This window comes from Chionomys nivalis, chromosome 18 (genome assembly GCF_950005125.1).
Source record: "Chionomys nivalis chromosome 18, mChiNiv1.1, whole genome shotgun sequence".
Taxonomy (NCBI): Eukaryota; Metazoa; Chordata; class Mammalia; order Rodentia; family Cricetidae; genus Chionomys; species Chionomys nivalis.
Window position 1 is genome coordinate 15,171,875 of NC_080103.1, and position 60,948 is coordinate 15,232,822.

Sequence of the window (60,948 nt, forward strand, 5' to 3'; positions counted from 1 at the left end):
TGTTCCTCTATGATTCTGCTTCAGTTCTGCCTCTAGGTTCCTGCCCTGACTTCCCTTTAAGGCAGACTGTAAGCTGTAGTATGCAGTACCACTACCCTCTGCCATGTTGCTTTTGGTCAAATAGATGGCAAACTAGAACAGTCTCCTACTGAGCACAAGGCTCATTTTTTTTCCTGATAGGCTGGCTGCTCAGCGAGCTCCTGAGATATCTGCCTGTCTCTGTCCCCCAATTCTTGGATTATGGGCGCTCCTGGCAATGCCTTATTTGTACATGGGTGCTGGAGGTTTGAACTCGGGTCCTCTTGTTTTCATAGATAGTGCACTTATCCACTGAACCATCTCCTCACTCTGCAAGACAATCTATTTTAACAACACTCTAGCCACAGAGGGTTTTTTTTTTGAGGGAAAAATCACAAAAGTAAAATTGGTCACACCTTTCACTCCTGTCTGTGACTATGAGACTGTCATTCTCTAAACCTGGGGATTTGAGAATGAGATTTGAGAAAAGCTGTGTCTGATAAACGTCATTGTCCAGACACTGAGGCAAGGGGCTTCTGTGTAGGCTTTTGGGAAGTCCTACTGTGTGCACAGCTCAGCATCTACACCTTCTGATGACACAGGGTTGATGACAAACATCCACCCACCCTGCAACCAGGGAAGCTGAGTCTCCAAGGCGTGAAGGATATTCCAAAGACGTGATCTATGGGATAAACAGGGAACTCGAGGTGTTTGAGCTTAAGTCTGCCAATTATTTTTATTATGAAAGCAAACAAAACATGAGGTGACATTTACAGTTAGCTTAAGCAAAGACAAGTACAGTGAGGGACTATACCGGGTTTTATATGTCTTATTATCTTTGGTCATGTGAAAAGAACCAAGAATATTTTCCTGGGCCTTCATATTTTCCACAGAGGTAATGTAGACGTGTCGAGGCATTTTTCAATGTCCTTGTTTTTAAGTATTTGTACTTATCATAGGTTATGTAACTTTTTAAAAAGAAGGCTGCCTTGTGGGAGGAACATCTTGTACTCTGTCCCATCCAAAGTTGACAGTAAGGTCACAGCTTTCTTACAAAGGATCCCACAATAAAAGAAACACCCACCAGAACACAGTTAGAGTATGGGCCAAGGACCAGACATTCAATACTGGTCACTTGGCTCAATTGCGTCACAGCAATTGATCTCCATTTCAGAGCTGCAGAGACCGAGGCACGATTATTGCCTCACAGCACATGCTGGGAGCCCAGGTTCCTGACTCATGCTCTCTACTGAGTTATAAAGATAGTCCTCCTTCTAACCAACTCGCTTCATCTCCTGCCACTAAAGCAGAACCCAGCTCAATGCTGGCAAAAACTCCCTTCCTCAGTGACTGGTGACTGCCATGGTAGAAGACTCCCTGGCTGGCTGACAGGGAGCTAGACTGAAGAGCAGAATCAGACTGTTCCAGTAGTTGCTCTACAGATTGTGTCTTAGTCAGGGTTTCTATTGCTGTGAAGAGACATCATGGCCACCGGAATTCTTATAAAGAAAAACATTTAATTGGAGTGGCTCACTTAGAGTTCAGAGATTCAGTCCCTTATCACCATGGTGAGACATGGCAATAGTAATGGAGATGTAACTGAGAGCCATATGTCTTGCAGGCAACAGGAAGTGATCTGAGACACTGGTAGTATTCTGAGCATAGGCAACCTCAAATCCCGCCCCACAATGATGCACTTCCTCCAGCAAGGCCACACCCACTCCAGCACAGCCACAGCTCCAAATAGTGTTACTCCCTGTGAGATTATGGGGCCAATACAAACTACCGCAGACGGTAAGCGTAGTAAAAACAAAACAAAAACAAAAAGACACATAGCATACACTCACACAGCTGGGACTTTGCATCTGTGTAGCGTTCAGACAACTAAAATAAACCTTGTAACTTCTCCGAGGCCATGCAATTAAAGAGTCACAGAAAAGGACATTTTCAAAGTCCTGTAACACTAATGATCTTAGATAAAAAGCTGTGCTGCCCTAAGAAGACTGTTTTACTCAATCACCAGGGATCTTCGGATCCGAGCATCCAAAGCTTCATTTGTGTTTACCCTGATATATTTAAAAAAAAAAAATGAAAAAATCCGGGCGGTGGTGGCGCACGCCTTTAATCCCAGCACTCGGGAGGCAGAGGCAGGTGGATCTCTGTGAGTTCGAGACCAGCCTGGTCTACAAGAGCTAGTTCCAGGACAGGCTCCAAAACCACAGAGAAACCCTGTCTCGAAAAACAAAAACAAAAACAAAAACAAAAAAAAAAAAAAGGAAAAATACTGGAGTTAGTCTGATAGTCTGACCTGTCCGTCTCTCCATTTCCTTGCTGTGTGACCTAAGCAAGCCATTCGATGTCTTTGTCCCTATTCCTCATCAGTAAATTGGGTGTCAGTAGTTTCCTGGCCTTTAGGGTTGATGTGAGAGCTACCTGAACTGATAAAGGACAAACTTCTACATCTTGTAGAATTGTCACTCAGTGGGTCCCTGCTCTTAACTGAATTGGTCCTTCCCTATGTTTGTTGAAGAAAAACAGTGACTTGGATGGAGGGAGGGTCAGGACCATTCCAAGAAGAACCTAGACTTTGTCTAGAATGTTCTGGGTTTTACTGGATCATAGATATCTTCTTTTTAGTCTTTTATCTGTGAGAACTCTCTGCCCCTAGAGATGTTGAACTGGGTATACTTGAAACCATACACCTTGCCACGGTCACCCCAATATCCCAAGTGTGGCCCACAGCAGCAGCATCCTGGAGCTGTTGCAAGAGCATGCTCTCAGTCCCCTCCAGGTCTTCTGAACTGGAGTGGGCCCAGTGATGCGCACTCAATAGTCTCTCTGGGTGCCTCACAGAGCCATGTGAAGCAGATCCGCTCAAACCTGGGATGGCCCAGCCAAAGGGCAGAGGCTTAATCCAGATGGACATAAACTTCACTGAGATCAATTTTGCCACATTCAGCTTTAACAAGTGTTTCGAATAGCAATGGGTGGGTCTTGATAAAAATGAAGCCAAAGGCTTGGCTTTCCATGGTAAGAAGCAGGTGTTCTGTTTGCCTTCATATTTACCCTTTGAGATCCTGAGCCTAGCATCCTTCAGGATTTACCATGGCGCCGTTTCCAGCACGTTTCCGTAGTCCAGCACGACAGTAGCAGGAGAAAAGTTTCCTTTCTTTCTATGTAGATTTGAAATGAAACATTTTGTGGAACAATAGGAAAGAAGACTTGAGGAACAGTGTCAGTAAGATCTAGGGCATCAAATGGCATCTTTTCTCTAGCCATCCTGGTTCTTTGATGGGCTTTCTTCTCTCTCCTGCTCCCAGAATGGTCCCTCTTCATGTCTCATCCCTCGTCTCTCTTCGGTCCTCTGACCAAACCCTGCCTTCCCATCGCCTTGGTCTCAGCTAACTGTCTGACGTCATCCTTCACTGAGGAAATGGATATGAGCAGACAGGTACTCCTTTTCCTCTTCGTTTCAGGTGCCACATTCATGGACGCCCTTTCTCTGCCCTCAGACCTGACATCTGGGTGCAGATTTGTCCAGCGCTATCCAAGGTCATTTCCACAGGCTCCCTGTCTGTCCCATCTCCCAGCTCATGCACACTTCCTTTAGCTGTCACCATCCATCGTCCCTGTACTTCTATTCCCCAATTGGCATACAGACTGGGCATCAGGATTTTCCATCCATCTCTCAGCCTCCTAACGGCTCTGGCTGCCCACCTCATCTCTCTCTTTCCCTCCTTAGCAAACTTACTGCAAGGCTTGTCTACAGGGATTGAACTGATTGGTGTCTTGGGGGTTCTGAACACAGAGCAGAGCTAGCCTGCCTGTCCATTCCTGAGCACACTAGTTCTTGCTATGTGGCCTTGGGTAGGCTTCTTATCCTCTTTGTGCCTGGGCTCTCGCTCTGGGTGCCATCTCCAAGCCAACACTACAGGATCGTGTGAGAATTACACAAACTGAGCTTGATAAAGCACTTCCCAAACCCTCACTGCCAGCTACCTCTTCACTTGTCATGCCCCCAGTTGGATTATTCATCCCCACTGGACTGAGATATTACATCTGTCAGTGTTCCCGTCACCTCACGTTGTTGTGCTTAGGCCTTGCTCCTCTCTTCTTATCTTACTTGCCTTTACAACAGCTCTCAATACAGATGCCCGATGACCTCCTGGAAACACTCTTTTGGTTTCCATGACAGCACAGCCCCTTTCTTTCTGGTCCTCTTTTTCTTCACCTTGACATGGGCCCCAGCTCTTGGAGCTGCCCTCTGCTTCTCTGCACCTGAGATAACAGTCAACATTCTGTAGCCAGGAAACTTGCCTCGGGCTCAAGGACCCAGTAGTCATTCCTGCCTTGTGTTTGACGATGGCTCCTTTCCTTTGCCAAAAGGCTCCTGGCTTCAGGAGCAGAATGGAACTGCACGGTGACTGTCACTCTTTGTAGTGGCTGGCACACCCTACATAAAGTACTGTAAAGTGTGTGTGTGTGTGTGTGTGTTGTGTGTGTGTGTGTGTGTGTGTGTGGTGAGGGGGGGAGTCAAATAAACAGCAAGCAGGGATAGGCATGGTGGCTCGTGTCTGCAATCACAGTAGTTGAGAGGCCAAAGCAGGGATCTACCATGAGTTTAATGCCAGCCTAAACCCTGTCTCAAAATAATAATAATTTTTTAAAATCAAGCACTATGTAGTGTAGAAAGGAACATGCTGTAGACCCCAAAACAACCTCAGTCAAAGCCCCCTGGGACATTTCCAGACAGGTCCTCATGGAAAACCCTGTGGAGGAAGAGTTGGCTGAGGAATCGCTCCAAGCTGGAAGCTGGTCTTTGGTTTTAGCTTCTACCTGTCCAGAGAGCCTGTTTTCCCATTCCTTCCTTCTTTTCTGAAGACAGGACATATCTTGGTGACTGTCTTTTCAGTTAAAGAGAAGCCACTGTCAAAAGGAAAGTCTTGCTGTCCTTCTATTGGCTTTAGACCAGGTGACTTCATCTAATATCTTTAATGTAAACTTGTAGAAAGTTAGAAAAAGGCATCCAAGCGCCACCCCCCCCCCCAACTACCACAGACACCATCACCTTGGGGCCAGGTCTGTGGGGCTCCCCTGCAGAGGAGCTCTGTCTGGTACTGACTAAGTTAGCCCCCTCACAAGGACAGTGTACAAGGAGCAGGGGAGATGGGCTTGCCAATCGCTGCTGTCCCAGAGCTTGTGACCTAGGTAGCATCTGAGAATGAGACAGGGTGTAGAGAGGGAATCAGGACTCTATAATTCCCCACTGGGGCCTGAGGGGAAAGGGTCATCTTCCGTTAACTGGGCCTCTCTGAACAGCCTCATGGAGCTGCTGTATTGAGGCTGTTCCGCAGGCCGGGCTTTGCCCGATAGCATGGGCAGAGGAACTTCTGTACAGGGTGACCAGTTCATCCTCCACCAGCATCCTACAAAGGTTGCAGCAGTGTCCTAAGTAAGAACAAGAAGAACACTTTCTGTGGCAACAGCTTTATGGATGCCAGCCAGGTGCCAAATGAACCGCAGAGCTATTCTGAGTCCTAGTTGTGACGGTGCATCCTGTGACTAAGCTTTCTGCTGTCACTTCTCCCTGTGAGTGTACAGTATTTTGAAGCATTAAGATTCAGTGTTTAAGGCCTTGCTGAGACAGCTAATCATCATATGTAAAGAGCGTGGCTATATCAAAGAAAAGACTCAGAGGCTTTAGAAAAGAGCTCTTGGCAGTTGAGGAAGGTAACTCAGACAGAAAAGTTTCACTGTGTCAGAACAAGGACCTGATCTGATGCCCAGCACCCACACAAGAAGCTAAGCGAGGCTCTGCATACCTGTAACCCTAGCACAGAGGAGGTGGAGATGGGAGGACCCCTACAGCTAGTCTTCCCCAAGCTGTGAGCTCCAGGTTCGGAAAGGCTCTGCCTCCAAGAGCCAGGTGAGCGACAGTGGAGGAAGACACCCAGCACTGACTTCAGCCTTGCAAGAACATGTGAACACACTCCTACACAAGCATGTGCACACACACGAACATGGGTACACATACCTTAAATGTACACACATGGGTCATTGTGTGCTGGGAATGCCTGTAGGTTTTGGAACCCATGTGAGTGGACTTCTTCTGGGTGAGGAGAGGAGGGTGCTGCTCAAAGAGTGGCACTTTTCCTTTGGGTCTCTTACTAGTGATTTTTCTCATCTTTGGGAGCTGATATTTGAGGGAGAAAGGATTAATTTTGGCTCACGGTTCAGGGCAACAGAGTTCACTGTAGCAAGGGCTGCACTTCTCTGTGGGTCTAAGGATAGGTGTTTAGACTGCAGTTGGGGCCTGAAAAAGCATGGGACAAAACCGGACTCGCTGAACATAGTGGGCAATGAGGACTACTGAGAACTGAAGAACAATGGCAATGGGTTTTTTATCCTATTGCACGTAATGGCTTTATGGGAGCCTAGGTAGTTTGGATGCTCACCTTAATAGACCTGGATGGAGGTGGGTGGTCCTTGGACCTCCCACAGGGCAGGGAAACCTGATTGCTCTTTGGGCTGAGGAGGGAGGAAGACTTGATTGGGGGAGGGGGGGAAATGGGAGGTGGTGGCGGGGAAGAGGCAGAAATCTTTAATAATTTAATTAATTAATTAATTAATAAAAAGAAAAAAAAGAAATTATAATGAATGATTTAGAGAGATGGAAATGACCGGCTCGTCTCTAGATTCAATCACTTCCTTAGCTATGAGTGGTTGTTTAGGTTAGACAGCATGGTCAGGAAGGCACGATGCTAGATGGCCCCGTGACTGCAGGAGCACATGCTGGGGCTCGCTCACATCTCAGGACACCAGTGAGGAGAGAGAAGAACACTGGTACTCATCCAACTTTCTCCTTCGTAATTCAGTCTAAGACCCCAAATCATAAGAAGATGCCATTCACATTGAAAGCTGATCTTACCCGCTTCAGTTAATCCTCTCTAGAAACTCATTAATACTTCCAAAGGGGTACTTTATTAATGCCATTGGTGTTCTTAACCCAATAAAGTTGGCAAATTTAATATCACAGGTCTTCAGCTCTGCCCAGATTAGTGAGGTCTTAGCTGGGAGGTCTTAGCATGGTCATGCCTGGCCTACTTCTCTTTGATGTTTCTCTCCCATCTGGAAAGATGGTAACAGAGGCATTGGGATTGTCTCAGAGGATAGTCCCGTATGGGCACAAACACGAAATGAACAGTGTACCCTCTGCATTTTGACCAGTTGTGGATCTCTGAAGAGGTCTCCACCTGCTAAAAAAAAAAAAAAAAAAAAGAAAAGAAAAAAGAAAGGAAAAAAAAGTTTCTTTGATGAGTGTCAGCTACATGTATCTGTGCGTATAAGGATAAGTATCTAGAATACAGCTAGACATTATATCTAATGGCTTTGGGAAATGGAAGTAATAGGTTCTTCCCTAGAATCTATGGCTTTTTTAGCTACTGGTGGTTGGCTGGATTTACAGTAATTCTGCATGAATTCCTTCCTATTGAGGGGGCCTTAGGTCCATTCAGAGAGCTGCTGACTAGCCCCAAGTTAACAATGTCGAGATTGCACCGTTGGAGATATCTTGCTGGGCGGGTCATGGCTGCAGTTCACAGATTTTACCCCGGGTAGGACTACTGATTGCTTTTCCCCCTTGGCAGCCTGCCTTGCACCTTCTGAGGCTAGGAGAGCTAGTCCTCGGGGAGGGGCTTCTGGGTCAGCTCCAGCATGGTTCCTCAAGTCCTGTATCCAAAGTATATGGTGTCTTTAGCATTAGAATCCCACATTCTTTCTGGAAGGCATCAAGGGCAATGGAAACTGACTATACTTTTTTGGAGTCCCTTGGACTCTCATGACCAGGAATCAAAGGGAGGTTTCCCAGGCCTAGCACAGGGTTCTTGTTAGTCTGTGTCTGTTGGAGTACTCTCACCCCATGTGTGTGTATGTGTGTGTGTGTGTTTAAGTAAGCTTATAAAAATAATACATTTCTCTATGGCTTTAAAAACTGTCCTTAGTGTTACTTATCTTTCCTCCCTCCCTCTCCCTTTGTATTAACCTCCTCTCTTCTCCCCATTTAAAGGGCCCCTGATTTTTCTCATTTCCTGCTTCATAGCACCCCCATTTTACCATCCCATGTAGTGTCTGGTTTTGTTTCACTGTGAAATACAATTGTAACATTTAAGGAAATGTTGAAAATAATAATAATAAAAAAACCAAAGTCATCCATGGATTAATCACTGGGACTATTTTCCTTTTGGTTTCTTTGCTTTTAAAGCCAACTATAAATAATTTAAATAGTTGTTAATAATGAGGAACCCTTTTATACTCGGCTTTTCCTATTGGGTGCTTTTGTTATTAAAACTAAATTTGAAAGCAGTTGTACAATTAAAGAATTTCTGTTTAAGGTTGCAGCAGTCGTAATCCTATATGGTAATATGTCTATATGGTGATATGTCTATATGGTGATATGTCTATATGGTGATATGTCTGTATGGTGATATGTCTGTATGGTGATATGCCTGTATGGTGATATGTCCATATGGTGATATGTCCATATGGTGATATGTCTATATGGTGATATGTCTATATGGTGATATGTCTATATGGTGATATGTCTATATGGTAATATGCCTGTATGGTAATATGTCTTTGCTCCCTCCCCGGTTAGAAAATGCCATATCTGGCCAGTCGTATTAGTTACTTTTGCCATCACTCTGACAAAATCCTTGATGGAAGCAGCTTGAAGAAGACATGTATTTTGGACTCAGTTTCCCTCACAGCATGGAAGGCATGGTGGCTGCCACAGTTTGGTCCATGGTGGTAGGAACTTAGAGTGTAGCTTAGTCACACTTTGAAGGAAAAGAAGAGAACTTTAATGGCCTTCCCCAGTGAGCCACCAGTCAGACCTCATAGCCTCCCTAAACAGAAAAACAACTGTGGACCACAGGTTCAAACACACAGCCCTGCGGAGGACACTTAGATCCAAACTATAATGACACCGTTCTTCCTGGAAACTTGGTCTCAAGGCCTGGTGGGATCCCCCTCCTGCTTTTTAGAAACCTTTCAAATCTACTCAGCCCAGTGTCTAGTTGAATGTGAGCATCATGTGGGCCCAAGTAACACACATGACTTGGGTACTCAGTAGTGTTTGTACATAGAAGCTAAGACAGTACTTTCCAAGTGACTTCTAACTTTCTCTCAGGAGGTTTCTGTAGTCAAGCCATGGAAACACTGAATGACATTAGGATTGGCCACGTAAAATTGCCAAGGGCTAGGGGCTTTTGTTTGAATTTCTGTGGTTGTTTTGTTTGTTTGCAACAAGGCCTTGCTGCAAAACTCAACCCACCCTTGAACTTGCAATTCTTCCTGCACCAGCCTCTCAGGTGCTAGAATTACAGGGGCGTGCCTCCAGACCTCGCTGCTCAATTGTTTTTAACCAGGTCAGCCATAAACTCAGCGGACTGCACCCAGCACAGATGCCTCCGTGGCATTCATTACGAATATCAGTGCTAAAGGCTTGACAGCTCTATAGAGCTAGAGAGACCACTGTGATGAGACTAATGGTGTGAAAATGCAATCCTTTAAAATTATACTAATTAGTATCCGTCAGGACACCTTCGAGTTACCAAGGCCTAGGAAATAGGCCTTGGTACACATGCAGGTCTTGTAGGTGTAGAAGGAAAGTTGAGATATATTACCCCATATATGAGTTTTATTGGCTGAGTTAGAACATCCTGGCCTGGAGTGGGAACGCTGGTCTTCAGGTCTCAGGAAGAGCTTCATTGGCGGACATAGCCATCACAGGTAACATGGGGGGGTGGGGGGGGGCTTAAGAGAAAATGCTTTTGATGGCCTCACTTTCCCTCAGATTAAAAGACTGAGAACTTTGAGCCACTCCCTGGAAGGGATAGTCAGACCTTTCATTTCTAGGGAACCAAAAGGGTTGCTTTCAGGGGGAACAAGTTCCATACCATGTGACCCCATATACATCCCGGAAGTTAGGAAGGGACCGGTAAAAAAAAATCTAGCTGTGGCTGGGCATGGTGATACAAACCTTAAATCCCAGCACTTGGAAACATCTCCATGAGTTCCAGGCCATCCTGGTTTCTATAGTGAGCTCCAGGAAAGCCAGGACTACATAGAGAGACCCTGTCTCAGAAACGACAAAAACCTAGCTCTAACGCCAGGCCAGCTTGGAGCTGAGCAAGATGGCAGTAGGAAGGCTTTGCTTGCAGCAGTTCCGTGAGAGCTGCAAGGTCACGGCCCATTGCTTAGCAACTCTCTGGAAACATCTGTAGAGCTGTGTGGCTTGATTTCTTGGAGAGAGAAAGGGGCCGCCAGAGAGTCTTCAACCTAACAATCATCAGAAAAATAAAAAGCTTATTACAGTGGAGATCCCAGAGCAGAATCAAGGGCCTGGACTGACATCCTATGAGATGGGCACTGGCTAAGCAGGTGTCCGGGAGACCACAGAAGTTGATACTTCCTTCCCAGGAATCCCCACACGTTTTCTATCTTCTCAAACTTCCCTTCCTAGCAAGTGTTTGTGGCTTAGCCCTGTTTGTTGTTTAGGATGAACTTGGGGCTTTCGTCCCTCATTAAAGCAGAAGGGGAATCCTCAGGAGGCATTGGTGGCTCACCTCAAATGATTTACTGTGTAAACAGGGGGTGTTATTGTGACTGCTCTCTTGTTATTATAATTGCTAATTAGTTCCGCTTTACAGGAAGTGGTTATCACTCTAGTTTATAGGTGTTCATCTGATTTGCCTGAACCCTCAAGTCGGATTACTCAGTCTAGATGTGGGGAAGGCACTCAGGACTGACAACGGCTGCTTGTGTGGACCCTGAAGACACACACAGCCAGCACAGGGGTTTGGGTTTGGACAGCTCCTGGAGCCAAATGTCTGGCACATAGAATGGAAGTGTTGGGCAGGGATAGCTTCAGAGTACAGTGATAGCGGTTGGCCAGGATTGAGCCAGGACTAGAGATGCTCCCTCTCTTCCCTCTCTTCCCTCTCTCCCTCCCTTCCACCGTCATTTTGCTACCTTACTGCCTGGAATTCTTTCCTGAGAGCCTTTACCATTGCTGTCTGGTTCTCACGCTGCCTACTGCTCATCGGTTTGACCCACACTCTATAGTACCTGAGCGTTTTGAGTGTTTGTCAGCCACATTTAGGAATAACAGTAGCACTCTGGGGAAGCAGATGGAAGGTGGGTATTACCCTATGCAAACACAGAATTAATTTAATAGTAGTAGTTGACTATAGCTTGGTGGGGTTAAATGACATGAAATAAGGTCCTGTCGATTTGGGTCCTTACAGAAGGTGTCACTACCCAGAGAGGGTGTGCCTATGACAGACATTCTCTGACTTTCAGGGACGGGACACTGCTATAAACAAAACCTTTCTGGGATCAGTGCATTAGCTCAAGTGGATAAAGGCACATGCTGCCAAGCCTGATGACCTAAATTCAACAGCCAGGACCCCACATGGTTGTCTTCTGACCTCCACCTGTGTGTGTGTGTGTGTGTGTGTGTGTGCGCGCGCGCGCGCGCGCGCGTACACACGTGCACACAAACAAAAAAAAGTACCATTTTAAAATTTAACAAAGAAACAAGCCTTTTGGAGTTCTCACGAAGTAGAAATGAAGCCTTTAACTTGGGCTCCCTCAGGAAAACAAACACTGGTGAGTCTTGACCAGGCCATGTCCCATGTCATAGTGCAGATCCTCACATCCCATTTGTCCTCTAAACATAGAGGTCAAACCATCTTAGCACTGTGCAGGAAGTGCTCTGAGCGCATAGTGGGGAGGGGAGGATGTAGATATGTCTTGTCATGCAAGAGAGCTACATGTAGCCATCAGTACTATTACATGGTCATGAACTGGGGGAGGGGAGGGCGTGGGCACTGCTATAGGATGCGTGAAGTGCTCTGAGCACAATGGGGGAGGAGACACGAACACTACTATTTCTCTTGGGCCATCCCTTCCCAAGAGTACTGTGTGCAATCCCGTGCGGGTCAGTGTCTCCAGGCCTCCTGTTTTCATCTGTCAGAAAGACAGCGAGCGGCCCTCGCTGTGTGTGGCCCTCGCTGTGTGCAGGCTTCCCCTGTGAGAGCTCTGCAGAGAGCAAACCACTGACCCTGGCATCTGTTCTGACAGCTTCATGGGAACATGAGATTGAGACCGATGCCTACATCCTGTGTAAGAGAGATGTCAAACTCCAAGTAACTTGAGGCAGAGGCGTGTAGGATGGTGAATGAGGGATGTGGGGGTAGCCCTGGGAAGTGCAAAAGATGACCATGTAATAGTACTGACGGCTACACGTAGCTCTCTTGCATGACAAGACATATCTACAAGTTGTCCTTTGGAGAAAACAGAACTTAGAAAAGGCACCAAGACCCCTATACCTTGGACTTTAAACTAAACAGAAGTTTGGACAATGGCAGTTTCTCAAATGCCCACTGTTTACCACAGATTCGGTTTTCAGTCATATCAGAGAATCAGCATGACGTGTTTGAATCTTGTTGTCAATCATTCAAGTGACCTCTGGGTGTGGCCTTTTGACGTCCCGCCACCCCTCAATCGCAACCTTTGATGTTAAGCTCCTCCGTGGTGCTGGTGTTCTGCTCAGAGCACCACACACATTACTGATTTAACAAATGTTTGTTGGGCAGCTTCTAGGAGTTTTACATATACTAGTTATTTAACAAACGTTCATTGAACGTTTATTATTGTATTCGGCACCACAGATCCTAGGGAAGTGATCATGTCTAAAAAATAAGGCCTCAATATTTAGAAACAGAGTAGGGAAAAGAGACAAACAAATACCCAATTACTATTCTGTGCTAATTGCCACCACAGGCTGCTCTCAGAATGCCTCAGAGCCTTGTTGGTTATGATGGTGGCGGAGTGTGGTCAGTGCCGGTTAGAGGCGCTAACTTGTAATTTGAGTGTGGGCTGCTGAGAAAGGAGAAGAGGGGAGAACATCTAGGAAAAGGGAAAGCCTGTGAGGTGGAGGGAAGAAGAGGAAATCAGTGTGTGTGTGTGTGTGTGTGTGTGTGTTCCAGAAGCACCAGAGAGGTCACCCCAAGCCTGGTGTGATCAGTCAGAGAGGTCACCCCAACCATAATGTGATCAGGCAGAGAGGTCACCACAAGCCTGGTGTGATCAGTCAGAAAGGTCACCACAAGCCAGGTGTGATCTATCTTCTCAACTAGGTAAAGTTTTCATTTTTCATCTGAATGAGTTAAGACTTAAAGTGACAGGAGAAAGCAAAAGAGGACACTGGGAAGGGTGATTAGACAACATGAAATCAAGTTATTTTTAGACTAATTTGCTAATGAGCAAAGGGAAGGTGCTATCTCTGTTCAGCCCACAGTTTCTTTCCTGACCACTTTCTCCCAGGCACCAGCAATTTCACATTATCCATGCTCAGTGCTTAACACAGCAGACACAAGGGAATACAGCAGAATCTGGGCCTACCAGCCTCTAAAAGCTGTCTTCTTTTCTTATTCAGAAAAACAGTGTGGTTTTATTGTCAGTGAGTGTTCAGGGTGTTTGTGAAGAACCCAAGAGCTTGTGCGTTGTCAGATGACTCTCAGGATGGCAGAAGCTACTTCCCAACAGCCCCTTGGAGTCCAAACCCCAGAGGCCTCTTTCTGCAGCCTTTCTGTATGGTGCTTGAGGGGGAAACTCTACAGTCGGTGGAGAGTAATGAGGATGCTTTACTTGTCGAAGCTGGCAAGACCTGGCCGCTTTTGAAGATCCAAAAGAATATTCCTCTGAGAACTCTCCTAAAACTGGCGATGCTTTCTTGTATTTACCAGTGAATGGATGAGAGAAACATTCCACTTTCACAGATGTAGCAAACACATTATTACCCGATACCAATAAATGTCACTTATTCTTTTTCCCTGTGCCGTCACACCTAACTAAGCAAGCCTCCCCTGGGCGGCACCCCCAGGCTCCACTCACCTTAAGAAACCCTTTGTCTGAAGAAAAGCTCTCGTTTATCAAGGCAGAGAGCATGAGACCTACATTTAAAATGTGTGGCCTATCATCTAGCTTCATGGTTGTCTACCCTCGAGGCAGAAGCACTTGTGACGAACAGAATTGCAGGCTGGTGGCTTTCATGACTCCCCAAAGGCGTCACGCTATGAAGTGTTCAGCTTATCAGGAATCCCAGAGTGCCTGGTGCTGCACACCTGGTCAGCGACAAGGCTGATGTCTAATCGCTGCCTGGGGACGCTGGCAAGACCACACGTGTGTTGCTGGGGAGAACACGTGTGCTCACTTAAAGGCGGGGATAACTTCCGTGTAATTTATAGCACGCATTTGCTTGGGTGCGGGCTCTTGCTGTGAACATTCTTTTGAGTGCAAACCGCTGACCTGGCAATCTGTTCTAGCGGCCCTGGGGAAGACTGAGCTTGAGAGGTGACGCCTCCAATCCGGTCTGAGATGTCGAACCTGGAGTAACTTATAGGGGAGGCCTATAGGATGGGGAGAGCAATGTTTTTGAAAAAATGAAACACATTTTACATCTGATGCTCCCACATTGTACAGCATTAGAGATTTTCCTGCTTGCTTCTGAGCCTTCTTCCTGTCCTCCTCTCTGAAGGATAGCTCTGTTGAGGTGTAACTGATGAGGACAGAGCCTGTATTTAAGATGCATGAGTATTTGATATTCACTGTGAAGTGACATTAACAAGTATGTCTTCCCACTCCAGTTAACTTTTTGTATGTGTGTAGGACTATATAGATGACATGTGAATATGTGTATCTATGTGTGTGTAGCTGTATGCTGTGTGTGTGTGTGTGTGTGTGTGTGTGTGTGTGTGTGTGTGTGTGATGAAAACACGGTCTCTCATCAGGTTTGTATGTCTGAGGTCATTACCTGTACCTGAGTATTAGGTCCCTGGAACTCATCCACTTCGTATGTAAAAGCTGATACCCTATGATCAAGTCCCCATTCCTCTACCACCAACCACTGGCAGTCCCCACCACCTCTCTGCCTCTAAGATTGCACACATAGATGAGTTCATATTACTTGTCTTCCTGTGTCTATATTATTTCACCTAGGATAATGCCCTCCAGGTGTCTTGTTGTTGCACATGGTAGACTTTCCTTCTTCTTAAGGCTGGAGAATACTCCACGCTGTATTTGTGCCCCAAGATCTTCATGCATCTAACTACTGATGGCACTCAGATTATTTCTGGGTGGGAGATCTTCCAGACAGCATCACAATGGGTGTGGGTATACAGGCATCTTCTCAAGATACTGTTGTTTCCTTTGGGCTTATGCTCAGATGTGTGGTTGCTGGATTATCAGGGAGTTGCACTGGTGATTTTGGGGGGACTTTCCATGAAGTTTCCCACAATGGCTGTAGTAGTCAATGCACATCGTCATCAACAATGGACAGGGGTCCCATTTTCTCCATCCCCTCGTTAGTGTTTCCTACCCCTTGTCTGTCTGGTAAAGGCTTTCCTAAGGAGTGGAGGAACTAGCTCACTGAGGTCTAGATTTGTATTTCAGCCAGTTATGATAGCTCTCATCTATAGTTCCAGTATTCAGGAAACTGAGACAAGAGAATCTGAGGTCAAGGTCAGGATATGCTACAAGATAGATCTTGTCTCACGAGGCGGGAGATAGGGTAGTGTACTTCTTTGAGGATTAGTGATTGGGCACCTTCCATACGCCTGTTGGTTTATCATTCGACTTCTTTACCAATCAAAAGTAGGTTATTTGGGGCTTGCTACTAACTTATGTAACTTCCTTTTGTGTTTTGGACATTAACCCTTATATATAGTTAGCAAATACTTTTTCCTTTCTGTGCGGTTTCCCTTTATTGATCACTTCCTTCATGACACAGACATTCTCTTTAGTTTGAGGTAGGCCCATTTGCTTAGTTTTGCTTTAAACATCATATGTTTAGGGGCTGGAGAGATGGCTCAGCGGTTAAGAGCATTGCCTGCTCTTCCAAAGGTCCTGAGTTCAATTCCCAGCAACCACATGGTGGCTCACAACCATCTGTAATGAGGTCTGGTGCCCTCTTCTGGCCTGTGCAGACATACATGTAGACAGAATACTGTATACATAATAAATAAATATTTTTTAAAAATCATCTGTTTAATAACCATCACAAAACATCATATGTTTAATAACCATCACAAAACATCATATGTTTAATAACCATCACAAAACATCATATGTTTAATAACCATAACAAAACATCATATGTTTAATAACCATCACAAAACATCTGGGTTGTTTTTCCTCTGGCTTGTTTTCTAGTCATTGGAGGCATTCAGGTTTTACATGAAGATGTAAACCTCTTTCAAGTTCATTTCACGTGTTAGAGGCGGGTGTTTCTGGATCGCCTGGGACCAGACCTCACTCTGAGAGTTACAGCCTTTTGTTCTCCTGCTTAGGTCAAAACTCCTATAGATGCATTTGTAGTTGGCATTTTCTTTAGACCATCAACCACCTCCCAAACAAAGACATGGGGTCACATTATTAATTATGAATGCTCGGCCTTAGCTTAGACTTATCCCATTAGCTCTTTTTAACTTAATTTAACCTGATTCTATTCATCTATGTTTTGCCTTGGGGCATTTTATCTTTCTTTCATTCTGCATGTCCTACTTTCCTGCCTTTGTTTTTCTTCCTGGAGCCCAAATTCCTCCTCCTGCTTACTCTCTCTCTGTCCAGAAGTTCTGCTTCTATCTCCTCCTTCTCTATTGGCTGTTCAGCTTTTTATTAGACCAATCAGGTGCCTTAGGCAGGCAAGGTAAAACAGCAACACCTCTTTACATAATTAAACAAATGCAACATATCTTCACAAGTTAAACAAATGCAACACATTTTTCCACAGTTAAGCAAATGCAACACACCTCTGCATAGTTAAACAAATATTCCTCAATAGGCATCACTGTCCACAGTGGCTACCAAGTTAGTGTTGCTGTTGGAGAATGTGGGGACCTTCCCAGTCCCCCACTTTGCCGATGTCAGTTCCTCAGTCTCCGTTCTCTAGTTAACCACGCTACCAGGCTCTTAACAAGTATTCCTCATTCACCTGGGTATCAGTGGCTAATAAGATAAAACAGCATAGTAAATATCTCAGTTGGGAACAAAACCAACGACAGCTGTCTCTTCTCATTTCTTTATTATCAACCAAAGAATAAAAGTTCCTATGAGGTGGAAAAAGACTTGCAGGGCCTGGGGACCATGGGCTTCCTAACATCTGATGCCATCCTTAGCCAAGTCTGGGGTGGCAGTAGAGAAGAGATACCCACAGCCTCCTCTTCCTGCCGACTCACCATGCTCCAGCTCACAGTGACAAGCCCAAGGGAGAAAGTCACACCGAGGAGTCCAGATAGACTGTGAGGGATAGGACACAAAAAGGTGGGGGGACCAGAAAGAGTCTCAGAGAGTTGGGGGGAGAGGGACTTCATGGAGGAAAAACGTTATAGAGGTTGAGAAAGGGAATCTTTAAAGGAAGATTTGCTGTGCACCGCCCATGAAATGCCTCTTAGTAACTTCCTAGCGGTTCACTAGATTCACATAAAGTTTTTTGCTGTGATGACATTTATCCTTTTTGCTCTGATTTTAAGATGGGGTCTTGTTAAGTAAGTGCCTGGTCTGAAACTTTTTCTGCCTCCCAAACTGGCCTTGAACTTGTAACGCTACCTTAGCTTTCAGTGCTGGGGTCAAAGGCATGGTTGCTACTCTTAGTGCCTCATGCTCACTTGACTGACGCAGTGTCAACAACTGAGCCACAAGACATCTGGAGTGTGTGTGGCTGCAATAAGATAAGTTATGTGGGTCTAGCAAACATCTGTGGGGTGGGAAGTGCTAGAGAGCACACAAGGCCTACACATATGCTAGGCCAGTGCCTGCCTCTGAGCTGTAGTTTAGCACAAACGCCGACTATAAATGATAAATATGGCGCTCTCTCTCTCGCTCTCTCTCTCTCTCTCTCTCTCTCTCTCTCTCTCGGAGACATTACATGAAATGAAAGGATGGAGTGTCCCTGAGTTTAGCTATCTCATGGACACCATCTGACCCAGTAGTGGGATGTCAGCTCAATGCCACATCTTCAGATAACTGGGTGAGTCAGACCACTTAGGAAAACGTGTCTTCTTCAGGGCTCTGCTGTCACCTCAGCCCCTGGTTCTTCAAATGTCCACCTCGGCATGAGTCACTTCCTCAGCTGCCTTTCCCAGGTGCCCTACTGGGCTGTGCAGTTCTCAGATGCCCAGTCTGGCAGGAAAGTCCATGTGGCTCGCTTCATAAGCCAGCATTGACTTCACAGGTGGAGATCTCCTTTCCCTCCAGCTGTCTCTGCTCTCTGTCTCTGTTTCTCCTCTCATTTGTTCCGGATCACATTCGTTTTATAAAGTGTGATTTAGGCCCTCATTCATGATTCCCCCCAGCTCGCCTCATGGGGAACCACACAGCAAGCTCTTTAAACTACTTGTCTGTATGTTTGGGAGAGAGAAGGGGAAAAAAAAAACTACAGAAAGATTCTCCAAAGAAACATGTTCACTAATCTCCTCTCCCCACTCTGAGCCTTTTATATCCTTTGTCTGAGGGATGCGGCTGAGAATTATGGAAGTGAGTCGCAGACTCCCTTCGAAGCTCTGTGTAACGAGCCGGAGCCTCTTTGGCATGCAGCATCTATCGTATGCTGAAACTCTGTTCAAAATTTAAATTTGACACCTTATTGCACAAAAGTAAAAAGATACAGTTCTTGCTCCTGAAAAAATCCCTGAGATTAGAGGAGACTCAAATGTAGGAACAAGCCATTTTAACACTGGGATCCTGTCCATCTAGAGGAGTAGACAGGGTACTTCTGTGTGGACAGAGAGGTACAACCACTGGCTTCTCCCAGAAATCTCCTAGAGGGAGGAATCATGCAAAAGAGAAAGGAGGCTGGGGCTAGGTTGTAGGGCGCTGCTGGGAGCAAAGGGTTAATAAACACCTCCCCCCTCCCCCCCAAAAGATAGTCAAATTGCCGAGTGGCAGCTGTACTCTTTAGCTGGTTAAAGTGGCTAGAAAAATAACTCGAAAGAAAGAAAGAAAGGAAGAAAGAAAGAAAGGAAGGAAGGAAGGAAGGAAGGAAGGAAGGAAGGAAGAAAGAAAGAAAGAAAGAAAGAAAGAAAGAAAGAAAGAAAGAAAGAAAGAAAGAAAAGGGAGGGAGGGAGGGAGGAAGGAAGGAAGGAAGGAAGGAAGGAAGCAAGCAAGCAAGCAAGCAAGCAAGCAAAAGACTATTTTAGTTTATCATTAGTATTTGCAAGTGTCTGTATGTGGTTACGTGCACTGTGACTGCTGGTGCCTGTGGAATCCAGAGGAGGGCCTCAGATGCCCTGGAGCTGGCGTTACAGTAGGCTGTGAGCTGCCCAGCACGGATGACGGGGGCCACACTTGGATCCTGAGCAACAGCACCGCATAGTTTAACCACAAAGCCGTCTCTCCCACTCCTACAGCTCCTTTGTAAGAGTTTGAGAAGTGGCCCCCAAACCCTAGTAGTCAAATGTGGACATGGTAAACCTCTCTGGTCTTCCCTAAGGAGTCCTAAAACAGGGTCCATCTGGGTCTAGATAGTTGAGACAGACCCCACGATGTGGCTCTCAACTTCGTAAACATTGCTGAGCATCTGTGATGAGGAGAGGCCTGGCCACAGCATCTCTGTCCTCATTTCCCGCACCGTTTTCTACCCAATCTCTGCTCCCTACCCAGGCTTTCTAATAAATAGTCCATTCCACCTCCTCCGTCTCCGACCCCAACATAAAATGTAACATTATGAAATAGCAAAGGAAATACTGAAAAAGCCTGAGAACATACTTGTTCCCCAAATAACAAAGAACCAGGGAAGAAGGAAACCGTGACCTACGGCTAAGGCATTGGTGAAATTGCTGTTGGACCCCAGAGCCCTAGAGCAGATTCAGTCATCTCTCCAAACAGACACAATCCACATTACACAGTGAGTGCTCAGGCTGGGTGGCTACGCGCCCCACATTTAACAAACTCATTCTCATTTCAGCTACCTCATCATCTTGTTGTCCCTTCAACGACATAGCCCAGAAATCGAAACAGAAATGAGTCCAGACCATGCTTTTCTCAATGACTTACACTTCAAAGCCCTACTCTTTTCCATTTGGGGGATAGGCAGTGCCTTTAACTGGGGACCACTGTCCCGAGCAGGGAAGCCAAATTCCATGCGAGCAATGCAGCTGTGGGCCCTGGTGTGGGTACTCCCAGTCCAACTAGATTTTGATTTTGATAGAAGTCTTTGAAAGGTTCTGCCAGAAGGCTGGACTTTCATGAGGTAGCTGGAGGACTGCCTGGAGACGTAAGGACCAACAGCCCCAGTCAGCCCGGCCTCTTTTCTCCTGAAGCCCTGCTCTGTCTGCTCCAGACACAGCGTTTTCCTGAGTGTCTCAGGCTCAGCGTCTGCCAGAACTATTGCATTGTACTGAAAGACGAGGGTAGCATTTTGTTCTTATTTCAAGTAAGATGCCTGAAGAGGGAAAGAAGCCAAGAAGCATCACAAATGTGAAACTACCAGAGCTAACTTGTTTTTATTCTGTCTCCGGGTTGTGAGAGGCAAAGCTAATTGGCTTCTAGACTGAGGGAAATCTGGAGAGGCTACATCTCCAGACCCGGTTCTCAGGCCCTAGCGGGACCTGCCTCTGACTGTCTCTGGGTGATCCTTTCCTCTAATCTTTAATCCTCCTCTCCACCACTTAGGCCTTACCGTACGTGCACTTCAGATCCACAGCCGTCCGAGGTCTTGCTGTGTTTCTTAGCCTCGTGTCAGAAGTAAAGTGTCTTAGTCAGAGTTACCATCGCTGTGACGAAACACCATGGCCAAACCAACTTGGGGAGGAGGAGAGGAAAGGGTTTATTCAGTTTACACTTCCACATTGCTGTTCATCACTGAGGGAAGTCAGGACAGGAACTCAAACAGGGCAGGAACCTTGAAGCAGGAGCTGATGCAGAGGCCATGGAGGAGTGCTGCTTACTTACTTGTTCAGCCTGCTTTCTTATAGAACCTAGGACAACCTGCCCAGGTGTGGCCCCACCCACAATAGATATAGCCCTCCCCCATCAACCACAAATTAGGAAAATGTGCCCTATAGCCAGATCTTAAGGAGGCATTTTCTCAGTTGAGGTTCCCTCCTTCAGATGATTGTGGCCTGTGTCAAGTTGACATAAAACGAGCCCATGCTAGTGTTGCTGGTGTTTCTTCGTTGATGTTTGGTTTTTTTGAGACAGGACTTCTCTGTGTAGCCATTGGCTGTCCTTGAACTCACTCGTAGACCTCTAACTCACAGACATCCATCTAATTACTTGGGTATTACTATTATTATATATCTGTTAATATTTTTCCATAAATCTATCTGGCAATTGGTGTTTGTTTGCTCATTTTAATATGCACTAGTTTTATATTCTCTTTCTAATGATTTCGATATTCAAAATCTTTTGATTTAAAATTTGACCCTGGTTTCCATTAACTCTGCCAATAGTAGTGTTTCCCTGAAGTATTTTCTGACATAGAAAAAATTACTGTGAACTTCTACTTTTAAGAATTTTATCAGCTAAAATTCTTCGAGGTCTGTGCGAAAAAGTACATTTCTTCAGAGAAGAGTTGTTTCTGCTACTACTGAGAATTGGAGCATTGCCAGCCGCGCCCTTTACAGCTAATTGTTGGTTTAAGATTCTCTGGGACTGAAGGCACCACAGATGTGTGTCTCAAACACATCTGAGGGACTTGGGGAGGGGGTTCTCTGTTGTGAAAGTCTCCAGTCAGGTCCTGTACACTTTGGCCGTTAGCTTTGTCTTGGTATTCTGTGTGCTTCAAACATGCTGGAATGCATAGGCAGCCACCACGCTCAGCACCTCTCACTGGTCTGGATTCATGCTCTTGCTTCGCTCTTAGCCCCTTTGTCTCCTTCTCTTTCCAGCAAAACCAAGAACTCAGATTTATGCATGCATGGTTTAGGTTGGTTCTTCACTTCAGCATTCTGAGTACGTTTTAGTTAAATGGTTGATTTTTTTAAAGGCTATTTAATCCTCCTTACTGTTGTAAACTTCACTGGCATCTCCTATGTTACTTTTCTCTCAGAGGGAGAACTTTGTTCGGGGCCTCATTTCTTGAGGAAAATATCCAAGACTCAATTTGAACAAGTAATCGCCTACCGCTATTATCAGTTCCTTTCCCAGGCTTCATTCTTGAGCATAGCCAACCTGGGTTCTCTTATTTCAACGTTCCAGAACATTGTGTTATAATTCATAGCAAGATTTCACATCACCATTTTCAAAACCAGTTTTCCTTTATAGAGAAAGACAAGTAATAATTCCTACCATAAATGGCTCCCAAAGTTCAGAATGGTTTTGTTTCCCATAGTTGCACAGTATGAATATTTATTAATCCAATGTGCTTAAGAAACCATGTGTTAGACACTCTGAAGGAAACTGTCTGCGAGGCAGAACCTTTATTTAACAGGCATGACAAAATCACGTTTAAATAATTAAATGCCGTATTCCATGAACCTGTACAGCAGCAAGGACAAGGGCATAGGGGCAAGAAACAGCTGGGCATATTAATGGGTCCAAAGTCATTTAGAATGGTTGGGGAATAGAGGCTGGGAGCCCAAAATGGGGGGTAAGTGGGATAACAAGTGTGTGTGTGTGTGTGTGTGTGTGTGTGTGTGTGTGTGTGTGTGAACTTTTTAAACATTTAGGACCTGTATACAGTCTCCCCTTTCTATAGTCAAATCAATATCTTTATATTTAAATCATATTCTTTTTTCAAGAGAAAAACAAGATATTTGAAAGTACAGACGTTTTAAACAGGAAAAAGAGAAATTTTAATTTCATGATAGCTTAGTAGCTCATGACTGGGTCTATGCCAAAGTGTTGGCTGCAGTAGATCTGGATGGCCCCAAAAAATCAGAAGTGGAACTTGGAGGTAGATATGGGAGGATTACAGATAGATAAAGGGCCTCCTGGCATAAGGTGTCGGGCTTGGAGTTCCTACCAGGAAGACTTTGTGGGAGAAGGCTAAGCCCCAGAGTTAGCATGGACAAGAGGAAAACGGCAAAGTGGCAAAACCTGAAGTCATGAGGTAGGCTATGGGGTAGCCTGGCCCCAGGGAAGAGGGAGAGACCAGATTCCATGCTGGGGGCTCAGAGAAACTTCTGTATGTTTGCTACAGATGGCCAGGCCCACGGAACAGGTCCACTTAAGGACAACTGCTGCCCCTAGAACAGGAAGTGTCACCCTGTCTTGGGTCTCAGAACAGTTCTTGATGTGATAAGCAAAAGTCATAAGGGAAGTCCCAGAGTATAGCGGGGACAAACCGAGGACATGGCTAGTCCACCCATAGTGACTGTGGCTCTAATAGGCCAGGCCTTCATGGGTGGGTGTGGTGGGCTGGGTGTACACCCAGATTCCCACAAGCGTTACAAGGCCTTCTCTGCCCAACTCTGGAATAGGAGAACGTAGGTCCCAGCAGGTAAGGGTGAGCACTAGGGAGACTGCCTTTAAGGAGACTGAATAGTGTAATGCCCTGCTGACTTCCAGCATATAAGTGTGCGTTTTCATGCAAGACATTCTGGTATGCCTGGCGGAATGAATGACAGAAGCCTCAGAACACACAGAACCTGACACTGTGCCTTATTCCAGAGCACAGAGGAGCCAGATCCCTGAAATAGGGGTGTGACCCGGCAGACAAAAGCTCCAAGAGAGACAGATGGGCTTTGTAGCTAGTTTTGTTAATGAGCAAACAGCAAACTGACCCCAGGGCAGGTTCTTGGAGAGGCAACCTGCCCAAGTGCTTCTGTGTCTTTTTCAGTGACAGGTCTGGGTTCCCAGGAGGCAAGAAGAGGAATGAGAAGTCAAAAGAGCCACTGTGGCTTTAGGGTGTTGACAAAGGTAACCTCGGTTATAGATCCCTGGCTGTGCCAAGCCGCATGTTTGCCTGAGACCAGGTCACAGGGACTTAGCACCTCCATGAGTGATGGAGAGGGTGGGCTAATGGAACCGCCCTGTCCGTCCCCTCTCTCTCCTGCCTCCAGCACTGTGCACTAGTGGTGCCTTAGGACCTTCCCTGTTGTCCCACCCTCTCAGAGGGTCTAGGCTTCTGAGGTCCACCTCTCCCTCCTTCTTCACAGCCTAAATTCATGAAGGAACGAGAAGAGAGGACAGCTGTGAGCTGATCACTAGGACTGGTGCCTGAGGCTGAGACAGTCTGCCAGTGGCTTTGGGTAGCTTTTGCAAATCCACATGGAGGTTGATGGGCACTCTAATCAGAGAACAAAAGGGCACAATAAGCAAGCCAGTTTGGTGAGAACACACAGTTCCAGGGACAGAGAGGTGAGAAAACTAGCTTGGGGCATTTTAGAATGGACTTAAACTCTGGCCTCAGTTTGAACTTGGAGATAGTGAGAACAGATAAAAATAAATATTAATTTTACAGTGTAATGATAACAGATAATGTTTAAACTTTAGAAAGCTTAAGCTGTGTATTTGGCCACTGCCAGCAACCCCATGGAAAGAGTGTTGGATGCAGATGTGGGTATCAGATGACATCAGTATGGCTCAACTCTGAGTCCCTGCTCTCAGGAAGCCTTGGTTAGGAAGAAAACTAACTTCTCTTAAAGAGTTTATGTAGGAGAAGGCCAGCAGCACCCTCTCCCTGTTTCTTTGATCCCAGCCATGACATCCCTGACTGAGCCATGCTCCTGCCTCCATCCCTAACCAAGCCATGCTCCTACCTCCATCCATGGCTGAGCCATGCTCCTGCCCCTGTCCATGGCTGAGCCATGTTCACACCTCCATCCATGGCTGAACCAGAGGAATTAGATAAAGAGCGCAAGGCACAATGCAGAGGGACTGTGAGTGAGCAGAGGACCCTCCAGGACTACAGTCAGTCAGGAGAAGGGGGTACTTATTCACAGGGAAACCTCAACTGTTTGGGGGTGTGGTGTGTGCCCCTCTCGCCTAACCCCCAGTCTGGAGAACTTAACAATTAGCAGACTGTTTTGGTTTAGATGACGTAGCTTGCTTACGGGCTACCAGGCCTTCCTAACAGTACAGGTCCTTCTTCAAGGGAGAGTCATAAAATATCTGTTTGCAATGTTTGTTTTTGAACACAATGGAATCAGTTATATCTCTGAAGGAATCTTCTGGAATTTGTTTTTCTTCTCTGCATTGAGAACAGGAAATACAGGAAGGACTAGTAATCAACCTTGCATTGCCTTTTGTCTGGCTCTGGTGACACAGTAGAAACTACCAGGACAATGACAGGTGTGCTCATGTGTGCTTCACGGCAATCGGGGGCAGTTGGAAATAGAACTGGCCTGCCAGTGAAAAGAACGCTCCACTGCCAACTCAAATATTGTCCAGGGAAAGGTGTCGGTTTATTCATGTTCTGGAATTTTCCATTTGATACTCTCTTTTCAGCTTCCCTTTCACAGTCCCAGACACAAAACAACTTGCCAAGGGAGATGAGCATTGTTTCAATCTGGGTGTAACCATGCATCCTCCCATGGGTTACAAGCATGCAGAGCACAAGGTTGGCACATGTTTACAGGACACATAAACACATTTTACATACTTACATAAAGCACACTACAATAGTCAAGGCTAATGGGAACAGCATCTCCAACCAGAGTCTAACCTTGCTCTGATTTCCCAAGGAAGAATCCTCGGGGAGTTACTCCACATTCGGCCTCAGCTTGCTTCCTGAGGGGACTGTGTGGTTGTGGGGACTCGATGAAGTACCAGTTGTCACTGTTATAAGAGGAACAAAGGTCTGGGGGATGGGGACATGACTATGGCAAAGACAAGGTCAGAACAAATTCCGGGGACTATCAAATCACAGAATCACATAACGCTCTTAAAGGACATTCAAAATTTCTGTCTTTTATCTCAAGTCACAAACACTTTGCCACCTGTGTCTGTCCCGGTGCTTACCCTAGCCCCACCTCTACACGTTCATCTAGTGCTGAGGGACCAGTGTCAGAGAGCTCTGAGTCTAAATCTAACCCCCTAGGACTTTCACCCAGGGGTTGCATTTCTTCCAGAGTCATGAAGAACAAGCCCATATGGCACCGTCCAAATAGTAAAATGATCACAGCTTGTGTTTACTCTCCTTCAAATTAAATCAGTTCGATTCCTTCAACGGTTCTTCGAAAGACTTGTATTCTAATGGGGCCATGGATGTGAAAGACGTCTGGCTACCAAGAGAGTACAGGTTTGTAAGGCGCCTTTCTCTGTTCTGCTAGCCAGCTCCCAAATAATGACATGGAGATTTGTTATTATGAAAGCTTAGCCTATTGCTTAGGCTTATCCTAACTAGCTCTTATAACTTTAATTAACTCACATTTTTATCAATCTATGTTCTACCATGTGACTTTTACCACTCTCCCATCCTGTGTGCCTGACTTGTTTCATGTCTCCATGGAGGCTTTTGTGCACCTAGATTCTTCTCCTACTTCTTCTCTCCCTGCCCAGAAGTCCCGCCTATACCTCCTGCCTAGCTAGAGGCCATTCAGCTCTTTATTACACCAATCACAGCAGTATATCTTCACACAGCGTACAAATATCCCACAACAAAAGTTAAGGACTGAGTGGGAAAAGCCAGAGAAGCTGGCTACAAATACTTTACAATGCACCAGATTGCTGCCTCCAGCAACAGAAACCTCATTCAGTCCAAGTAATCCATAGTGTCAAGGTTGGGAAACCCCATTCTAACTACGGGTGCCAATCAAAATTTTCAGCAGGTGCCCAAAAAGTTGCACAAAGAGTGTCAGTGGTCACTGACTTCACACCGGCACTACGTTTTTAAATTAGCCTAAGTTTCTAGCAGTTTTTAGTTACAGCCATGTAGGGCACTGCTTATCTTGTTGCTGGCCCACAACTGACAACCACAGGGCCTGCATGCTCCCATTTATCATGGCTAGAATCCTTCCCTGGGAGCCCGCAGGCTACCCTGAGATCTTTTCCAGCACAATATTCTGGGCTACCACTATCTGTCATTCAGATCGTTGTTGGAAACGTTTCCTGGCCATGTCTCTCTCCTTAGATCGGTGATGTTGGGAGGCAAATCACGATGTAATCACAGGGTCTATGCACCAGAGTATCCCACGATACTGTGCTGTGATTCTTGGGGGGAAGCTAGAGAGAACAGAGAACATATAAACAGCGGTCAAGCGTCATGTATGCTGCTCCCTAAAATTGCCTGGCTATACACAAAACCTGGAAAGCCACCACCACCAAAGCACTGTGGACAGGACAGGGTGTCCTGGCTAGTCACCGCCACCAAAGCACTGTGGACAGGACAGGGTGTCCTGGCCAGTCACGGCAACCAAAGCACTATGGACAGGACAGGGTGTCTCTCATCTCCCATGCACACTCCTCAAGTCCCAGTCAACAGTGCCTGCTCTCCCAAGGGCAAGACCTTTCACTCGCTGCTCTCAAGCCTCCTGTTTTCAGTTTCCTGAATTAAAGCTTGATCTTGCCTTCACCATTGGAAAGAGTTATAACGGTGAGTAGCGGTCAGCAAACACTGTACCCCTGGATTCTTCAGCTCTGGGGAAGGAAAACGGGTAGACCACGGTTGGGGCTCAGAAGCTCGAAGCTGATACTTGTCAACACCTAGAATATGGTTGTTTTGGTTTTTTTCCCATTGAAGCTCAATGCATTGTTCTGCATGGTTTTGTAAAGTCATTGTCCTTCGGAATCCGGGAAAGATGAGTTCCAGGACACCTGCTCTCTGCGCAGACACAGAAACCTGCAGAAAACAGCACAGGGTTTGTGTATTGCACACCCATTCTCTCAGACTTTAAACACATTTCTAGACGGTGTGTCCTGCCTAATCCAAGGGGACCACCATGTAAGTAGTTGCCGCACTCCGTGTTTCAGTACAGACACATGTTCCTTGGTGTGCAGATGCTTAGGGAGTACCACACAGGGCTCCAGGGCTCACGGGTATGGGAAGGATGGCTGTTATTCCTTCTCCCTGCTGAGGAGAAAATCAAAGTCATGTCCTCCACTTTACTCAGAGTCTCCTTCATAGACTGTTTTAAAGTAGAGTTGTTCAGATTGATTTCATTTGTTAAACTAACCTAGCTTTCAGGGTTTTAAACACGTTCAGTTGTGCAGGTAGAGCTGAGCTGATGACCTGTTAGGAATGTGGTCATGTCTACGTATGCTTGGGAAGGAAACAAGAAACATTCATCCTGGAATAAAACAAAGAACGCTTATGTTCTCTACATGAGATAGATACAGCTTCAAAAAGCCCTTGTTTCCACAAAAGGAGCTAACTGAGATCTGTAGGGGTGGTGACAAGGGGAGCCTTCCAACCTGTGGCCACCGTCCATGGTCATTTTCAGTTTCTTCAGCAAGTAGCCAAGGGCACAGGCTCATGGGCCAGAATCCACAGACCTGAAACCTAACAGTCAGAGCTGTGCACATTGGATCTGAGATGTAACCTAAAACTCAGTTTCCTCATATGAGAAAGGTCATGAGTGTTGTTTACAGTATAGGATTAGTGCTAACATTGAACAGCATACTGAGCATAGAACATTGCAGCTCGGAACACACCAAGGAGCCTTTTAACAACGAATGCAGAGATGGGCCAAACAAGGTCCCCATTCACTGCCGGTGGGAATGGAAACTAATGCAGTCACTATGGAAACCAGCATGAAGACTTCTATATAAAACTGAACACAGAACTGTCATATGACCCAGTTGTACCTCTCCGGGGGATGCACCCAGACAGCGCTGAGTTCTGCCATAGAGATGCATGCAGATACTCTTGTATTTAGTATTATTCATGATAGCAAAGACCTGGAACCAGCTTAGACATCCACCAGCAAATGTTTGAGGAAAATTTGGTTTATATACACAGTGAAATTTTGTTCAGAGGAAAATGGAACAATGACGTATGAAGGAAAACAGATGGAAATTATTGTGTTACACACAGCATCCCAGAATCAGAGGCAATTACTGCATGTTTCTCCAGAGTTTAAGTTTCGTGTGTGTGTGTGTGTGTGTGTGTGTGTGTGTAAGTACAGATAAGTCATGAAACTAAAAGAGGCCCATAGGGGATGTGTAAAGGTGTGGGGGAGGGTAAGAACATGTATGAAAGGAAGGCAGAAAGGCTGTGCAAGAAGGAAGAGCATTAGCCACAAGGGGGCAAGTGGGGGTGGGGAGGAGAGAAAGGGAGGAGTGAGAGAGAACAGCGTACATACCACAGCTACTTTTCCTCTTGCTGTGATAAAATAAGCCAGGCAAGAACAACTTGAAAGAGAGAGGTTTGTTTTGGACTCACAGTTCAAGACTATGCATCACAGTGGAGGTGTAAAAGCGGCGGGAGATGACACGTCTAAGCATATTGATTTTACCATCAGGAAGCAAGGGTACCAAACAGCACTGCTTCTCAGCTCACTTGTGATTCCAGCCCAGGGAATGGTGCCACCCACGGTGGGCAGTCCTTCTGCCTTTAATTATCCTAATCCAGATAACCCTCCACTAACAGGCCCAGATGCCACCTCCCAGGTGACTCTAGATCTCGATGACATTTGAGATTAACTGTAATCACATGCCAATTCCATAGTGAAGCCCATTTGTTTGTATGCTAATTTAGAAACCAATTTTAAGAACGAGAGCTCTGATAAAATGACATTTTATCCTTCAGAGATAGGGGTCTCTCTCCTAGTTTACATCTTAATATTTGTAGCAATATTGTCTGCCAGGAAACGTGTTTCTAGAACATGAGTGAGCTCTTTTGTAATTAGAAAGCAGGGGATTTGTGTCAGTATTCTGTGTGTCGCTTCTCACAGATTTATTCCCAGTGCAAGAAAAGCTGAAATAGAAAAACAACAACCTCGGTGGGAGAGGCTCTGCGTGGCTTTTCCATCGCATTGTCTCCTTAATTCTGAATGAATAGCTGCAATTGAAACCGCTTCCCTGGAGCAGGGCACCCCAGCCCCGCGTGTCAAGGGTTCGCTTCTGTGCTCTTCTCAACGGTCCCACTGCTCACGGGGCTGAAAGCCAGGGCACCCATTTTATTAGTCTGTGTCTGTTTAATGTCTTCTGGAGCGCTGTCTGGTCCTAATGGGCTGCCTATCTTGGTTTCCAGTTTAACTGACCAAGGTACGGGTTACTGTTTCTGATGATGGGCCAGCCAATTACAAAGTTGCATGGGTTTTGAGTGGTCTGTCCTTTGCCCCACTTTTTTCTCCATAAGTCTCATTACCTTTATTGTTGAAAGTGAGATTTTTCAGGAACTCATGCAGGATGTTTTAGAGAATGCCCAATTTCTTTCGAGGTCTGTGGAATGCAGCAAGAGTAGGATCGAAGACACATGAAGCAACTAAGCATGGCACCCTGGGGCAGGAGGGATGTGTTTCAGCTGCACAGTTGGCTGCTCAGCTTGAAGGTTTCTACTCTGCCCCTCTGAAAGCACCTCTCAGCCAGGCCCTGAAATGAGATGCCAAGGTCCTGACCACACCCTGTGTGGTCAAAACAGCTCCATTTCTTTGTGTTTCTGACTCAGACGGGCCCTCTGTAGTAATATGGCTCAGTTAAATAGATTTCTGAGTGAAATCTTTATTTTTCACTTTCTGGAAATGTGCTGGCAAGTGCCTTTTGATTGTTCTCGTTTCCCCCTGGCTTAAACAGTTTCTACCTCCCTGGAATTCCTGGGGAAATTTGATTCTTTCTTTACCGAAGCCTTGATCACATTCTGCATCCTATTAAAAACATACATGCGTGTGAGTGTGCGTGTGTGTGTGTGCATGTGTGTGTATGATCTAACTCAGTGTCATGCAGAAAAGCTTAGGAAGGAGATAAAGATTTTACCTAGCATGTGAAAAGAGAGGGAGAAGATATTGAAATATACTGCAAAGCCGCAGCTCCCAGGGAGAGGGGATCACTGTAGAAATGGGGGGACGCTATTTGGTCTTTTCTTATATGGCATTCCTGCTGGGTAGCTAGCCAGGCTGGCTTCTTGCTGTCTTTATAAGTGGCAAGCTTTCTAGTGTGCATTGTTTCCATGAGACTGGCCACCCAAGGCTCCATGGGGCATTAGGTCACTCGCCAATAAGGTCAGGCTTCAAACTATGAGGGTCTGGTTGATAAAGTGTCGGCTTTAGTTTTTCCTTTTGGCCATTTGTCTTTACATTTAGTTTAACCGTGGATGCGGCTTGATCACAGGGACTTTATTTGCCCTGGCTTTGTGTTTCAGCTATATTTTATAACATCATCTCTTTAACATAAAAGGTATATGTGATAAATATTTAATAAATTAGCAAGTCTTCCCCCAAAACATTGGTTTTCATTTGGACCCATTTTTTAAGGGCATTTAACAAAAAATGTACAGTGAATCCCAGAGCACAGCTTACAAGGCTGCTTTGTTTGTTTGTTTGTTTGTTTGTTTGAAGACATTCCATGTGTGTGAGTGCTTTGCCTGCAGGTGTGTCTGCGCACCATGTGTGTGAGTGCTTTGCCTGCAGGTGTGTCTGCACACCATGTGTGTGAGTGCCTTGCCTGCAGGTGTGTCTGTGCACCGTGTGCACAAGTGCCTTGCCTGCAGGTGTGTCTGTGCACCATGTGTGTGAGTGTTTTGTCTGCAGGTGTGTCTGTGCACCATGTACATGAGTGCTTTGCCTGCAGGTGTGTCTGTGCACCATGTGTCTGAGGGCTTCGCCTGCAGGTATGTCGGTGCACCATGTGCACAAGTGCCTTGCCTGCAGTTGTGTCTGTGCACCAGGTGCATGAGTGCCTTGCCTGCAGGTGTGTCTGTGCACCAGGTGCATGAGTGCCTTGCCTGCAGGTGTGTCTGTGCACCAGGTGCATGAGTGCCTTGCCTGCAGGTGTGTCTGTGCACCATGTGCATGAGTGCCTTGCCTGCAGGTGTGTCTGTGCACCGTGTGCACAAGTGCCTTGCCTGCAGGTGTGTCTGTGCACCAGGTGCATAAGTGCTTTGCCTGCAAGTGTGTCTGTGCACCATGTGTGTGAGTGCCTTGCCTGCAGGTGTGTCTGCATACCATGTGCATGAGTGCCTTGCCTGCAGGTGTGTCTGTGCACCATATATGTGAGTGCTTTTCCTGCAGATGTGTCTGTGCACCATGTGCACGAGTGCCTTGCCTGCAGTTGTGTCTGCGCACCATGTGTGTGAGTGCCTTGCCTGCAGGTGTGTCTGCGCACCATGTGTGTGAGTGCTTTGCCTGCAGGTTTGTCTGCGCACCGTGTGTGAGTGCTTTGCCTGCAGGTGTGTCTGCACACCATGTGTGTGAGTGCTTTGCCTGCAGGTATGTCTGTGCACCAGGTGCATGCACTTCCCTCAGAAGCCAGAAGAGGACATTGGATCCTCCAGAACTGAAATTCTGGATGGTTGTGAGCAGGCATGTGTGTGCTGGAAACAGAATGAGGGTCTTTTGCAAGCCTAACAAGTACTCTTAACCACTGAGCAATCTCTCCAGCCCCTAGAACACAGCTTTATGTTAGCATTTTTCCTTAGTATTGTTTCTGGAAACTACTTGGAGAAAGTTAAACCCAGAAAACAAAGTAAAACTTTTTTTTTGTACTTTCTTTAGGCCCACTTGCTCCTTATTTCACACACTAAGAACGTTCTGTCCCCATAAAGGGTCCCCAGGACAGTCCACTAATAAAATCCTACTGAACTAGAATTAACAGTGCAGACTGGAGACTATCAGGGGCTTTGATATGCACCACCGGTTAGCATGGACTTGATATGCACCCCAGGTACACACCAACAGAGAACTAGATACCCCTTTCACCAGAGGCACTGGGACGTGAGGGAAGTGGCTCTTTCTGGCAGGCAGAAGCCCATGTCCCAGGTTTCTGAGGAATGCTACATGGCAGCTTCTATCTATCTGCCAGTAATCCTTCCGTGTCTAGCCTGACCTGAGCCTGGACTGTCATTTTGGGGTATCACTGTCTTTTGAGGGGGGTGGGCTCTCCCTTTCGACATAACATCTTTCTCCACCGGGACACATTGTAAGACCTTTCACCATTGGTTTAATGAAGCAGAGAGTGAACGCTGAGTGTGTTTGTGGCTCTTTTAAACATCTTCTGTGCGTCAATACGTACTGTAAGATACCCAGAGTTACCTGCAGAATGACTGATAGATTAATGGACCGTAATTCATTACAAAATGGGTGACCTAAGGAGAAATGTATTTTTTTAATTAGCAAGCGGCAGACAGGAATTATTTAACTTGGCTGCTCTGACAGCCCCTGCTTCCCTTTCCAAGGCTCTGGAGGCCAAATGATTTCCCAGGAGAACACAAGTTTAGAACAAACCTCCAGCTGGCGCCTTAGACAGAACACTGGCCTGCAGACAGATGGCAATGTCCTGTGGTGATGTCCAGGGACACATGTAGGCCTGGGGGTGATGGGAGCAGGCTCAACTCCTTTCCCTGAAATACACAACCTCCACTGCCCTCCTGCTCGCCGTGAGAGTTCTAGCTTCAGTCTGTCGCTGTGAGATAAAGACTCTGGTAAACAGCAGCTCGGGGAGAAAAGGGTTTATTTCATCTGACTGACTGGAGTCCAAAATTGAGGGATGGCAGAGTAGGAGCCGAGCAGGGGCCATGGCAGAGCGCTGTTTGCCAGCAGGCTCAGTCAGGGTCACGCTTAGCTCGCTTACTTATATGTCCAAAGAATGGTACTGCCCACAGTAGGCGAGGCCCCCCTACGTCAATTAATCAATACAACCCTCACAGACATGTCTACAGGTCTGATCTGGGGAATTCTTCCATTGAGACTCCCTTCTCTGATGACTCCAGGCTGTGTGAAGTTAAGAGTTAACACTGTCTAGGACAGTGAGTTTGCAGGACTCTATCACTGGCTGCTGTCCAGTTGCTTCTAAATTTTTAAAAATGAACAAAATAGAATCTTTTTTATTTTTTTTATTTTTGAGACAGGGTTTCTCTGTAGTTTTTGGTGCCTGTCCTGGAACTAGCTCTTGTAGACCAGGCTGGCCTCGAACTCACAGAGATCCACCTGCCTCTGCCTCCCGAGTGCTGGGATTAAAAGCGTGCACCACCACCACCCGGCTCAAAATAGAATCTTAAGGTTGAGCTTATAGGACTGGAGAGATGGCTCGGGAGGTAGGTGTGTGCACTGCACTTGCAGAAGGTCCAAATAGCTCACAACTTCCTGGAACTTAAGTTGCAGGCAATCCAGCACCCTCTTCTCACCTCCTCGAGCACTGGCTGCACTCACACAATCACACACCAATGTGTGCGCACACACACAATTTAGTAATAATAAATACTAAAACAACAAAACTTAAAAGAAAGTGCTTAGAGCAAATAGCTACAGGTAAAAACTATTTATTATACAAAGAGTAATGTATGGAGAGCCCTTTGGGGGGTTATGAACTATCAACTGTTTGGTCCCAAAATAATGTTTTTGTTGGTTTGTTAGGGGAAGTCATAGCCAAGAAACACAAAATGGATGGTTGCTCCCCTCCCCAGCCTGCTGCTCACACCAGCCCCCCTCACCCCCGTTGCTCCCCTCCCCAGCCCGCTGCTCACACCAGCCCCCCCACCCCCGTTGCTCCCCTCCCCAGCCTGCTGCTCACACCAGCCCCCTACCCCCGTTGCTCCCCTCCCCAGCCCGCTGCTCACACCAGCCCCCCTCACCCCCGTTGCTCCCCTCCCCAGCCTGCTGCTCACACCAGCCCCCTTCACCCCCGTTGCTCCCCTCCCCAGCCTGCTGCTCACACCAGCCCCCTACCCCCGTTGCTCCCCTCCCCAGCCTGCTGGTCCCCTCCCCAGCCTGCTGCACACAGGTGCATACCTGGACAGAAGTAGCTGAGTGCAGATCTAAGGGACAGTCTAACCTTCACTCTCCTACTTGCTAGGGACTTTAGGGAAGATGCTTAATCTCCACGTCACTCATAAAGTGGAGGCAATGTGCTTGTTTTCCTCATAAAGTTATCGAATGGGCAGGTGACATAAGCTGTCAGTGTGTGAGGGACAACATGTCTGTCACACAATTCAAGCAGTTAGTACGTGTTAACAACACTCTCTTATTTAGCTGCTTTCTTTCTCAAGTGTCATTTGTTAATCTGATAACTAACAGCTGTCAGGATACACGTCAAAATTGAACAGCACAGCGTTTGGGTCTGGATGATGGTATTGTGGGTGATTTTATTGTCCTATTTTTGATCGATTATTTAAGTTCCTAAACTTAATTGTTTAGTAAATTCATATCACTTTTAAAATTTTTAGTGTTGGAGGTGGAACCTAGGGCTTTGAGCATGATAAATATATGGGTTTTTTTTATTGAAAAATACTTTTTTCATAATGTAGTTTGCTCATGTTCCTTCTTTCCCAATTTCTCCCAGATCCTCCCCATCCACCCAACTTCATGTTCTTTAACAAATAAAAACAAGAAACACACAAAAAAATAACCCCACAACCTCTCCCCACCAAAAACAAAAAACAAAAATCAGAACAAGCAAAGGACTACTAATAAAAACAGCCAAAACACAGAAGAATGAAACAAAAGGTCCACTGAGAATACCAGTCAGTTTCCTCGTGGCCTTCTACTGCTGGGCATGGGGCCAGCCCTGAAGTGTGATTTCTGTACCCAGGGAGACTCCACTGAGAAAATCGATTTCCCCTTTGCCATCAGATATCAATCACAGATAGAGTCTCAGTCAGAGTGGGGCCCCATATTTCCCCATCTCAGTTCTGGGACTCCATCTGCCTCAGGCCTGTGCCCATTTTGTGTGTGATGTAACAGTCTCTGTAATGTCTCCTTTTCATCTCTAATTTTTATTAATTTGGATCTTCCCTCGATGTCTTTTGTTTAATTTGGATAAGGGTTTCTCGACCTTGCTGATTTTCGCAAGGAATTAACCCTTAGTGTCATTGATTCTTTGTATTGTTTTTGTTCGTTTCTCTTCTCTTCTCTTTTGGTTTTTTGAGACAGGGTTTCTTTTGTTGTATAGCGCTGGCTATCTTGAAGCTAGTTCTGTAGATCAGATTGGCCTTGAACTCCCAGAGATCTGCCTGCTTCTGTCTTCTGAGTGCTGGGATTAAATTTAACCTCGAATGCTGGGATTAAAGCCAAGTAACACCACCACACAACTGTTTGCTTCTATTTCATATTTTAGCCCGGAGTTTGGTTCTTGCCCTCTAGTCTTTTCAGGCATTATTTCTTCCTGTTGTTTGAGAATTTTCGAGTATATCACTGTGCTGTTGGCATGAGATTGCTCCAGTTTTCTGATGTAGACACTTAGTGATATGAATTTGCCTTTTAGAGACACTTGAATTGTGTCCCATTGGTTTGAGTATGTTGTGTTTCCATTTTCATTCAGTCCTAAAAGGGTTTTAATCACCTTCATTTCTGCATTGTTCCATTTTTAATTCATTAGTGAGTTGTTCAGTTTTTTTTGCTGTCTCTTTTGTTGATATCCAGCATTAATTCATGGTCAGACAGGATGCAGTGTGTTATTTCAATTTTCTTATTTCTGTTGAGATTCCCTTTTTGTCCTAGTATGTAGTCAGTTTTGGAGAATGTTTCATGAGCTGCTGAGAAGAAAATAAATTCATTAGTGTTTGTGTGGAATTTGCTGTCTGCTAGGTCCATTGGATTCCTGACATTAGTTAATGCTAACATTTCTCTGTTTAGTTTTTGTATGAATGATCTCCCTATTGGCAAAAGTGGGGGTATTGAAGTCCACACTATCACTGGGTAGGGTCACTATGTGCTTTTGGCTGTTGTAGTGTCTCTTTATGAATTTCACTGCTTATGCTTTTCTGTAATTCCTTTTCACAAATCAGAAGTTTACCTAGGTGGGGTTTTGTCCTGAGGTCACCACTCCCTTTATTCCACTTAGTATCAAGCATTTCGTCTCCTTGAGCACTGGACTTAGCTCCATTCCACTTTCTGGTGCTCCTTTTCTCCTCAAACTGTACACTTTATATTTTACTTGCTCAGCTTGATCCTTTCAATTATAGATCTGGATGAGTTGTCACTTATGGCCATATGACATAGTCAGTACTGGGCTGTCTTGAAATTTCTTCTGCCAATGTCATTAATCCAAAACTCTCCAGTTTTGGAGCAGATTTTTTTGGACAAAGGCAGAAAGCTGCCACATTCTTCTCCAAAATATCACAAGAACAGTCAACTAACATTCTTCCCCTCTGAAACCTCCTGAGCCAGGGACTCCCACAGTTCAAGTCCCCCTCAGCACCACTGCCTTCCATGCTCTTACTAGTATGGCCCATTAAGCCTCACTTACAGCATTTAACTGCTTTTCTAATCCAAAGTCCACACTCCTCCAACAAACAGCACAGTCAGACCTCACAACAATATCCCACTCCTGGTAGTAACTTCTGTCTTAGCCACTGTTCTAATACTGTAAAGAGACACCATGACCAAGGCAACTATAACAAGAGAAAACATTTAATTGAGGGGCTGGCTTACAGTTTCAGAGGTTTAGTCCATTATCATCATGGTGGGGAGCATGGTGACATGCAGACAGACATGGTGCTAGAGAAGTAGCTGAGAGTTCTATATCCATATACACAGACAGGAGAGAGAGAGAGAGAGAGAGAGAGAGAGAGAGAGAGAGAGAGAGAGAGAGAGAGAGAGAGAGAATGTGCATGGCTGAGCCTGGCTTAGGCTTTTGAAATATCTAAGGCTACTCCCAGTGACACACTTCCTCCAACAAGGCCATACTTCTTATTCCTTTTCAAGTAGTGCCACTCCCTAATGACTGGGTATTCAAATATATGAGCACTATTTGTGTTTCCTGGATGTTTGGTGCCTAGACATTTTTAGATTTAACACTTTCTTTGACTGAATCATCCATTTCTTCTACCTTGTCTTCAAGATCTGGAACTCTCTCTCTCCCCTTCATCTTGGAATATGCTAAGAAATCTTGCCTCTGTGACTTTTGTCTGATTTCTTAAGTTTTTCATTTTCATTTCTAGTTTTATTTTAGCTTGGGTTTTCTTTTATGATTCTATTTCTACTTTTGTGTCTTAAAGTCTTAAAATGTTTTCATTATTTCATGTAACTGTTTTTGCTTTCACAGTCTTCATTAGGGTATTGGTTCATATCCTCTTTAAGGTCTTTGAACATATTCATAATTGCTATTTTGTATTCCTTGTCTTATACTTCACCTAAACTGCATTTCTCAGGGCTTTTATTGAAATACCAGCTTTCAGAGGAGGCATAGTGTCTTAACTGTTCATGTGTGTGTTTTTTCACTAGAACGTAGGTATCTGTAGTTATAATATTTGGGATATCTTGGCATAGATATCTAGTCCTTTTGAGTGGGCAGTTCTGTTCTTTGGTTGCTCATTCCCACTCTAGGTCCTAGGAAAATATGGTGGCTGAGGGCTCTCAGGTAGAGATTGCTTCTGTCAGTAGAAAGATAACACAAAGAAATGGAGATGGTCTAAGAATAAAGGCAAAGAGGGGCAGAAGGAAATATATAGGGAGACAGAGGGTGCACACCAAGAGGCTGAGTCCCCAGGGAGTGGAGGTGGGGTGAGGAGTGGGACTCCTTCAGGAAGGCTCAGGGTGAGTCTAGAGAGGGGAGCAGGAAGGATGATGAGTCCCCAGCATTGTGTTTTCTCTAGTAGAAAGTGTCTCTACAGACAGCATCCAACATAAAGAAATGGAGATGGGATGGAAGGGAAGGATAAGTGGGTTAATAAGAAAGAGCTAAGGGCACCCTGGGTCTGCATCAAGAGGTGGGTGGAAGGTGGTGCTCCTGCAGCCAGGCTGTGATCACATAAAGGGTAGATCTGAAGAAACAGGAATTAAAGGGCTAGGCAGACCCTGGGTTTGCACCTAGATGTTCAATTCTAAATATGTGCTTTATTGCTATATCCCCATCATACTTCTTTAAAACAGGGACAGAAGACAGTCACTGAGAACCTGCAGGGCATGGTAGACCAGGTATGAGTACAGACAAAGTAGAGAAGACATGACCAGGTGGAGGTGATGATCAACAGAAAGAATCAAGAAGGGTAAACAAATGTTACAAAGAGGTGGGCAGTGTGGCTAAGAGTAAGGTTGAGTAGGACACAAGGTCTCCTCAAGTGCCATTGGACAATGCGGAGAGATATTACCACCAGTCTTCCTTCGACAGTGTTAACAGTCTTCTCTGGTCTTGAAACATGTAGTGGCATTTCAATTGTATTTTAATAAATAAAGCTTGCCTGAAGATCAGAGAGTAAAACAGCTCCACTGGTCAGCCTCACAGAGCAGGCAGTGGTAACACACACCTTTAATTCCAGTAGCAACACTATTTTGCCATAGAAACCAGGTAGTGCATGCCCTTAATCTCAATGGTGCATGCCTTTAATCCCAGCCCAAGAGAGGATTATAAAACAAGAGGAAACAGCTCTCAGACACAGTCTCATTGTGAGATCCTAGAGGCAGGATCACCATTTCAGACTGAGATGGAGGTAAGAGCCAGTCTCTGGCTGTTTTGCTTTTATGGATCTTCAGGTTGAACCCAAGTTTCTCTGAGTTTTTATTAATCATGCTTCAGAAACTGGAAATTGAGATGACACTATCAGATAAAAGGGACATTTCTTCACTTGTCTCGACTCCAGTGGGATGGGAGTGGGATCGCTGAGACTTCTAAGGTTCCTATTTCTAGGAAGGGCTCACGTGGGTGAAAAGCTTGTGATGTCTTACATAGCACATCTTACACGGGATGCTTGTGAGGCAGTGTATCGGATGGAATGAAGAAGTAACTTCCTGTTTCTCCACCTCTGTCCGTAGTGTTATTAACATCATCATCATCCTGGCTGGAGCAATTGCACTCATCATTGGCTTTGGCATTTCAGGTAAGTGCTATCCAATCCCAGCCCATGCTGCGCCCATCTCCGTCAAACCTCTTCTCGCTCACTGTGATGTGTGGGAAGAGCAGGACTGCTCCCCAGAAAACTTCAAAGTCGAGCATTTTCTCTGTGCACTGTGTCCTCTTCGCCTGAGACATTTGTCTCCTTAGGCCTTAGCCATTTCTAAACAGGGGCCTTGTAGAAGGATGACTGGCCATGACTACTATACCAGGCAGGAAACAGATACCAGAGGAACCACTCTTGAAAGGCAGTCAGTGCATGTCAGTCACAGGAAGCCCCCTCATCCCTCTTCCGATGGGCCACTTCTCTAGAACATCTATTATTATTATTATTATTATTATTATTACTATTAATTATGATGAAAGACAAGTGAAGAAGACAGCAGCTGTCTTCTCTGAGGTGAATCCTTGTACTAGCTCTTGTAGACCAGGCTGGCCTCGAACTCACCGAGATCCACCTGCCTCTGCCTCCTGAGTGCTGGGATTAAAGGTGTGCGCCACCACTGCCAGGCCCAAAATGCTTATTTTAACTTGGTCTGTGACCAAGATATCACTTCATGATTTTAGTCTTTATATTTTCAGTATCCTCTTTCCTCTGTCACTCTCCTCCAGGATATGGTTTCTTATTAAATACCAGCCACAAGACCTGAACTAAAAGCCCTTGCTCTATGTGTATTTATTTGCTTACGCAAGGCATCAGCACCCTTAATCACTTTCCTTATCATTAGAAACATACTCTGCTTGCTTTAAAATTGAGTTTCTCTGTTTGTATTTTTTGTAAGATTTTAGTTTTATTTTAATTATGTGGATATGTGTCTAAGAGCGTGTACACATGGGTGCAGTGCCCAAGGAGGCCAGGAGAGGGCATTAGACCCCCCCCATAGAACTGGGTTACAGGTGGTTGTGACCTGCCCAGTGTCCTTGGGGAGCCAAACTCAGGTCCTCTGAAAGAGAGCAGTATGCACTCTTAACCTCTGAGCCATCTCTCCAGTCCCTTGTGTTTCTTTTTGACTTATAGTTCTTTATGTATTCTGGTTGCAAACTACCAGACATCTTGCCTTTTCTCTCCCTTCATACCTTTCAATGAACAACAAATGGTTTCATTTTCACATAGACCATTTCATCAATCTTTTCCTTCATATGTGGAACCTAATCTAATCCATTTTAAAAACGTTTACCTTCCTTGAGGCTGTGACAGTCTAAGTTTTCAGACGCTTCGGTGTTTTGCCTCATGCAGGTACTCTTACAACCCATCTAGAGTGTCTTTCATAGCAAACAGGTCAAGATTTAGTATTTCAACATGACTGTCCAGTAGACCCAACACCATTTATTCAAAACACTTTCTTCTCTCTAAAGCCTCCATCATCATAAACCAACCTTGATGTGTGTGTTGATAGATTTCTGAACTTGCTAATCTGTTTCATTCTAATATAGATGGTTCTTGATAATACAGCTACATTCCAATGTATCAATTGTATGCTGAAAGCATTGCAAGTACAGGGCATTTAATACACCCATCCTCTCAGACACCAGCTTGGCACACAGCATGGCCATTGGCTCTATGATCATGTAGCCAATGGGAGCTGCACTCACATTTGGTTCCCTGGTTCCAGAATCACCAGAGTATCCCACTACGTAACACCAGCACAGGAACACATAAAAGATCAAAATTTGGAGTGTACTTTTTACTAAATGTGTATCATTTTTGTACCATCATAGAGTCTAATAAACTCAAACTGAACCCCTGTAAGTGGGGGGGGGGCATCTCTACTTCTTTTTACTTACTTTGGATTTATAATATTTCATCTCTTTTCCTGCCACTAAATCTTAGGTAATCTCCTCTTCTCTTCTCCCTCCATGAGGATTTATGTGCGGTAACAATTGCTAGGGCTGAGAGGCTCATGGGCTCTCCCTCCGCCAAGGAGCTAGTGGCAGTCAATGGTTGCTGGGAGGGAAGGGGGAGACTCTTTCCTCAGTGGAATAGCCTCTCCTGAGTCACCTATGCTCCTGAGATAATCTCTCACTCATGCTCATAGAAGAGACCCTAATTAAGCCTATTGGGTCACAGGGAAGGAAACAGACAAGGTAGAAAGGAGTCTTAGAAGAAGGGGATCCACGGGAGTAGCAGAGGGACAAAAAGGGGACAATGGGTGAATATGATCAAAGGTATGAAAGTCATGATGAAGCCCACTATCATCTATCACTAATAATATATGCTAATAAATAAAAAGGGAAACCAAACCAAGAGCTGAGGATGGATCTCAGATGCAGAGCGCTTGCCCAGTGTGCAAAACCCTGGGTTCCACTCCAGCATCGCAAACATAAACAACCAAATAAATTAATAAACAATCTAAATGTGGACCTCATACAATACAAGCTGCACTTCAGGTGAATCTTTGGAAGAGAGGCTGAGAGACTCTCATCAACCCCTCGTTAAAGGATACGCAGGAAGAAGGGAGGCATAGCAGGAAGGTACCTCCCTGGCCACAGTAAGTGTTCCCCAGCACTGCACTGTGGTCACTCCCTGGCTATCTCCAACAATGCCTCACAGTGCAAGAGTTTAAGGATCAGAGACAGGCGGGTCCCAAATTTGACAGCATCATGTTCTTTGGGAGGTAAATTAACTTTCCAGAACCAGCTGTTTTCAGTGTTAAAGTATGCATGATCATGTGAGAACCTAGAGATTGCTCACACGTACATAAGTGGCTGACACAGCTGGACACCACGAATACTGTTAATACCCATTTCCTAGTGTCAGTGAATTCATTTAGCACCTCTTGGGAACAACACAATCTTCTGGCCACCCCAAGGAAGACCTTTAATGAAGTTAGGGTGGTCAAGACAGACAACCAAAAGATATCATCTAATACTGTTCCACCTTCGGACACGAGATACGCCTCTGGGTTCTGGGCTTTGTGCAAATTGTTTGGAAAACATTTGGTATTTCCAACATTGATACAGTTATTTATTTAAAAAAAATAGCTTATATTTATATAAATAATGCCTTATATTTATAACCTTTAGGTGTTTTTTATTTTAAATGTTTTACCTGTGTGTACTGCGGTGTTGGGGTGAATCAAGCCTGGGGTCTCACTCATGCCAGGCAAGTGTCCTATCACTGGATTCCATCCCCAGCCCTATGGCTTTTATTCTTAAAATAAATATATTTATTATGGGTTGGTTCTTGAAATATCTCAATCTAGCTTTTAGCAATCAGCAAAATATGCCAGAAGCAGCCTGGGTTAGGTACCAGGCAGGACTGGTTTGGTCCTGGCTTCCCTGCTTGCTAGACACAGGGCACTAAGCAAGTCACTATCATCAGAGCTTCTTTACACTCATTCATAAGAAGGATCTGATACTCATTCTTAACTTTGGTGGCTTAAAATGAGTCACTAAGGGTAACGCCTTTAGTGCGATGTTCCTTTCTTACCTCCCAAGGCCTGGTCCACTGTCTTTCCAAACTGTCGGGGTTAATGTTTTCAAAACCCAAGACTTAGGTTTAGCATGACAAGTCAAGAACACTATTAAGCCCTTTACTTGCGCTTTGTCATTTAGTCCTTTTTTAGGGACCCCATGAGGGCGCATCCTCCCTCTACACATAAAGGCACTAATAGAGATCTTAGAAATATTGCCCAGTGCCACATATCCAGAAAGTGACAGAACTATGATCCGGACGGTGTGACATCTTCATCATGCTCCCAAAGCCCCATATTCTGCCACTTCCTTAATCTCCCCTTTATATCTCCCGAAATAGTTATCTTTCCTGATTTCTTCTCACATGAGCCACTGCCACACACCCACTTTTCCTCTTCTGCTAGAGTGTTACCAATAGGTGTAACCCTGCCTGGAGCAGGCTGTGTGTTTCCATCACCGAGCCATGTGCTATGGTGCACTCTGCAGAGCTGGGCTCCAGCACACACTACAGGACCCTCTGCTAATGGCATCCAGTGTGTTCTATGCCATTGGAATGTATAGAACCTGGGATGCATTTTGTCAAAGGACAGTTCATTTTCTACGTTTTATCCAGTGCCACCCCCATCACGATCTCTATGAAATGCTTGCCTTGTGTTTCCTGTACTCCCAATCCCAAATATCCCTGCAGGAAAGAAGCAATTAAACTTTACTCACCTATGTGAGACTGAGATGTTGAGATGTGAAGCTTGCTCACCTCTGGTGCCTCCTATCCCTTTCCTTAAACGACCAGAGCTATGATAGGAATTGCCCCTATGTCATAGCTTTAGCTACAACTTGACATAATGCCAGAGTCACCTAGAAAGGGAGCTTCCACTAAAGAATTGCTCAGGTCAGATTGGCATGAGGTCATGTCTATGAGGCTTTTCCTTAGTTTCTACTTGATTTAAGAGGACTCAGCCCACTGTGAATGGTGCCGTGCAGGGGCAGGTGGGCCTGGGCTATATAAATAAAGGTAGCTGAGGACTGGGGATATGATTGGGCACTTAAGGGCACTTGTTTCTCTTGCAGAGGGCCCAGCTTTGGTTTCCAGAACCCACATAGAGCATCACAACCACCAGGGGAATCTGATGCCTTCTTATGACCTCCTCGGGCACCAGGCATGCATATGCTATACATACATACACACAGGAAACATTCACATACATTAAAAATAAATAAATAGTTTTTAATTAGAAAAGTAGCTGAGCAAGCAGAACAGGTATTCCAGTAAGCAGCGTTACTCTGTGGTCTCTGCTTCAGTTCTTGCCTCTAGGTTCCTGCCTTGTGATTTCTGAAGTACTCACTGTCTTTTATTTCTCCCCTTCCTTTCCTGTGGATGAGAATTCAACTGGTGTCACGCTCATCCCAATGGCCACGTCATGAATAGGAACTCAAGTGACCTGAAGCTGCCGCAGGTCCCCAGGCACGCTGAAGCTGCCTACTTTTAATTACCAAGTTCTCTAGAAGCTGTGTCAGTGGGTCCCCTACCTGTGGGCTCACGACCAGCACATTAGACTGAATTCCGTAACACAATTACCAAACTGAAATATATCATTATCATTTCATTTCCTCCATAATTGTGCTAATTATGGGCGGTTTTTTTTTTCTGAAAAAGTAATTTTCCAGATTACCTTCAATGACCCTTTATGAAGTGCAGTCACCTTCACTCTGGCTCTGGTTGAGCCCCAGTCGTTCTGAGGTTTCATTGAGGATCTGTATGTATTTTTATTGTCATCTTTTTAAGGCTAATGTTTCTCGCGCATTTAAGTGAGGTGGCCTTGATTCTTTGCTCTTGCGATAGGTAGGTTATACAAGCAGTATCTTGTGTTTATCCCCGTTTACTCTGGAACTCACAGAACATTATTTCTCTGTGGAGCAGAGCAGCACACACGATCAGACCTGTAGTTATGACTAAAACCATCTGCCCCTTGGACAAAGCTTACAGATGTGTGTCAAGTCCAGATGTGAGTCAAGGGAGAAGGCAGTTACCATGGTAAAGGGGAAAGACGAGTTATGGACGGGGGGTATCTGCCAGTTCTACCTTGACTGGCTGAAAAGAGTTTCTCAGAAGGACTGCCATCCTGTCTCAAATATGAGTGGAATGTGGGTAAGCAGGATACAGGAGAGCAGGAACCTCTGCACAGGAGAAAGACGGGCAGGGTGGGGAAGGCACAGAGTGTGACCCTGCAGCCCGTGCAAGCCTGAACCTTGATATAAACAAAGAGGATTGAAAATAATCCCGAACCTTCAAAGCAGTGTTCAAGAAGATACAGGAGACAGGGGTGCCGTGGTACCACACAGTCAAACCTCCTTTTGCTCTCTTCCCTAGTTAGTTTTCCAAATGTCTCGCATGAAAGGCTACACAGGGCAGCTGCTCCCCAAATCCCTTTTCTTCCATGCTGTCAAGCCTCAAAAAGATCTTCCAGACCAGCCTATGTGTGCATGCCTGTTTCCTCAGCCTCTTTTTTTCTAGCTATACTTCTTCTATCTATAGCCCTCTGTTCTTTTTTATGCAAATCTACCTAGCTTAGTATCTTTGGCTCTATTTCTCATTCACGACCCTCATCTCTTTTGTAAAGGTCTTGGAGTCAATTAGACAATCCCAAGCTTTAATGAGCTGGAAGTGCCAAGGACACCCTTGTGGCTAGAATGTTTGCTTCTGTGTTTGAAAAGGAACATGTACTATTTGTTCATGGATCTTTAAATTGAAGAAAGAAAATCAACAAACCATTGGACAGAGACAAAGCAGACGACGAAGGGAGACGTTGGGAGAGGAAACTGCCAGGCAGAAACAAGAGGCATTCACTGTGTGCCAGGCAGTGCTTGGCACCGAAGGCCAGGCTGGGAAATCGGCAACTCATTCCAGAGTCCATAGTAACCACGGGAACTCGGGGGCAAGGTGGCAGGTGTATTTGGATTGTACACTAAGCAAGCTCCTTGCAAGATCAATGTGTTCAAAATGTGTGGGAAGGAGGCAGACAGGCACAGTGGGAAAACCAATGAGGAATCCAAAAAGTACAGTTGAGCGGTGTCCAAGACCCATCATAGTGACATCTGAGGGTGTCAGAAAGGCCTGTGAGGACCACGTTAAGCACTTAAACCAGGCGTTTGTGTGAAGACAATACAGAGGTCGGGCAGCACCTCCTGCTATGCCCAGCAGCCAGCAAGGCTCTTAGGATGAGGCTCCCCATGGTCTCTTTCCTGCACTTCCTTGTTTCTGCTCCTTGATTTTTGTGGGCTCCATGGCCATTGCCTTAGCTTCACATCCATGTTACAGAAACCTCTAAAAATAATCTGTCACCCTAGGGTGCTCTCAGTCAGAACAACAGGCACAAAGAACCCCCAGCCTGAGTGTGCTGTAGGCTGCACAACTGAAGGAAAGGCCATAGAATGGAGATATCACCATAGTAATGGTCCTCCAGACGGTAGGATCAAAGAGGTGAGGAAGGAGGCTTCTATTGTGGATCAAAGCATCATTACATACCACTCTTCATTACGATGTAGGTAACATCATAACCTCAGAACCAACACTTCCCTTCTTGGTGCCTGAGTTTGTCCATCATTCCAAGAAAGATAAAGTCCCAACTCATTAGGATTTAACTTTCTTCAGAATTACTAATATTAATTAACAGCAAGTACAGCTTTGCGTCCTTCCTGCTTAGCTAGGAATCATACCTTACTTGTGTAATTGCCGTTTGCAGATCAAGTTTACCCCCATTTGATTTGTTCCTCATAACGACCTCTCAGAGGCTCTTACCTCCATTTTCCTGGGAGTCAGAGGAGTCACATGACTTATGTAAGGTTGCATGGCAGACTTGAATACTCATGTTCAAACTCTCAGCTCTGACATGTTTTCCTCTTTCCGCCTCTCCGGGTTTGGGGAGATTGTTCTTACAAAATCTATTGTGCACAGCAGATCTGCTGTAGATGTTAACATGGCTTCCTCCTCTTTCTAGTCATGTCTTTTAAATAAAACGCTTTTCTCTACTTCTAATTGATCTGGACACCTCTGTCCAGCTTGCATTAATGAAGGGCTTGGCTGTCAAAGAACCAGGGCTTCACTGTTCCTTCCTGAATCGCAGGCAAGCATTTCATCACCGTCAGGACGTTCACCTCGGCTGGAAACATCGGAGAGGATGGGATACTGAGCTGCACTTTTGAACCTGACATCAAGCTCAACGGCATCGTTATCCAGTGGCTGAAAGAAGGGACCCTGGGTTTGGTCCACGAGTTCAAAGAAGGCAAAGACGATTTCTCGCAGCAGCATGAGATGTTCAGAGGCCGGACCGCAGTGTTTGCTGATCAGGTGGTGGTCGGCAACGCTTCCCTGAGGCTGAAAAATGTCCAACTCATAGACGCTGGCACCTACACATGCTACATCCGTACCTCCAAAGGAAAAGGGAATGCCAACCTGGAGTATAAGACTGGAGGTGAGGTACTGCTGCAGGGTGGGCAGAGGGAGCACCCAGAGATATCTGAGAATAAAGGTCACCAGTCGCTGATGAAATATAGTGTGTTCATAAATGACCAATACTGGACCAAACTCTCTCATCTCTGTTAGTAGTGATCTGGTTGTTGTGCCCAAGACCACACCAACTTCCACAGTGACCTGCTATAATATTAGGACTTAAAATATGTTCTTCGAGTCTCTCACCACCTTTGAATTTCTAGGTATATTCCCAAATCTCTGTCTCTGTCTCTGTCTCTCTCTCTGTCTCCATGGTGTCACTCAGTAACTCACTATGTAGATCAGGTTAACCTTGAACTCACAGAGACCTGACTGCCTCTGCCTCCCAACTACTGGGATTAAAGGCTCCTAGCTAATAAATGCAGTCTCTTGAAGGCAGGCCCTTTTGTTCCTACTAAGAGAAGCCTACCATCTGTCCTGAGATATTTCTATACTAATCAGGCCCAAGCCCACATTTGAAATGAGTCTTTCCAGAGACTTCTGCCAGAGAGCAAGTTTAGGAGCGGTCCAAAAGGACCAAACCAAAGCAACGCTGTCATATGAACTCAGTATTACCGCCCCAGTGAAACCCGCACTTCCTTGCCAACCCAGTCTAACAGATGTTTCCTGAAGCTACAAGGGATTCAGATAGCTGCAATGATGAATATGAAGATGATTCATAAAGAGAAATGACTGTCCCTCCTTTCTTTTTTTTTTTTTTTTTTTTTTGGTTTTTCGAGACAGGGTTTCTCTGTGGTTTTGGAGCCTGTCCTGGAACTAGCTCTTGTAGACCAGGCTGGTCTTGAACTCACAGAGATCCGCCTGCCTCTGCCTCCCGAGTGCTGGGATTAAAGGCGTGCGCCACCACCGCCCGGCTCTGTCCCTCCTTTCAACGGTGCTTCCAGTATAGATCTTAGCGAACTGAAGGACTGCCCAAGGGTAACAACAGAGTATATCAAACAACACCTTCTGGGAGGTAGGAATAGAATGAGAGGGGTTCAAAGGAAGAGAGAGAGAGCACACCCAAATGCACATGAGGGACGGGGTAAGAAACCCTCATGGAGAAGCTGAGAGGGGACCTGAAGGATGGGTATCGAGTAGCCTGTGCTCCCGAGTCTAACCTAGGCTTTGTGGGCCTTTCTTGAACCCCTCCTTATGTGTAACACTACAAAGCACTGCCTTAGATCCAGGCCTGGATGAGGACGCTGACCCAAACAACACAGCCTCTCTGAGCCTCGGCTTCTTTAGCTGAAGAGGGAGCCTAGTGGGCAATATCAAACAGTAAGACCAACTGCACAAACTCCGTGGAAAAGCCTAAAACAGTGAGCCAAGAAAACACGCTACTAAATTATGACTCGGGGTCTAAAGCACACAAAACACTTACAAGGAGGAAGATGATACAATTCTCTTCAGATAGAAATTCCAAATGATTTGCTTCCGTCTCTCCTTCTCCAGGAGGGGGAGGCACCATTTGATTGTCTTCCCACTCAGTTCAGTCAGTGTATGCTGGAGACGTGAAGTCAGGTTTCTAAGACACCTAACACACGCCCCTCACATCATTGAGTGTGGAGAGCTCACACCTTCCAGCAGGCCATGCTGATGGGAGGAGAACTTTACCCTGCCACAATCTTCCTCTCCAAAACCCCACCTGACTCTAAGCATGAGAAGAACATCCCATAAATCCCAACGCGAAGGCACCCTACGCAATACCTGACCACTACTAGAACTGTTTTTTAAAAAATTTTTTTAAAAAGATGGGAAGATTGAGAAAATGCCATACAAATGTTCATACAAACCTGAGGTGAAATAATAAACCATGCTGGCATACTAGATGAGATTCTGGGACAACAACAGAATTCCCAAGGTTAACGGGAAAATGGGCAAAATACAAATAAAGTCTGGGGTTTAATTAGCAGTGATGCTGGTTTCTCGATTTTGACAGAAGAACAAAGGCCATTGAAGATGCTACGTTAGAGGAAACTGAACAGGAAACTTACAGGAATTCTCTTACTGAATATTGTCTTGGAAAGTTTTATGTAAATCTAAAGTTGTTAATATAATTAAATTTATTTGTAAGCTAACTTTAAATTTTTAGTAGATTAGGACAGCCGGGAAAGGTGGCTCAGTTGTTAAGAGTCCTAGCCATTCTTCCAGAGGACTTGGGTTTGCTTCCCAGCATGCGCATGCCTGTACATGGCAACCCAAGAACTATGATTCCCCCTTCTGGCTTCTACAGGCAATGCATGCACATGGTGCACACATGTACATGCAGGCAAACAGTCAAATAGATAATATAAAAATAAATCCATTTTTTAAAGGAAGTAGAACTGGGCAGTGGTGATGCACACCTTTAATCCAAATACTCAGGTAGCAGAGGCAGGCAGATCTCTGTGAGTTTGAGGGCAGCCGGGTCTACAGAGTGAGTTCTAGGACAACCAGAGCTGTTCCACAGAGAAACCCTGTCTTGAAAAACAACAGAGAGAGAGAGAGAGAGAATAAATCAGTAAAATAAAATAATTCCAAAATTTTAAGGTTTGAGCATAGGTATAATAACAGATAACCATAGGCTTATTTTGAAGCTCAAATAAAGTAATGCCTGAGATACACTTATAGCACAAAGTATATGCTCACGACTTAGTTTCCATATCGCCTCCTAGGGACGCGTTCCCTACCTGCTCCAAGCATGTGCATCTCATCTTCCTTGCTGTGGAACAGGCTTGCTGGGAGTAATGTGAAGAGCTGGGTGTGGTGGCACATGCCTGTATCCTCAGCCTGTGGAACCGAAGGCCAAAGGATCAGGAGTTCCATGTCATCCTCAGCTCCACGGTGAGGTTAAGGCCAGCGTGGGCTACATGATTCTGATTCAGAAACAAACAAGCAACAGCAAGGGAAAGGTTTCCTTTCGTTCTCACTTAGCACCAGCCTAACCCTAAGCAAAAAAAAGCAGCTAAATAGCATAATGAATCACTGACTACCTGGAGGCCTGGTGAGATGGCTCAGCAGGTAAAGGTGCTTGATATTCAAGCTGTCAACCTGGGTTTGACCCCTGGAAACCATGTGTCTTAACGACTTTTCAATTGCTCTGAATAGACACCATGATCAAGCCACCTATAGGAGAAGGTGTATTCGGGGCACACAGCTTCAGAGGGTGAGTCCATGATCATCACAGTAGAGAGATTGGCAGCAGACAGGCAGGCATGGTGCTGGAGCAGTAGCTGAGAGCTGACATCTGATTCACAAGCATGAGACAGACAGACAGACAGAGCTCTGAGTTGGGATGGTGTGAGCATGTGCAGTCTCAAAGCCCAGTGACACACCTCCTCCAACAAGGCCACACCTTCTAGTCCTTCCCAAACAGTTCCATCAACCGGGACCAAGTATTCAAACATATGAGTTTATGGTGGTCATCCTCACCCAAACAACCACACCATGTAAAGATGGAAGAGGAGAACCAGCTCTACAAAACTATCCTCCAAGCTTCACAGTTGTGGCTGTGATACATGGACCCTTACAGCCATCATTAGCACCATCATCACCATCAGCACAACAACAACTTTTAAAAATATTAATTGTGGATTGCCATTTTGGCATAATAATAAGCCCAGATCCTTAACACTTATTTATTTATTGATTGATTGATTGATTCTTCTCTTATGTTAATACTGAAGACCACAGTTTCCTCTCCCTACTCTCCTCCAAGTCCCTCCTCCCTGCCACCCCCTCTTCCCCCCAGATCAACTCCCCCTGTTTCTCTTCAGAAAATAGAAAACCTCTCAGGCATATCAACCAAACATGATATAACAAGTTACAACAGACTAGGCAACCCCCTCCAAACCACTACATGAAGGCTGGACAAGGTGACCCAGTAAGCAGAAAAGGTCCCCAAAGCAGGCAACAGAGTCACAGACAACCTGGCTCCCACCGTTAGGAGTCCCACAAGAACACCAAGCTACACAACCATAACATATTGTAAGTGTTACTCTGTCTAGTTGGAGAAGAAGGAATGCCTTAATTCCCAGATATTACTTTAACGAGCAGCATTTCTTAGAATAAAACAAACGGCTGCCATTCTATTCCTAGGTATCAGAGCTATAGTTTCCACCCAAGCAAAGTCCAAATCCCCGTGGCGACAAGGCCTGTGAGTGGGCTTTCTGTGACGATAAGCGAGTGCTGTTATGTTGTTCACTTCTTTCTCCTTCCTCCTCCCTCTTTATCTTAAAACATCAAACCCAGAAGCTATCCAAGGCTTGACCTTATTGTCATAAGGCAATAAACGTTTCCTTCTTTCCTTCCTTCCTTCCTTCCTTCCTTCCTTCCTTCCTTCCTTCCTTCCTTCCTTTCTAACGATCCTTGTACATGGAGGACATTACCTATCATAACACTGATATACTTGAAACTCAGGCCCCTGGAGTTTATGGTATTGGCCAAAGGGATATAATTTATAGTGATGTTCTGGGCAAATTATTATTTATTTATGCCCACGACATAAAGAGCCACACAAAAATTACCATGGGAAAGCCCCGAGTCACTTAACTGACAGAAGTGATTGTGGTTGTGTTTTTTGTTTGTTTGTTTGTGACAAGGTTTCTCTGTGTAGCTTTGGAGCCTGTTCTAGAACTAATTCTGTAGATCAGACTGACCTCTAACTCACAGAGATCCAGTTGCTTCTGCCTCCCGAGTGCTGGGATGAAAGGCGTGCGCCACCACCGCCCAGCTGAGTTTGTTTTTAAGACTTAGCACTTTAAGGCTTTTTTGTATAATCTGTCTTCCCTTGACATTTATCCTTTTTGACTTTTGCCCCTGCAGCCTTCAGTGTGCCAGAGATAAACGTGGACTATAATGCCAGCTCAGAGAGTTTGCGCTGTGAGGCTCCTCGGTGGTTCCCCCAGCCCACAGTGGCCTGGGCATCTCAAGTTGACCAAGGAGCCAACTTCTCGGAAGTCTCCAACACCAGCTTCGAGTTGAACTCTGAGAATGTGACCATGAAGGTTGTATCTGTGCTCTACAATGTCACAATCAACAACACATACTCCTGCATGATAGAGAACAACATTGCCAAAGCCACAGGAGCCATCAAAGTGACAGGTGGGTTTCCTGGGGCTTCCTGCCTCCGTGCTGTAGGATGAAGCCCAGGATCTGGGGGTTCTAGTCAGGCACTCTCTTCCTAAACACACATGCATACCTCTCCATGTTTATCACATGTATTATTAGAGAGAAAATATGTCAATTAAAACTGAATTTATCTGATATGTACCAGAGTGCAAACATCTCTAGTCTTCCAGATCCTCTAGAGCAGTAATTAACCGTGGGTTGCAACCCCTTTGAGGGTCACCAGGATCACCTCAGATCATTGGAAAACACATATATTTACATTACAATTCATAACAGTATCGAAATTACAGTTAGGAAGTAGCAATGAAAATAATTTTATAGTTGGGGGTCACCACAACATGAGAAACTGTGCTAAAGGGTCACACCATTAGGAAGGTTGAGAACCAGTGCTCTAGAGATTTTGACCATAATTGATTTATGTAATTGAAAGCCTAGCACAGCACAATATTTATAGCATATTGGTTGACAATGGTGACTGAGACTGGCATGGTAATGCACACCTTTAATGCTCGCCCTTGGAAGACAGGTGGGTCTCTGTGAGTTTGAGCTAACCTGCTCTACAAAGTGAGGTCCAGGTTAGGCAGAACTACACAGTGAGACTCTGTCTCAATTTCCTCCCTCCAAAAGGCATTGATTGACTTCTTCTCCTTGGTCGTCTGGAGAGCTTTAGCACTCAAAGGTTCTTTCTAAGTCAGTGGGAATACTTAGCGCAGTGGAGAGATACGATGGCTATTTGACAGCCATGGCTGAGTTAACTGGTCCACTGCACCCTAAATTCCCCCAAATTCACGAGATCCCAACCTGTCCTTGGGAAGGTCTGGAGTCTGAAGTCTGTCTACCCCTCTGACTCAATCTTCCTCAGCAATTGTGGGACTGAATGGCGATCTCACCAATACTGACTAGTAGTGACCACTATTGAGGAAAATCTGAAAACCTTAGAGGGAAGTGACCTCTCATCAGCCTGTCTGAGAAGCCCCCTCACCTGCCTGGGGTGCTTCAGTGCATGTAGTGCATGCCAAACCTAGGAGGAAGCCCGTTTAAATAAAAAAAAGACTCAGCTGAAACTTATGAGGCTGTGGCTCCTTGTGCCTTGCGGAACCCTGTCTTCAGAGGCTGGGGTTTGCCAAAAGAGCCCCTGTCTATATCAAGTCTAGAAAAGTGCAAGCAAATATCTTGTACATTGTAAATTCTTGACAAAGGATGACTGAGTTTAGCTGACTAAATCACAGCAGCTTACATTTGTATTCAAATTTTAGTTATAAAAGTTAATCTGTAGGATAGCAGAAAATACTTGCAAATCACATATCTAATAAGGTGTTAAAATCCAAAAGAATCCTTATAACTTAACAAAAAAAAACTAAATAGCTAAATTTAAAGGTTTTTTCAGTGCAGACCCAGGATCTTGTACATGCTAGGCAAGCAGTCTACCTGGAATTACATCTCCTGGCACTGAAGACTTGTTACCTTTCTCCACTTTCCACGTGTGTGTCCTTTTCATTTTGCTGTGCATATGGTATATATGTGCATGTTTTTTCATGTGTTTTCACACATGTACTGAAACAGGGTCTCTCAATTAAACCCGGAGCTAGTCTCGATAGCCTGCCTGCTCTGGGGATTGATTCCCAGTTCCCACACTTTGAGACTGGAATTATGGGTATGCTGCCACACTCACCCCCACGTTTATGTGGGCTTCTGATGAACTCAAGTCCAGTCCTCCTGCTGTCATGGCAAGCATCCTTAACCACTGACCCATTTCTCCAGCCCCCTGAGCACTGAATTTGAAAATAAGTGTATGAGAAAGAGCATTTTTCTAATTCTGTTACTCGAATGACCAAAAAAGCCACATCAAAGCGTGCTTCACGACATCCATCCTGAGAGGAAAACTCAGTGAAACAGCAGGAAGCTAATCTCCCCAGGCTCCCAAGCCCATTGAGATGGTTACCAACACGCCACCGAAAAAAAATCAAGGCACAGAATTAACCAGGGTTGGTGAGGAACCGAGGAACTAAATCACTCGTGCACTATTTGTAGGACGGACACTCGTGCAATCAACGGAAAATGGCAAGCTCTGAAAATAGACCAGCCATATGATCTGACAGCCATACTTTTAGGTATAGCCCCCAAAAATCAAAGAAAAGTCTTGAATAAATATTTGCACGTTCGTGGCCATAGTGATGCTATTTATAATAGTCAAAAAATGAAATCTGAAGTGTCCATTGATGGCATAGAAAGCAAATGGACAGAATGGATACACTATATTAAATGCACACCGTGAAATACTAGTCAGCCTGGACAGTTGCTCAACAAGTGTGTGTTCTGTGCCAACTATGTCCATAGCAATTTTAAGCCCCATGAGATAACTAGACAAATGGTACAAATATCATTAAAAAGTGAATCCCAGTATTAATAAGGGCCCTCTAAGGGAGAGTTGTTATTTGTGACTAGACTGGAGCAGTGGGTAAGCAGAATTCAAGTGAGATTCTAAAAAAAGAGAAAATAAGGACTCAGACGCCTTGAAATCAGGAGCCTGTGGCGGTGGTCCAAGGGAGGGACTGTGAGCATATCTTTCCTTTGAAAAAGAATCAAAACCTGCTTGAATAAAAACAAATCTATAGATCTTGATAAAGCAAATGTGAATGTCAAGAGCAATGAAAGTCAAAATGGGTTTGATGTCACCACCCGGGATATCTAGGAACCTGGTAATGCAACCACCACGGCAGGGAAATGGGAGCGGTGTGGGCGGGGAGGAGATAATGCTTTAGAGATGCTGCTCTTTAAATGGCCATGGAGGACGCAGGCAGAGATGGCCGCACTCGGCACACCAGCTATATCACATGTCGACGTGGGGGCTGCATTCCCACGCCGTGTGTTTGACTCTGTGTGTCTAACCTGTGAGTGCACATCTCCCTTCCCTGGAGAAGAAGGCCATCGGAAGCTAACATACATGGTTGAGTTCCCTCTCTCTCTGCTGTCACTACCATGAAAGGCATAGTCCGCTCTGCTCTCTAGGCTAACTGTGCTTTAGGGGCAGGATCTGTCCCAGAAGATGGGAGCCTGCCATACTCTGGTGCTGTCTGACAGGGCAAGGGTCCAGGCTGCGTCCACCTGCTTCCAACCAAGCATCACCCTTTTCCGCTAGGTTTTTGAGCAGCAGAGGTGTTATTTAGGTCTTCTGCTTGCCTGGCTTTTGTCCTTCTTTTCCTTGGCTCAGCGCCACGCTGGGGAAAGAATGTTATTTATTGGACTCCTCCGAAACCTGACGATATGGGGCTGGAGAGGTGGCGCAGCCGTTAGGAGCACATATTACTCTCACAGGGCACCTGAATTCAGTACCAGCAGCCACATGGGGCAGCTCACAACCACCTGCAACTCCAACTCCAGGGGATCCAACATCCAGTTCTGGAGCTTCCAAGAGCTGTGCCCACACAGGCACGTGCCCACAGCAGATAGACACACAGAAAAATCAAATAAATCTCTAAGGAAAGATAAAAACCCAATAGTTGATACTAAAAAATATTTACTGACAGGTGGTGGCGGCAACACGTGACTTTAATCCTAGCACTTGGGAGGCAGAGGCGGGTGGATCTCCATGAGTATGAAGCCAGCCTGGTCTACAGAGCAAGTGCCAGGCTGTTACACAAAGAAATATTACCCTGAAAAACCAAAAACCAAAAATATGAATTTACTGAATAATTGTGTTTTTTAACTGACCTATTTGGTAGCAACAATAAATCCAGATGTGAAAGTTAAGACAGAATTAAACTGAAGAAATACCATCGTACGCGGGGAATCATGCAGGAATAGCTATTTGGCTGAGTAGGTCTACTGCAATGGTTGTATTCACTCGAGTGGCCATTGGCTGGGCACCACGCTAAGTCACCCAGGGATCCTTACAATCGCCCTGTGAAGTGGCCCATCCTATTTTAGCTTTCTTTGTAGAGGAGGAAACTGGAGCCAGCGTGTACTGAGTTACTTACTGAAGTCACACACCCAATGAGTGACAGCACTGAGATGGCCGCATGAAATCGGATTGTCTAGGAAGGAAAGAGTAGAAGAGGAAACTGACAGTTCCTTATTTTATGGAGGTGTGATGGAATCCGATGGCCCAGAACCTGAGAAGGCCCCTGCTTGGGGAGAAGTAGGTCCAAAACCAAGGAACTGGCCTGAGCCCTTCCGTTAGCAACGTTTTCTCGTAGTAACCATCATTGATGTCATGTTTCATTCGGCTGCATCCTCACTGACTTGGACCACAGAGTGGACCTTGGTCCATAAAAAGGGAAACTTCAGTTCAGAAGTGTGGAGAGAAGAAGACAAAATTGCCCTGTTAGACACAAATTGCTCCGTTTTTCAGATGCTCTTTCTTCTTCAGGCGAAGGGGACATTTAGCTTCTTCTCTGTGACTTTGAACTTTTTTCTCTCCTCTTACAGATTCAGAGGTCAAAAGGCGGAGTCAGCTGCAGCTACTGAACTCGGGGCCTTCCCCACGTGTTTCTTCTGTCCTTCTGGTTGTCTGGGCACTGCTGTCTCTCTCCACTGCCACATGCTAAGATGAGGGGTCTTGGCCACACAAAAGCATGCAAAGTGGCTGGTACGGCAGGTGAGCTAAACACAGAGCATTGCTGGACGGCTGAGCCCACGCCCTAATAGCCCATCCAGTGCTCCAGCCCTAGACGGCTGAGACCACGCCCTTAACAGCCGGCTGAGCCCACATCCTTAACAGCCGAGCCTCTCCAGCCCTAGACTAATCGTTAGGAAGCGGGAGTCCAGCAGCTGCCAGCATCAGCCGCAGAAAGGAATACGCCTTAATGCTAGGGCAGGGACTTTTCCCAGCGTTGTGAAAGGCTAAGGTTTGTGAGGATCTAGTACTAGCCAAGAGCAGAGTCCTGAGCGACAGGTATGAAAACAAACTCTACACAACTCAACTCTTTGTGTAAATCCAAACACCTATTTTTCATTTGCTGAGTCACTAGCCCGTCCACCTTGGGCCCAGGTGACTCACCAGCTGACCTCCTGCTGAGATGTGTTCTCTGGCTCCAATTACTGATGGGACATTTCCATCTAATGATTCTTCTGCAAGTAAAATTTGCTCAACGCTGAGCTGTGAAGTTTAGCCCTCCTACATTCCCACGAGGCCTGAGGCTCACAGTCCCAGGGTTTTTCTAATTGTCCTCTGTCCTTCGGTCAGTGTCTTGTCACCATCTCTACTCACAGCGTTTCCTCCAAGTCATCTCTCAGACTGATCCCAATCCCTTTTTTATCATCTTATATCCAAGTTAATTCTAATTTATTTTATTATTTTATGTCCACGGGTGCTTGGCCATATGAAGCTCTACGCATCCTGTGTGTGCTTGGTGCCCACAGAGAATGACGGAGGAGTGTATGCGATTTCCTGAAATTAGAGTTACAGACAGTTGTGAGCTGACACGCGGGTGCTGGGAATCGAACCTCCATCCTCTGGAAGAGCAAGCAGTGCTCTTCACCACTAAGCCATCTCTCCAGCCCTAGACTAATTCTTTTCCTGTTACAGGTGATAAGAAACTAGGTACCAGAATGAAAATATTCAAACACTATTTCAGCATGGTGTCTTTTTGCTCAGGAACCCAGAATGGGTCTGGGCACAACTGTATCAGAGATATTATCTTCGGCTGAGCAATCAGAGGCCTCTAACTTTCTTCTCTCAAAATATCCCTCTGCCTTCAACACACACACACACACACACGCACACGCACACACACACGCACGCACGCACACGCGCACACGCACACGCACACGCACACACACACACACACACACACACCCCTTCTGGCTTTGCTCTCTCCCTCCCTGTTTTTTTCTGGGAAATTTATTCTACACCAATTCATATCCATGACTTCCTTTATCCATTTCAGGGAAGTGCATTTCCGTTTAAGTCCCTGAATCCCACGTTCACCTGCCATGTACACAGCACATCCTGCCTAGATAGTTATGATCTGGAGGCAGGTGGAGATGTGTTCATTTGCTTTTTCTCTTCCCTCTCATGTCCTCTAAGCTCTTAAGACAGTGCAGTGTAAAAAGTGGAGTCTTTGTAAGGAAACCTGCCAGCTCCCATCACTCTGACCCCATGGTTTTCCACAGAGGGAGACTCCCCACAAGGGACTGTCCCTTAGGGACGTCACAGGAGGAAAGAGGAACTCTATCTTCCTCCCTTGACCCCTGTTTCCACTCTAAATGGGTTTTTTTTGTTTGTTTGTTTGTTTTTTGTTTTCGAGATAGGGTTTCGTTGTAGTTTTAGAGCCTGTCCTGGAACTCACTCTGTAGGCCAGGCTGGTCTTGAACTCACAGAGATCCGCCTGCCTCTGCCTCCCAAGTGCTGGGATTAAAGGCGTGCGCCACCACTGCCCAACTATTTTCAGCTTTTTAAAAATCAAGTCATACATGTAAAAAAGACAGTGTTCACCCATAGCACACAGGTTACATACACACTCAGTTACCACTTTGTTCTCTAGAGAAAGTAGCTCTCTCTACAGAAGAATAACTTTAAACCAAACATCTTTTTCTGGAGGAGATTTTGGCTTTTTGTTTTGCTTGTTTGCTTTTCTCTCCGTAGATTTCTAAACTAAAGGGATGGCTCATTATCTGAGATACACATTCTTATTGGCCGTGGCATTTTCGGTCACACACTCTCTGGCTAGGAGTAGAGGCAGACAGTACAGTGTCTACCAGCCTCACTCCAGGATCCTGTCCATCCTTTATCTCTCCGTTTCTGTGTGTTCTGAGGGCCTGCTGCTCCCCTGAGACTGTAGCTGGATGGTCCTCCTTTAATTTAAAGTTAAGCCGTCTCCTTCCCTCATCAGCCCATACACTGTGGACCAAGGCAGGACAACAGAATAAAGAAAAGAACAATCCTGTTTCAAAACAGGAAGTATACTCACACAGAGGCAAGTGGGGGAGACTCTGGGTTCCCAGTGAGCTTTAGCTGAGTGCCTCTCACGATGTCTCCCTGCTGTTCTTTCCAGAATCCCAGAGATCTACAGACATATTCTCCACGGCATATGACCTAGTTTTGTATTTCTGGGAGAAATGAATTCATGTCTAGAAGTCTGGAGTGAACCAACAGAAATAAGACGCAAAGAAGAAAACAAAAGCAACCCACAGATGCCTCCGATAGGAACAAGACGGACCTAGAAAATATTTCAGCCAAACTAGAGTGTAGTAAGACTGCTAGTACAATATATGCAGGGTGGGCATTTTCCCGGGCCTCAGGGACCTCCCCTTGGCCACCAGCTCCGGGGGAGTGAGAGGATGGGTTGTTAGCGTTGCTCTCAGAGCTCCTGGATGGGTTTGGTCGCCATATCCTCGTTTTGTATTCAGCACATTAAACATAGTGTACACTGTGAAAAGCAGCTAATCAGCCACCACTTCACAACTCCGAGGTGGCAGCGTTTGAGTGACAGCCCCCGCGATGCTCTTCTCGTTAGGATGCTTTCAAAAGTGCTTTGGCTTCTCCTCCCACCTGACAAATGTCAACCATGTAGGGAGGGTGATCATAATTTCAGGGCAAACAAAATAGTTGAGTGATGCTGATTTTTCCAAATAATCTCAATGACTTCTTTCTCGGGCAAACAAATGCAGCTTAGTTCTCGGATGATGCGGATTTGTTCATGGCCCAGGAGAGGTGCTCTCCTCATCCTGCCCTGTGGCCTTATGTCATCATGAGGTTTGAAGTTTCTACTTTCTACCCTGCATAGATAGCTGTGACCTCAGCTTCCGGCCTCCGGAGCACTGGGGGTGAAGCGGCGTGATTTCCCTTTTTCTTATGTTCCATGTGACGTTTGACAATGGAGGGAGACTAATTGCCACAACTAAAGGAAGAGGGAGAGCAGGGTTACTGGTACCTAGAGGGAAGAGCTCAGAGATTATGTTCAACATCTTGCAATAGACAGGACAAGTCCTGCTAAGAAAAAATAATTATCCAACTTCAAATGCCAACCACATCAAGGTTGGGAAATCCTGAATTAGAACAGAAAAGATGTGGGGAAAAGGTGAGTGCAAGCAAGCAAGCCCATTTGCTTCTG

At 45.5% G+C, this 60,948-nt stretch overlaps 1 protein-coding gene across 1 annotated transcript; it reads left to right on the plus strand.

Moving 5' to 3' along the window:
* Nucleotides 1-39,735: 39,735 nt before the first annotated feature.
* Vtcn1 (V-set domain containing T cell activation inhibitor 1) lies at nucleotides 39,736-60,544 on the plus strand. The gene is made up of 5 exons (XM_057793937.1): nucleotides 39,736-39,868; nucleotides 47,418-47,765; nucleotides 52,589-52,867; nucleotides 57,323-57,491; nucleotides 59,890-60,544. The coding sequence occupies exons 1-4, from the start codon at nucleotides 39,736-39,738 to the stop codon at nucleotides 57,439-57,441; spliced, it is 879 nt and encodes a 292-aa protein (XP_057649920.1). The 3' UTR covers nucleotides 57,442-57,491; nucleotides 59,890-60,544.
* The last annotated feature ends 404 nt before the right edge of the window (nucleotides 60,545-60,948 follow it).

Excerpts from the sequence above, each read along its gene's own strand:
- Vtcn1 (XM_057793937.1), top strand. The coding sequence starts at position 39,736 with ATGCTTGTGAGGCAGTGTATCGGATGGAATGAAGAAGTAACTTCCTGT. Across the intron at positions 39,869-47,417 it reads CATTGGCTTTGGCATTTCAG|GCAAGCATTTCATCACCGTC; the intron begins GTAAGTGCTATC and ends CCTGAATCGCAG. Across the intron at positions 52,868-57,322 it reads AGGAGCCATCAAAGTGACAG|ATTCAGAGGTCAAAAGGCGG; the intron begins GTGGGTTTCCTG and ends CTCCTCTTACAG.